We start from the raw sequence: 72089 nt of genomic DNA, 5'->3' as shown, positions 1-72089 counted from the left end.
TCATTTTGAACTACTTGATGCTTTAATTGAACATATATGTGGGAAGAGTATAGTAACTCTACCAATTAGTTCTATTGTACTAATTATATTTAATCCAATAATATTTTTTTAAAAATCTATATTTATATTTTTAATAATATTAATATTTTTATGCTTTAATTTAAATATACATTAAAATATTAATAAATATAATTTATCGGTATACTATTTAAAATATTAATTAAAAATATTATTATAACTTAAATGTATAAAAATAATAAAATATTAAATTTTCTTTATAATTTTAAAAATTATGTAAAATAAAATATAAAGAGAATGTTTTTTAACCCTCCAAAAATGGAGGGTATGGTTGGAGAAGAGACCTGCAAAAATAAAAATAGAGGATATGGTTGGAGATGGGTTACTGTAGCAGATCTAAACAAACCCAATAATATTGTTTGATTGTTTTTTAAAAAAAAACAAAACAAAACAAAAACAAACGAAGCCAAATAATTATATGTATAAATTTATGCATCCTTATGTCTGAACTTTGTCACGAGGTTTTGATTTTGAGTTGGAATTTAAATAGTAAAAATTTTGAATTTGAATAGTTGTATGATGTGATATAAATAGGTGTTGATGTAATATTTTGAATGTAAAATTGATTTTTAGTATATTATAAAAAATAAAAAATAAGTGTTTGATTTGATATTTTTGGAAAAAAAATGGGATGGATAGTTGGACTGGAAATCCAATCCCCAAACAAACACAATGTACTTCTATCATTTTCATCAATTGAACTTAAAAATATCTCTTTATAATTACAATAAAAATAAATATATTTAAGAAAGAGTTTTTTAAAGAGTTTTCGGCGATCATACAGTTAATTTATATTTGGTAAATTAACTTTTTCAGAAATTAGTTTTTTAGAATAGTTTTTTTTTTTACCAAATCGCTTTCTGAAAAGCTAACTTACCCATTGAAATAGTTTTTTCAGTTAATTTTTTTTATTCCTTATTTGTCCTTAAAAATTTATCGTACATTTTACACAAATAAATATATTTTGATAATTTATTAATTATATTAAAATATTTTATTATATTATAATTTTACTTTTATAAATTTAAAATAATTAAGTTATATATATAAATTATTTAAATTGTAAAATATATAAATTTATTAAAATCAATTTAAAATAGAAAATATAAATATTATTAATTTATTTTTATATTAAAATTACATTATATAAATTTTATATTAAAAATAAATTAAATTTATTAAAAATTATAAATATAATGAACTAATCGATCGTTAATATAATAAATATATACACGAAAAAATTATTATTTTATATTTTACATCATTCTCAATAGAAAAAATTATTTATATTTTTCAATAAAAAATATTATTTTTTTAATCTAACTATAATAAAAATAAATATTATTTTATAACACTTTTATAATTTTAAATAACTAATAACAAAAAATTTCAAACATTTTAAACTAAAACAGTTATTTTACCCAACATTTTAATACAGAACAACTAATTGAATCAGCTAATCAAACCAGCTAATTGAATCAATTAACAACTATCAACTAATTAACATCTAACATCTATCGGTTAATTGCCAAACACACCCTTAAATACTAAAATATCTTTAATTTATTCCGTAGAGAATGACTTGGGGGTGTTTGGGAAACAGCGTTTTGAAGAGCTTTTAGCTTATTGAACAGCTTTTAGCTGTTTGATTAGTCAAAAAGCTAACTTAGGTGTTTGGTAAATTAGTTTTTTTAAAGAGCTTTTTGGACCCAAAAAGCTAATTTCTGAAAAGCTCATCTACCCAGCGTTTTAAAAGAGCTTTTTCATTTTAATTTTGCTTATTCCTTATTTACCCTTAAAATTTAATTATTTATTTTTTAAATATAAATATATTTTTATAGCAGTATTTATTAATTATTTTTAATATATTTAATTTATTAAATTATATATATTTTGTAAATTTAAAATAATTACTATTATTAATTATTAGATATAAATTATTTTATTTGTAAAATATATAATTTAAAACTAAACCAAATAGAAAAAGAAAGTAATTAATTTATTTATATATATTAAAATAATAATTAACATAATAAAAATATATATACGAAAGATTTATTATTTTATATTTTACATAATTTCAATAAAAAATTATTATTTTTTAGTAAAAATAATTTTTTCGGATCTAAATAATAAAAATAAAAATAAATATTTTATAATATTTTTATAATTTTTAATAATTAATAACAAAAATTCTCATAAATTTTCAAACCAAAATGAACAAAATTAAATATTTAAAGAATAACATATCAATGTCTTTAATAGTCATTTTATATATAAACAGTTAATGTCAAACAGTTGTTTTACCAAATACTTTAATACAAACTGCTAATTGAATCAACTAATCAAATCAGTTAATTGAATCAGCTAACAGCTAACAACTAATTAAATCAGCTAACAGCTAAAAGCTTTCAGCTAATTGCCAAACGCAGGCAAACGGACGTTGATGACCGAGAAGTAATAAATTCAAACTCGCGTCAAGAACTTGCTTTCCATTTGCAGGCTACAAAACATAAAGAATGAAATTTTATTTATTTTTTTCAAAATGTCTACTTCTTTTATTTCGTTAAAATTATATAATTGTCTCTTAAATTTATATATATTTTATTTATAATAAAATATTACTTTATTCATTATTTTACTAATTTTATTTTAATAAATACTAATAAATTTGTCATTATTTTAGTTACTCTATTATTTTTATAATTTATTAATAATTTTTTTGTAAAATTTAGACTTTTTTATATATATATATATACCTAACATTAAAGTTTTAATACAATGCTATATAAAAGTAAACAACACTTAATATAAAATTACAACACATGATATAAAATTTCATACTATATCATTTAATTTAGGGATGTCAAATGGGCGGGTTAGCCCCGGATCCGCTCTTAATGGGGCGGGTTCGGGTCTAAATAATATGTTTCGAGGCGGGTTGTGGATTTAAAATTTTAAACCCGGCTGGGTTCGGGGCGGGTTACGAGTTTTACTAAAAACCCGTCTCAACCTGGACCCGGACCCGAACCCGGATATTTTTTAAAATTATTATAACTAATATATATGTATATTTATATAATAAAAATATATGATTTATTTATTTAAATAATTTTAAATATAAAATTCAATTAGTCGCCTGCTCCAAATAATTTTTAAAATTATTATACCTAATATATGTATATTTTAATATTTACATAATAAAAATATATTATTTATTTATTTAAATAATTTTAAACATAAAACTCGATTGTTAAAAAATATTTATTATTATATATTTTTTTAAAAAGCAGGTTTGCCAAGTTGGCCCCGAGAGTCCGGAGCGGGGCGGATCCTGGAGCCTGGTGGAAGCAGGGCGTGGCAGGTCTCGAGGCTTGCAGAATCCGTCACGAACCCGCCCAGTTAAGATCCCTAATTTAATTAAATGCATTTGGCTTCTCAATTAATTGGGGACTTGTTACTATATAAAACTTTACTAATTACATATACAGTAATCAAATGGTGTGTTTGTTTTTATTTTGAAGAATTTGATTTCCCTTATTTTAGTGGAATAGTTGTTGAAAGGAATATTTTGTATAAAATTAAATTATTTTTCTGCTAATTAAAATTAATCCATTTGGGTTCGCCACAAAAATAAAAAAAATAATAATTAAATTTATATTTATAATATCAACTCAACACCTCTTTATATCACGTTATACAATTATTTAAATTCAAAATTTTTATAATTTCAATCAAACAAAAAATTCCAATCTCCAAACAAACATACATTGAAGTATATATATTGTATAATAACATCAAAACTTAATTTTAATGTATATTATATGGTTAAATTAAAAAAATTGGCAAAATTGTTCATAACTTTATTGTGATTTCAAAATTTAACGTAAATTCTCTTTTATTTTAAAAATTACTTGACTTTTCTTTATACTTTAAAAAATATTGTATAAAATCTCTCGTGATTTTAAAATTCAATATAAATTTTTATTTTATTTTAAAAATTGTATAGCGTCCATTATATTTTTTTTTAAAAAAAATTATTGTATGAAACTTATGACCATGCAAAAAAAAATAAAGATATAAAATATCTTTTCATCACAAAATTAAATGGCGGTAGTTTTTATGCTGCCCGTTCTTTGACCTTTATTATGCCCAGGGCAAAATTAGAATATTGGGCTCTTAGATATATTTCTTATATAATAATAATAATAATAATAATATAATATATATATTTTTAATATAAATGTATTAATAAAATATTTTTATATATATTAACATATCAAAATATAAATATAAAATTAATGTGACATATTTAGTACTCCCTCGGTCCACTTACAAAATTTACATTTACTTCTAGCACGGTGTTTAAGAATTAATAGTATTTTAATTATAGTGAGTAGTTAAAAGTAGTGTAATGATATTTTTGCCCTTACTTTTTTTTGTGTAAAAGTAATAATGTGATGTAAAAAAAGAGTATTTGTGAAAAAAAAAGTAGGGTATTTAATTAAATGTTAACTTTGTAACTGGACGTCACAAAATATAAATATGTAAACATTGTAAGTGGACAGATGAAGTATAACATAAAAAAAAATAAAAAATATATATATTTGATTTAATATTTTTTAAAGAATATTTTTATAAACAATCAAAAGTCTTTTAAAGAAAATTTTCAAACAAAAATATTTATTAAGGGTTTGTTTCTTTTGATTGGTTTAGGGAAAAATTTGGTTTGAATTTGATATTAAAATAATATTTGATGAAATATTTGTGAGAGAGAAACGCATAGTCTTAACAGTAAAAATTAGAAAGTTTAGATTAAATAAACAAATTCAAGGTGTGTTTGTTTGGGGGATTAGATTGGATTTAAACTATTCATCCAATTTTTTCCCCCAAAAAATATCAAATCAAACACCTATTTTTTATTTTTTATATTATATTAAAAATCAATTTTACATTCAAAAATATCACATCAACACCTACTTATATCACATCATATAACTATTCAAATTCAAAATTTTTACTATTCAAATCCCAGCTCAAAATTTAAACCCCCAAACTAACACACCCTCAATGTTTATATAATACACAAAATTTTAAAACTACTAGTAAAAAATATAATAAAATATACAAATTTAAACATATAAATATAAAAATAAAAATAATAAGAACACAAAAATATTACTCTATCATATCTTTTTAATTTTACATAATTCACAAAAAAATATAAAATTATACCATTAAATAAACAAACTAAAACATACAAATAAACACTTTAAAAATTAATGTAAAAATCATTTATTTAAAAAATAATAATAAAATAAATTTTTTATTAAATTTTATTTTATACATTCTAAAAAAAAAATAATAATAATATATATATTAATAATATGATCATTACATTTCTTAATTGATCCATTAATTATTAATTATGTATTATAATCCTCTATTTATATATAATCAGCATCGATCGAATTGATAAGGCAGAATATATATATTTTTTTTATTATAAAAAAAAATAAAAAAAATAAATACTCGCCGTTACAAGCGCACACACACACATATATATATATATATTATGGTATGCAGACAGAATCTCTCGTACAGTAGCAACTCACAAGCAGATAAACAACGCTAATTACTCTCTGTCTACTTTGCGTTGCGGCTAGGGTTTTCTTCTCTCTATCCTTCTCTGCACCCTGCTCACAGCTGCTCTCACAGATCTGGTGGTTCTGCCGGAGTTAATAATGGATAATCCGTCAAATTAAGGGTTACGGTGTTGGATAATTCCGAAATTTGGGGTTTTGCTTTGCTTGCTGTGGGTGGAAATGGCGACTCTCAATCCGTTCGATTTGCTCGGTGACGATGACGTGGAGGATCCCTCGCTGTTGATTGCTGCTCATCAGCAGAAGATTGAGTCTAATAAGTCATCCCAGCCGGCGGCGGGGGCTAAGCAGGCGTCGAATCAGAATAAGGCGGCTGCGCAGGCGAAGCTTCCATCTAAACCACTTCCTCCATCTCAGGCCGGTGAGTTGATTTTTAACTGCGTCACTTTTGAAATTTCGAAGTATATGTAGAAAGGGGCTTTTTAGAGAATTATGCGGTGTTTTTGTTATGATTGGCTTTACATGGTTTTACAAGCTCATTTGATGTTTCTGGAAATATTTTTTTGGATGTGAGAAACTTGTTTTTATCCATGAAATTAGTGAACCGTTGGTGCGAGCCTTGGAATAGAAGCTTTAATGTTGCTCTGTCTGTTCTGTACACAGCATACATCATCGGTTGTCTGAAGCAGTTTACTTTCTTCTTTTCTTACTTTGCTGATGCAATGCTCAAACAAGTCATTTTTCTGGTTGGTTTCAGGCTTCTGTTTTGTAAAATTCAAATTGAGTTTTGTAGGCTGGCATTATTGTTGTCATATGTTTGGATTTTGGATGAACTTTTACCTTAAAAATTATGTTTCCAACATTCCTATGTTTGTTTATGTCTCTGTTTGGTACTTACTGAGAGCTGATTTTAAAGTGCCATAAAATGGTGGTTTATGTTCTTACCACGTACTCCAGTGGAGCATATACTATGAAATTCTTCTTCAGATTTCAGTTCTTGAATTAAATGTCTTGATTAGTCTTTTATCTTGATAAGTGAATTGGGATTCGAGTTTTTTTTTTTTTCTTTTAAAATCTATATTTTGGATGTTATCCTGTTGGTTTCAGTCTGTGTGTCGAATAATGTGCTTGTTCTTCAATTAATCTACTTTTTCTTATTTTGCTCTCTACCATTATTGGAAACATGTTGTCGCAGAAAGCTCCTAGCTTGGAGTTCTACTTACTTTGTTGTTTTATGTTAGTCATTCCATGGAGATTTATTCCCATTTACTTGTTTCTAGTGAGTGTTTTGAAATATCTTATGTTACTAATGATTTTATTATTTTCAATACTAATGTCTGCATCAACTGTTTTCTTATTCTCCCAAATAGTAAGAGAGGCAAGATCCGAACCTGCAAGAGGTGGTCGTGGTAGCGGCATTGGTGGCCGCGGATATGGCCGTGGTCGTGGTGGTGGTTCCTTCAGAGACTCGGCCAATAACGAAAATTCATATGGCGACAGGGAAATACCCATTGTTCAAGGTTCAACAGATGAGGCTGATGGAAGAAGACCTTATGAAAGGCGAGGTGGTTATGGAGGACCTCGTGGTTCTTTCCGTGGTGGTCGCCGAGGTGGTTTTAGTAATGGAGAAGGTGGAGAAGGGGAACAAGATAGACCTCGTAGGACATTTGATCGCCGTAGTGGAACTGGACGCGGGTCTGTAGACCTCATTCTCAGTCACTTGTCCATACTGTCGTTTCTATTTCAAATTGTTTAATGTTCTTCTAATTTGATAAATGTGCAGAAATGAGTTCAAAAGGGAAGGATCCGGTCGCGGAAATTGGGGAACTCCAACTGATGAAATTGCTGAGTATTTCCTTGTTGCCTTTCGACTTTTATCTTCATTAATATGATGACTTAATATAAGCTGTTTATCTATTTCCTCATTTGCATCTAAAATCCATCTTTTTTTATCCCTTTCTATTTTAGAGTGGCGGAGGAAGTTGTTAATGAAGGCGAGAAAACTCTCAACACTGACAAGCCGTTGGCAGAAGAAGATGCTGCTGGTGATGGAGACAAGGAAACTGCTAAAAACGAGGCCGAAGAAAAGGAGCCCGAGGATAAGGTGAAGTTTCTTCGTAATGGTTGCAGTTACATTGGAAGTTAATATTCGAAGTGCTACAACTAAAATGACTGCTCAGTAAAATGATTAGAACTCGTTGAATGGCTTTACCAATCATGTTTTGTAGTTTGTAAATTTCTATGAAATATTATCATCGGGAATACTTTGTATATAATGTTGTCATTCAAATGCAGGAGATGACACTCGAAGAGTACGAGAAGCTTTTGGAGGAGAAGAGAAAGGCGCTGTCGGCTCTCAAAACTGAGGAAAGAAAGGTCGATTTAAAGGAGTTCGAATCCATGCAGCCACTTTCAAACAAGAAAACCAATGACGACATATTCATCAAATTGGTGACTCAATTTTTGCTCTGCACATTCTTTTTGGGAAAATTGCAAAAAAATATCTCACACGTATATCATACATGTTCGCAAAAGTCGCTATTTCTATCATTTGACTGCTCGTGATGTTCACACCACGTTCGTTCGCGCGTGGTCAAATGATATAAATATAGGACAAAAGTGATAACGATATATAAATGTGAGATACTTTTTGCAATTTTTTCCATCTTTTTTCAAGCATTATTCAACAAGCTACATATATACTTACAACCATACTATTCCTAACAGGGTTCCGAGAAGGACAAAAAGAAAGAATTAGCCGAGAAAGAAGAGAGAGCCAAGAAGGTACCGTCCCATTTTAGCCACTCATAAAAACTCCTCAAATCAACTGTTCTTTTTATCATTTAACCATCCTTTATGTCTTTTACCGGTTTAGTCTGTGAGCATCAACGAGTTCTTGAAACCTGCTGAGGGCGAGAGGTACTACGGAGGGCGTCGGGGGCGCGGGCGCGGCTCAAGAGGAGGATATAACGGAGGCAGCGAAACGGGATATGCTCCGGCACCTGCCATTGAGGATCGAGGACAGTTCCCGACATTAGGGGGCAAATGAATCGTTGCCTAAACCCCGTCTCGCCATCCTGGTTTGTGTTTTTATCCCTTTTGTGGTTCTTCTGCCATTTATTATTATCGAGTTGAGTCGAGTCGAGTCGTTGAGCTTATCGTAATAATGAATGATGAAGTTGGGAATGTTCTTCTGAGTCAGTTAAGTTAAAAATTGTTGTGGTTAAAAAAAATGTACATCTGTGATTGTGGTCATGGCTAATTTGTGTGTTGTTATTTTGGTTAAGTTATTTAAGGAGTCGGATGTCCGTCCGTACATTTGATGCTCAGTTTTGTTTTTCTGAATGTGAACGGAACACTCTTCGTTTTTAGTTTTGTTTGTTTTGTTTTAAATCTTTGGTAGATTTTGCTCTTTCATGTGATTTACTAAAGTGACCTTAGGGTATATTTCTTTAAATTTCTCGTAGCTTACAAATTAGGTTAGTTGCTATTTTTTATTTTTCTTAATATCAAATTTTATTTTTTTTTACAAAATAATATTTTTATATTATATATTATTGAGATGCAACAAATTTGTACGTGTCATAATATGTCTTGTACGTAACCACACGTGAAACTTTCTTTTTCAGTCATAGTGACTTTTATTTCATGAGTACCTTAGCTATATACTCCTTCCGTCCCAAAAGAATTGTCTTATTTTTTTATTTTCGTCTGTTCCAAAACAATTGTCCTATTTCTTTATTTAGTAATCGTGGTCCTTACTTTATAATAAAATTATTCATACTTTTTCAAACTATTCCTAATTATTATTCTAATTTACTTTTTAAAATTTTTAAAAAATTAAGGATATTTTAGTCTTTTATATTTTTTTTTATACTCACTTTCAATTAAATACTATTATTTTTTAATTTTCGTGTCAATTTTCAACCAGACGCTTCTTTTGGGATGGAGGGAGTATATTTTATACATATCATAATTTTGCTAAATATATTTTGTATATGTTATAGTTTTGCTTTAACTACCATATTTTATACTTTCTTCGTCCAGTTAAAAAAATTATATATTTCTATTTTGGGACGTTCAATTACAAAATAAATATTTCATTAAATACTTTATATTTTTCACAAATATTCTTATTTTACATCACATAGTTGCTTTTACATCAAAATACAAGGGCAAAAATATTATTTTACTACTTTTAATTATCCACTATAATTAAAATACTATTATTTTTTAAACATCGCGCCAAAAGTAAATGTTTACTTTGTGTGTAGACAGGAAGTATTATTCAATATTGTGTCACAAATCTTTCAAAGGCAGCAGATCTGTGAAAAAATTATGACAATATATTTTTCCAGGATGTTTTTAGGTTAAATTGTACAAAATTTATATGCGGTTTTATGAAATTGCGTTAAATCTTAAGTACTTTTAAAATAGCGTCAAATTTCCTAATTGTTTCATAAATTTTTCGTTTAACACTTCGATGGTTCTTATTTAATGGCATTGGACTTAATTGCATTCAAACTGCGAATAAATTTTAGAATTTTAATTTCTAATATTTAAAATTACAAATATATTTATATTTCTTATATTTAGTCTAAAAAAATAAAACAGTAAAAATAAACTCTTAAAACCTGGAATAATAACTATTTTTAGTATGTTTATTATTTTTTTTAGGTAAATATAAAAAAAAATATATACTCCTCTGTCCATTAATAATTTATCTATTTTTTTCATTTTGGTTCGTCATCTAACAAAGTATCTATATTTTTTTTTTTAGTAATTGCACTGTCTATCTAACATTACAAATACCATTCTAATTTACAATATACAAATGTCATTATCTTTATATCATACAATACTAATAGGGTTAATTTAGATTTTTTACCTTTATTTCTACTTTATTTCAATATAATACTAATATTTCTGAAAATTTGTGCATATGGATATATAGATATGAGACGGATGGAGTATATATTTGTAAATTTCAGAGGTTTAAAAATTGAGATTTTAAAATTTATTCACAGTTTGGGCGCATTAGGTCAAATATGGTTAAATAAAGACCGCAGAGAGGTTAGACGTAGAGTTTATGAAACCACGATAGAGTTTGATGCAATTTTAGAAGTATAGAGAATTTTGCGCAATTTTACGAAATCACATGTAGATTTTGTACAATTTAACCTATTTTTTATAATTCGATATAGGTACAGAAAAATACTCCAATAACGGAATATATATATATATATATATAAATAAATGCGTCAAGCCGATAAGAAAGAGATCGAGCCGAACCAACAACCCTAGCTCAAGCCCAAGGGTGAAATCGATTTGGAACGCATTTTCACAATATATAATTACACACACAAAGGAAACATATCCAAAATTTTCTTAAATTCTTTTTTATTTATCTAAAATTTAAATATTTCTCACATGAATTATTGGATAGTATTTTACTTTCAAATACTATAAAAGTTATACGCAATTTTTAAAAAAATATATTCTCTTAATTGAAAAATGTTTCTGTTCGTTTGTTTTAGTAAGAATCATATTTACTTCTTTTTATTATAAAAGATAAAAATAGCAATTATTATTTATTTGAATTAAAATGCTAAAAAAATAAAACATTTTTATATACTATAAAAAAATTAAAAGAATTTTATTTATATATATTTTTAAATTGTCTAAGCTATAAATATAAAATTGGTTAAGTTATTTTCCATGTGACTTGCCTACATGTCACCGGATGATATCGTTTCAAATTGAGATACCTACAAAATACTTCCTCCGTCTCATATACTGTAGATATGGTATTTTAGGAGTGGTGTAATTAGTAAATAATTAAGAATGTATTAATGAAAATAATTATCCTATAATATAATTAATTATAAATTAAGATTAAGATAATTAATTATTTTAATTAAAATTTAAAAAATAAATTAAAAAGTTTAAAATGAGATTAAAGTGTGTAATCATTTTCCAAAAAAAAAAAGTGATATGAAATGTGGGACGGACAGAAACGGCAACGTTGACATAGTATGTGGAACGGATGGAGTATTTTCATCACTTTTTTTCTCGGCCATATCAACATATATATATATTCTTTTCTATTTATATTTAAAAAAATTGCATTCCAAATCATTTTATTAATTTGTATTTCCATATTATTATATATATATATATTACTTTTTCAAAGATTATACTCCCTCCATCTCATATTTATATATCAATTTATTTTTTGCACAGAGTTTTAAAAATATTAATATTATATTAGAATATAGTAGAAGTAAAAGTAAAAAGACTAATTTGCTCTTGTATGATATAAAAGTAATGACATTGTGTAATATATTGTTAATTGGAAGGGTATTTGTAATGTTAGGTAGATAGTACAGTTACTAAAAAAGGAAATTAATACTTTGTTATGAGACAGACGAAAATGAAAAAATGGATAAATTGTTAAGGGACGGAAGAAATATTATTTTAAAAAAAAAAAATTATAAAGAAAATTGTAGATTTTATCATGTAGGTGGGGCTTATTATTATTATCTAATACTTTTTTTTTTTGTCCTTTTCCAAATGAGTCGTTTTGAATTTTGTAGATAGATTAAAAAAATAATAGTATTTTATTGGATTGAGAAAAATGTATTAGAGATTTTGAAATTTTTTGTCATCTGACTTTATTTATAAAATAATTGTACGTGCAATAGTATATTTATAATTTAAATAAAAAGTTAAAAAATATTTTGATATTAGTGTATGATTACTTCTATTAAATAAGAAAAATGATATTTTTTTAATGTGATAAACGAAAATGGTAAATATAATACTTTGAATTGGAACAGAATAAGTATTAAATTTTCAATTTTTGAAATAAGACTCCAACAATATTTTGTTGTTTCTATATCTCGGCTGCAAAAACGCTCGATCTAAACACACTCAATCCTCGTCAAGGTTTCATTCCTCTGGATCGAAAGCTCGGGAACCCGATTGTTTTTACCTCATGGACAAACAAAAATCCGGAAAAAAAGGCCTCCATTGAAAAATATATAATAAATACTCCCTCCGTCCCATATACCATATCTGTTACACTGTAGACACGGTATTTTAGGAGGGGTGTAATTAGTAGATAATTAAGAATATATTAGTGGAAATAATTATCCTATAATATAAATAATTATAAATTAAGATTAAGATAATTAATTAGTTCAATTAAAATTTAAAAAAAAATAATTAAAAAGTTTAAAATAAGATTAAAGTGTGTAATCATTTTTCAAAAAAGGAAAGTGACATGGATGTGGGACAGACAGAAACGGCGGCAACGTGGACATAGTATATGGGACGAAGAGAGTAGTATTTTAAAATAATATTTTATAAAATAAAATAATACTCCCTTTGTCCCAATACAATAGTCTTGTTTACTATTTTTGTCCGTCCCAAAACAATAGTCTCATTTCTATAAATATTCATATCACCATAAAATTATCTCTACTTTTTTTATTATTATTACACAAATGTCACTACTTTTTATACTAATACATTCACAAGGGCAAAAAAGTATTTTACTCATACTTTTACCAACTATCAATATAATATAAATATTCCTTAAATTCCGTGTATGATTTAAGACGGAGGGAGTATATTTTTATTGATAATCGTACTACCTTAATAGTACTGATTTTAGGTTGAGATCAAAATCAAATAAACCCAAATTCAGAACATCTTCATCAATGATTCTTAATAACTTTATTTTTTTGAAGATTTTTTTTTAAAAAAAATAAATAAATAAATGAAATTTAAATAAAATAAAATGGTTAAACCTATTTGAAATGATGATCCAATATTACATTATCCTCTAACTACCTCATCAATTATGTAATGATTAATAAAAACTCATATAATTCTAACCCTAACCTACTCCTAGCACGAGTTTTATTTTCTTGTTCTTCTACACACAATTAATAATTATATTTAATTAATTAATTAATTAATTAATTGTTTAATTATATATTAATCAGAATATTAGGTAGCTATGTTTGTTTGTTTGGAGGTCTGGATTTTGAGTTGGGATTTGAATAGTAAAAATTTTGAATTTGAATAGTTGTATATATAAATAGATGTTGATGTGATATTTTGAATGTAAAATTGGTTTTTAGTATAATATAAAAAATGAAAAATAGGTGCTTGATTTGATATTTTTGGGAAAAAAAATAGTGTAAATCAAATCCAATCCCCCAATCAAAGACACCCAAGTGCTTGTTAAGTTCAAATTTTTTTGTTCTTCTACATAAATGTTCTTCTATATTGTTGGCCCCCCTAATTATTTTTAATTTTTTATTATTATATATTAATATTTTGTATTATAAGTAAAATTATTTTTGATGATTGTGCAAAATGAACAAAACGACTATATCGATGATTGTGTAAATTGAATCTTTATAGCTCTATTAAAAGGTCATGAAATTATATCCTTTTTTATTTTATTTTATTTTATTATTATTATTTTTTTTTTCATTTGTCAAACAAAAAAGGAATATAACTTTTTTTTTTTTTTCTAACAACTACGAATTATGTATATGATTATTTTTAAAATTTATTTAAATGCCCAAATTAAATAATAATTGGTGTCACAAAGTGGACTAAGTATACATGTATTAATATTATATATAAAGAACATTTGGTCCAAGAACTATACTCAGATTGTGTTTGACACGAGATTTAAAAAATATTAATATTATATTAATTGTGGGTAAAAAGTACGGATAAAAGACTTTTTTGCTCTTGTAAGTGTATTAGTGTAAAAAGTAGTGACAATTCTGTAATAATAGTTTTACAATGATATGGTTATTTATGGAAATGAGACTATTGTTTTGGGACGGACAAAAATTATAAACAAGACTATTGTATTAGGACGGATGCAGTATATAATATTATTTGGTTATGGAATAATTTGTAGGTCATTACTGATTTTCAACATAAAAATAATGATTGAGTTGTTGAATGTGTTATTGTATAATGATATGTTGAATGAGTGCTTTAGACATGTGTAGTTCCAAGTTTGATTTTATTGATTAGTAATAAAATGTCGTTTAATTGTAAATTGAGTTATAACGTGTAGTAATAATATATATATATATATATGATTAAAAAATAAATTTAAAATAAATTTTGAATGTTTTAATAATTCTATTTTAATAAAATATATTCCCTCCGTCCCATAAGTAAATATCAATTTGCTTTTAGCACGTAGTTTTAGAAATATTAGTATTATATTGAGATATAGTATGAATAAAGTAGAAATGACTAAAATAACCTTATTAGTATGTGTGATATAAAGATAATGAAATTTGTATAATATATTGTAAGTTGTAAGGGTATTTGTAACGTTAGGTAGATAGTACGGTTACTAAAAAAAGGAAATGAATACTTTGTAATGGGACGAACTAAAATGGAAAAATTGATACTTTGTTATGGGACGGAGGGAGTACTACATTCGTCCGGCTCTAAGGTTTCATCTACTTTTTGTGTGTTGATCTTTGAATATTAATTATTATATCAAAACGTAGTACAAATTAAGAAAAATTTGCACAAATATTTCCATTAGTGTCCTATAATACTAATAGATTGACATTTGTACAAAAAATTATACAAATATAAAAGTATTTTTAATATTTTGTACAATGACGTAAAAGGTAAATATAACCTTTAGATACGGCGGACAGAACGAGTATAATCTATACAAAAATAATAAAATTTAAATGTAATATTATATTATAATTTTTTAATAGTTTAACAAATTCATATAATATTTCTATTGTTTAATTAATTTATAACATGTTTATACTATTAATGTTGAACATTGAGTGTTTGGATTTAATTAAACCAAATTCTTTACTTATTCAATCTGTGTGGTTTTAATAAAAATAAATTATTATTATTTTTTTTATAAAATTATGTCAAAATATTATATAAACTAAAATTTAAATTCAAATACAAAGCAAACAAATGTATATTTTTTATTATAGTAAAAAAAAAAAAAAATTATTCTAATATAAAAAATATTTTAAATTTTTACATAGATTACAAATGTATTATTACAAAAACTATTGTTTTATACATAATATACAAAATACTATTATATTTTCATATGATATTTAATGAGATAAAATAATACTATCTTCGTTCGGCTCTAAGGGTCTCATTTACTTTTTTTGTGTGTTGATATTTGAATATTAATTATTATATGAAAACGTAATACAAATAAAAAGAAAATGACAAAAATATTTCTGTTAGTGTCTTCTAGTACTATTACGATGAAATGAGTATAAAAAAAAAATATACAAATACAAAGATATTTTTAATATTGAGTAAAATGACGCAAAATGTAAATGAGACCCTTAGAGCATGGACGAGTATATTTTTATTGAAAATTGAGATGAATGAGTATTGATTTCGATTTTTTTTAATAAAAATAAAATAAAATAAAATAAAATAATAATAATAATAATAATAATAATAATAATAATAAAACCGACGCAAACACGCACAAGAAAATGTTTATTCGGAAGGTTTGCTGTCATTGACCGATTCTCTCATTGGTTCATCCTAAGTTTTACACTTAACTTATTTTAGCCAAACACGTTGGTTTGTCTTAATCTTGCATTATTTATTTATTTAAAATATTAGATATATATTTAGTTACACCGTCGACATTTATATTTATTTCAATTCAAAATGTATTGGGCGTATTTGATTAATAATTTTTCTTTTAGTTCTTAATTAAAATATTAATATTTTATTAAAAAATATTCTTTTATAGGAATATTAAAAAATTAAAAAAATATATATTATTTATTCTTACAAAATATTACATTTAAATTACTATTTAAAATAAAAATTAAAATTAAACTTTAGAAAAAAAATGATTTTTGATAACTATGTGTAGCAGAGGGGTTTGAACCCATTGTCTCATAGTCATACTTTCAATCCTCACACCAAACCATCTTGGAACAATTTTAATTCAAAATAAAATATTAGCTTAATTTAAAATTTTAATATTACCGATAAATTCAATCCATTATATTGATTTCTCAACATTTTTGTTCATGGGTTTTACTTGCAAATTACCTATCTTAAATATAATTATTTATATATACATAATTTGATGTGATATAAATAAGTATTGATATAATGTTTTAAACGTGGAAAGTGAACTTGTGACTATGAAGTTATGGATTCAAATTCCAACGTTAGTTTACTCAGTGTGCATTTTTGTATAGGGGTAAAGTTTGACTTTTTAATATATTATAAAAAAAAATAAAAAATATATGTTTGATTTGATATTTTGTAGAGAAATTTTTTTTTATTAATAATTAATTTTCCCCAAAATCTTTCAATCAAAGGCACCAATATATTTTTTTAATTTACAATATATTTTTAAAATATATTTAAAATTAAATATAATTAAATAATTAAATGAATGTTCTACTTTATTTATTTATTTTTGTCCGGAATCCTTCAAAACTTAGAAATAACCCTACGTCTATATAACAACCCTAACCCCTCTCATTTCCCACACCCTTTTCCATCTCCAATGGCTCCAACCTCCATCGTCTTCTTCCTTCTCCTCCTCTCTCCGGCCGCCTACGCCGCCACACGATACGACGTCGGCGGAACCGGCGGCTGGAACACCGGCGTCAACTACGACGATTGGGCCGGAAACCAAAAATTCGTCGTCGGGGACAGCCTCGGTAAGTTCGACCAATTCCCTAAACCCAAAAACGCTTTATGCGAACGCGTTTTTCGCGCCCGTATTTTCTGACAAACTAATATTAATTTATTTCACAGTGTTCAATTACGACGCGACCCACTCCGTCGAAGAGGTCACGGAAAACGACTACAAAAATTGCAACAAGGGATCGCCGATATCGACACAATCCAATAGCCCGACGACCATCGCCCTTACGGCCGTCGGCACCCGTTATTTCATTTGCGCGCGATCGAACCATTGCGAACAAGGCATGAAACTCGAGGTCGATGTCGAGGCGGCGGCGGCCGGCGGGGGAGGCCCCCCGTCGTCTACTCCAGCGACGCCAGGCGGTGCTCCGCCGTCGACTAATACTCCGGCGGCGGCGGTGACTCCGCCGCCGGCCGGTTATAATGGAGCTGCCAGCTCTAGTAGGGGTGGGGTGGTGGTTGGATTGGCAATTGGTTTGGTTGTTGTTTTGGGATTGAGGGGGTAGGGAAGAGGCAATGCTGTTTTATATTTTAATTTCTTGTTAATTATGTTTTTTTTTTTCTTTTTCTTTTTAATTAGTTGGGGTAAATTGCGTGAATAATATTTGTATTTTATTATAAATTTATGTGTTTTATAATTCATTTTTGCATTAATAAAATATTACGGATTTGTTTATTTAGTATTTTGAGTTAGAATTTTTTTTTTTATGTGAGATATTGAAAATTGGGTCGATAATATAAAAAATGATATTTTATATTGAATATTAACTTCTGTGATAGGGTAAAATATATATTGAAAATCCGGTGGGAGAAAAAAAATTTGGACAAACAAACCCAATCAGTCTCATATTTTACTTTATCTTACTTTTTTTTTTCAATTTTTGGGAATAATTATATATATTAATGGCATTTTAAATTTATTATTCTATAATTTTTTTTATCTTAATTAAATTACTGAGTTATTTTAATCCTAATTTATATTTATTTATATTAACATATTTTAAAATTATTTATGTTACTCCTAAAATTTAGTATCTGCAATATATAAAACATCTTATGTAGGACTGAAAGAATTAAAAACACACATACAAAAAATAAAATAAAATAATGTCTAACTGGACTTATATCGAAGTTTGAATACTTTGGATCGATTTTTATTATCAATTACTTTCGATCAGCACACACAAAATAGATAAATAATACTAATCTATGTTAACATAAGTGAATACACAATTTATAAAATGTATTGTATGACAATTGTTATTTTCTATAATTTTATACATTATTATTTGTATTATATTAATATATATTTTTTATTTTTTTATTTATACTTTATTCACAATATAATTATATAATTGAATAGAAAATAAAATAAAAATAAAAATAAAAATTGAAGTGTCCAATATTCACCAAATGTATTGACTAAGATCGTGCTCACCATTTTTTATAAAATATAAATTAGGTAGTGACTAGTTCTTTGTTTCACCCACTCCTCCATTACCAAATCAATTTAAAAATCCATATATATATTTAAGGTCAATTACACTCAATAATTCTCTTGTTATAATTATTATTATTTTATTATTATTATTATTATTTTTTATAACGTGGGAATCCGCAATCGCTACTTGAGAGTGCGCACCGGGTAAATCTCCGGCCGAATATAATTAATATTATTGTTTTTAAATCAAGAGCTTCAATTAAGTTCATGGTCATTGACATATTTTTTAACGGGGTAAGTTCCGTAAATTAAATATTTTCTGTTTTTTTGAGTAAACATTTAAATAAATTGATATTTTTTTATTTTCTTTTTGTATAATTTACATTTATATGAGTTAAAATAATGTATGATATCTTTCAATGTATATACATGTATGTGATTGAAATTTAGTAAATATCTTTTAAACTCGAAAATAAATTGTATAATAATATTTTATAAAATTACGGTAAATTACATATAAATACCCTCTTCGTCCCCCATCTAATGTATATATTTGTTTTTTACATAAATTGAAAAATAATAATATTTTGATAGTTAATGAAAGTATATAAAAAAATTAATATTTTTATTCTTTTTATTTTATATATAAAATTAATTATATCTACAATAATTTATATTTTTTTATATAAAAATTAAAAGTATTTTATTATTAATATACAATTATTTTATTGTATTAGAAAATGAATCATTTGAATATGACAAAAAATAATAAAAATTTATATTAGACGAGGAGAACGGTGAAAGTATGTACTGTATTCTTTTTATAAATAGCATCAAGTTAATTAATTTAATTATATATATATTTTTAAAAGTTTAAAATAGTGCGATATCAAATTTTGTATAAAAAATAAATATTAAATATAATATTTATTGAGAGAAAAATAAGATAATAAAAAATAAAATTAAATTACAAATACAAAATACCAAAAGATGCACTTGCAAACTTGAATATTACATGCATAATAATACTAATTTAAAAATCGATAAAAACTTATAATATGTATTTAATAATAAATATTCTCTATGTCATAAAAAATAAAAAATAAAAAATATTTATAATTCAATTGTGATTTGAAAATTTTGCACTATACACCCTTATGATTTAAAAATTATATAAGACCTTTTAATATTTTAAACAAAAAATAATACATAAAACTTTCTCATATTTTCTAAAATATTACACATAATTTCTTAAAAATATTTTTGTGCAATATTTTGAAAACAAAAACAAATCTCGTACAATTTTTAAATTATAAGAAAAAATAGTGCATACTTTGCAAACCATAGGTGAGTTGTAATAATTTTTGCCAAAACATTATTTTTATTTTCTTTTTTTTGTCTATTATTAAAAGAAAAAAAAAACTATTTTATTTTTAATATATATATAAAAAAATATTTTTTTATTTTTTATTATTTTTTTAGTATAAAAGATAAAAGTATATATCATATTAAAACTTATCTTAAAAATAATTGGATCTATATTTAGTAAGGGAAGTAGGGAGAGTAATACTATTTCTTTTTTAATATAATAATGTGATTACTTATTTTGTAATATTGTTGGATGATAAAAATTTATATATATATATATATAATTTGTGATTTTTTTTTAGAAAAAATTATACATTTTAATTTTATTTTAAATTTTAATTAAATTTATCTTAATTTTAATTTATAATAATTTTTTATACGATAATTATTTTTACTAATATATTTTTAATTATTTATTAATTATATTTCTCGTAAATTTCTGTGTCTATAGTAAAATGGAACTTTCTGAAGTTTTGAAAATTATTAATCAATAAAATATTTTCTTAAAAAAATATGGTATCAAATATTTATTTTAATTTTATCAAATATTTTTTTACTATTATTTTTTTTAAAAAAATCTAAAAATATATTTCAAAAACTCCCGCTTAAATGGAGTCCAAATTTGGATTTGGACTGGGTCAAAAATAAAAGTTACAATTTGAATTAACTTGTGCCCACTAGTATAGCAGGCTTGATCCAATTCTATTCAAATGAATGTTTTCTATTTTGAATTTTAATTTTTAATTTTTAATTTGATATTTTGTAAAGGGAAAAAATTATTTTTGGTCACAATATAATTAAAATTCTATCACTTTTGGTCATAATATAAAAATTTTATCAATTTTGGTCCAAATATAACTAAAACTCATCATTTTTTGTTTCAATATAACTAAAATTTATCATTTTTTGTCCAAATATAATCAAACCTTATCTTTTTTTGTCCCACCGTCAACAAACCGACAGTGGACTTGCAAGATTGTGCAATTTCTTCAAATATAAATATAAGGTTTGATTTCTTTTTACGTCAGCATTTTCCGTAGGTTTGTTAATGGTGAGATAAAAAAAATAAGGTTTGATTATATTGGGACAAAAAACGATGAGTTTTTGTTACATTGGGACTAAAATTGATAAAAATTTTATATTAAGACAAAAAAATGATGAATTTTGGTTATATTGAAACCAAAATTGATAAAATTTTTATATTGTAACCAAAATTGTTGAATTTTGATTATATTGAGACTAAAAATAATTTTTTCCCCGTTGTAATATATATATATATATATAAATAATCGCGCTGATTTAATTATTAAATAATAATAAAAATATCTCAAATAGTACAAATCCATTTGGTATAAAAGATTAACTAATTTTATCTGGTGAACATGCTCAAATTAAAAGTTTGTTTATTTGTATAAAATATTATGTCAGTGTTTTTATAAAAATATTTAAAATAAAATAAACAAACATATATTTCAATAATATTATTATAGTTTTAAATAATTGACAATAAAAATTCTAAAAATATATAAATCCGAAAAGAAGACAACCTACGACTGTGTTTATTTGATTATTTCCACCTATGAAAAAATAAACACACTTGTTTGCATAACTTGTACTATACTCAGTCCCAGATACCATGTCCACGTTGTCGTTTCTGTTCGTCTCACATACCATGTCACTTTTATTTTTTGAAAAATGATTACACACTTTAATCTCATTTTAAATTTTTAAATTTTTTTTAAAATTTTAATTAACCTAATTAGTTATCTAATTTATAATTATTTATATTATAGGATAATTATTTTCACAAATATATTCTTAATTATCTACTAATTATACAATTCCTAAAATACCGTATTTACAGTGTAGTATGCACGGTATCTGGGACGGAGGGAGTATTATTTTAGAATAAAACATTATTCTTAGTAAACTATTCTTTAAAAAATAGTTATTATATTATAAAATAGTGGAGAGTTACTGAATTTTACCAAAATTCTACTATTCATCCAAAATTTTTCCCCCAAAAACATCAAATCAAACACTTATTTTTCTTTTTTTATATTATACTAAAAATCAATTTTACATTCAAAATATTACATCAACACCTATTTATATCACATCATACAACTATTCAAATTCAAAATTTTTACTATTCAAATCCCAACTCAAAATCCAAACCCCCAAACAAACACACCCTTAGTTTAAAAAAAAAATTGAAAAAAAAAAAAGTCAAATAAACATAGCCTGTGTTTTAATTTAATTGTAAATAGTGTTTATTTGGAATTTTATTTTTATTCTTACTATTCAATTTTCACGTTCTTCACTAAAAAATTAAAACATAATAATAACAATAAAAAAATATCATATCAAATTTTATTGTACTAATATTAAATAATTAATCATATTTTATGTTATCACTTTACTCAAATAAAAAAATTAATACTCTCTTCTTCCCTTAACAATTTATCTATTTTTCCATTTTGATCCGTCTTATAACAAAGTATCTATTTCTTTTTTTTTTTTAGTAATTGTACTATCTACCTAACATTGCAAATATCATTTCCAATTTACAATATATTTCACAAATGACATTACATTTATATCACACAATATTAATAGGGTTAATTTAGTCATTTTACCTTTATTTCTACTTTATCTCAATATAATACTAATATTTTTAAAACTCCGTAAAAAAATAAATTGTTATATAGATATGAAACAGACGGAGTATATAAATTTTTTTTCTTTTATCATATTACTTAATTTTAAAGCTCACGTAACGCATTGGGCCACAAGCCCAAATTCAAGTAAAAAGTACTTCTTCAAATGTCTGTTGTTTTGGGTTTATATGTAATATTTAAATGAAAATAAAAAAAACTATTTAATTATATATATATATATATTGTATTTTGAAATATTAGTATTTTATTTATATAGCATAACAGAGGAATTGATGTACAAATTTAGGATGTGTATTCATTAAAGACTATATAGGACTTTTGTGTACTTCTAAAGTTCGAGTAAATTCAAGTATATGATTTTAAAATTTTAAAATTTAAAGATATTCAATTTAAATTTTTTATTTTTTATTTTTTAAGATTTTACTGTATTTAACTATTCATATACTTTTAAATTATATTTTGTAATTTTGTTAAATTATATTGATGATACTGTTGTAATAATAAGTAAGATATAAGATTTTATTTATTTTTTAATAAAGATACAATTACTAAAAATAAGTAAAACTGATAAATTAATTTCGAATTGGGGAGTATTATATTTCAAAGCAAATATATTGAATAATTGAGAAATATGATAATAACACAACATGGATTTCAAAATTAAAATATTATATATATATATATATCATTATCAAATTATGTTCCTACTATATATTTTCTTGAAAAATCCCCAAGATTCTCAAATTTCATTGTACATTGGATCTACACATGATATATATATATATATAATTATTATTCTGGTAAGATAAAATTTAAACTTGTTCTTTGTGCTTTGCTAATCCCTTTGATAATCATCCTAATCCCTATAAATATATATATATATATATATTAAATATATTATTAAAGTTTAATGTCCCTATATTGATTAGCTTGTCTGATTCTTGATCTCTACTATGACCTTAAACTCAATCCCTACAAATTTTTTCTATTCCAATTTGAGGAGTATAATGCATATTATATATGTATATATATATAATATTCTCTCTGTCCCAATACAATAGTCTTGTTTACCATTTTTGTCCGTCCCAAAACAATAGTCTCATTTTCATAAATAACCATATCACTGTAAAATTATCCTTACTTTTTCATTATTATTATACAATTGCAACTACTTTTTACACTAATACACTCATAAGGGCAAAAAAGTTTTTTACCCGTACTTTTTACCCACTACCAATATAATATCAATATTCCTTAAATCCCGTGTCAAACACAACCCAAATTATAGTTCTTGGACGGAGGAAGTATATATATATTATATATATATATATGTGTGTGTGAAAATATTTTAAATTTTGAAATATATAATAGGTATCTTTATTTGGATTTATAATTGAAAGAATAATGTTAGAACAACTGAGATTTACGAAGGTTATTTTGTTGTTATTGGATTTATTTGAATAAAAAGAATGTAGTATTGAGCTACTCTTGAGAAAGGTCGCGTGGAGTGCGTGCTCGAGAATGCCTACATCATTTGTCATTTTTTAATCACATTTTAAATTTTAGTATAATTTATAATTTTTTAATCTTAATTAAGTTATCTTATTATTTTAATTTTAATTTATAATTATTTTTACTAGTATATTTCTCAATTATTTACATATTATATTTTACTTAAATTCTCATATTTAAGTACCGTTTGAATTGGCTTATACTTTTAAAAAAAACACTCTGCGTATTTGCATTGAGAATAGTAGAAACATTTTTCAACAAAAATTAGGGTCTATTTGGATTTGTTTAAAACATAAGTAGAAGTCGAAGTCGAAGCCAAAGTATAAACAGTTCGATTTTATGTTTTGGATAAATAATTATAAAAACAGTTCTAAAACTGTTCGGATATAATAAAGTTGAAAGTATTTTTAAATTGTTAAAATTACCACATAGTAATGTAATAGTATATTGTTTATTAAAAAAATTTAATTTATTTAGAATTTTATAAATTATATTTAAAAATTTTAACTATCTAAACTAATTTAAAATATATTTATTAAATTTTATGTATAAATTATATTTGTACTTTTTTATATTTTATAATATGAAAATTAAAAATATAATTAAATTTAAATAATATTATTTTACAAATTATTTTAACGTTATAAATTATATTTAAAAATATTAAATTATCTACAATTAAAATAAAATACTCCCTCCGTCCCACATCATTTGTCCCTATTTTCTATTTTTGTCCGTCCCACATAACTTGTCCTTTCTATTTTTTGAAATATAATTATACACTTTAATCGCATTTTAAATTTTAAATTTTATAATTTTCTTAATTTTAATTAAACTATTTACTTATCTTAATCTTAATCTATAATTATTTTTACTAATACACTTTTTAATTATTTACTAATTATACTTTACCTAAATTACACAGTAATACGCCCATGTTATATGGGACGGAGGGAGTATATAAATTAATAATTAAAATACTATTGTATTTAAATTTTATATAAATGAATTATTTTTATTTTTATTTTTATTTTTTATTTATTTATTTATTATTATTATTATTATTATTATTATTATTAAAATTGTAATTTAGATAATAAAATTGTTTCTGCTTTTTCCAAAAGCTCAAAAAAATACTTTTGGAGCCTAAAAGTTGTTTATGCTTTTGAAGAGAAACTAATACAAATATAAATAAATGTTTCTTTATAAGCAGAAGCCAAAAACACTTTATAAAAACCAATCTAAACGAGATTTTACTATTTTATCTTTTTTAATAATAATAATAATATATTATGAAAATAATTTATTTTAATATTATATTTTAAAAAATTAAAAAATATAATTATATTATTATTATTATTAATTTGTATATTTTACTCCAATTTAAATTTAAACTTGTACTTGAGATACCAAATTTAGATAGAAGTATATAATTTTTTAAATTGTATTAACATTATTAAATATAAGTTATAAAATTTTAAAATAAATTGAAAAATTGGAAAATATGAATAATTTAAGAATCCTATTATATTGTAATTTTATTTTTAATTTATATATTTTCTTTAAAATTTAATTTTTTTTAAAAAATAATAATTAAATCTTAAAAATATATTTTCTATACTTTTATTTAAAATATTAAAATATAATTAAAAAATTATATATGTAATTTTTATAGACAAATACAATTATATTAACATGTTATTTTGAGTAATTTTAACAATTTAAAAGTACATTAACTCTATTATATCAAAACAGTTTTTTTTATGAAGAACTATTTTTATAATGATTTATTTAAATACAAAATCGAACTACTTGTGATTTTGACTTTGCTTCTACTTTTGACTTCTGCGCTCTTACAGTAATGTTACACTTTAACTAGAACGGAGAGAATACTTCAATTATTTATATATTATATTTTCTTCGTCCCTTAATAATCTATCTATTTTTTCATTTTGGTCCGTCTCATAACAAAGCATCTATTTTTTTTTTAGTAATTGTATTATCTACCTAACATTACAAATACTCTTTCAATTTACAATATATTACACAAATATCATTACCTATATATTATACAATACTAATAAGATTAATTTAGTCTTTTTACCTTTATTTCTACTTTATCTCAATATAATACTAATATTTCTAAAACTCCGTACAAATAACAGATTGATATATAGATATGAGACGGGGAGAGTATTAATATTTCGATTATTTATATATTATACTCCCTCCGTCTGCTTACAAAGTTTACATGTTTCTATTTTGGGACGTCCAATTACAAAGTTTACATTTCATTAAATACCCTACTTTTTTCTACAAATACCTTTTTACATCACATCATTACTTTTACACAAAAAAAGTAAGAGCAAAAATATCATTACACTATTTTTAACTACTCACTATAATTAAAATACTATTATTTCTTAAACACCGCGTCAAAAGTAAATATAACCTCCGTAAATGGACTGAGGGAGTATTACCATAATACTAAAGTAGTATTTGGGATTTGGGACCACGATGACAAATAAAGACCACATGAAACTCATAACACCCCCAAATTTAAAGCTAACTCTACTTTACCTAATTCTTTTTCTTTTTCATGTATTATTATTATTATTATTATTATTATTATTTCTTCTTATTTTTGTGTATGATTGCATATATAGACGTATTTCATTAAAATAATCATACTCTTTACATTATTAAAACAAAAATTAACTTGAAATACTCCCTCCATTTATTGTGATTGTTTCCGGGAGTGGATTTTAAATATATTATTCATCTTATTTGTTTTCTCAAAAAATATCAAGTCAAAAATTTATTTTTCATTTTTTATATTATATTAAAAATTAATTTTATATTCAAAATATCACATCAATACCTATTTATATCACATCATACAACTATTCAAATTCAAAATTTTTACTATTCAAATCACAACTCAAAATTCAAACCTCCAAACAAACACACCCAATTTATTTTTTGCGTCACTGTACTTAACATTAAAAATATCATTATATTTGTATAATTTTTTGTATAAATATTCTTCTATTAGTATTATAAGACACTAACAGAAGTATTTTTGTAAATTTTTCTTAATTTGTATTACTTTTTGATATAATAATTATATTCAAATATCAATACACAAAGAGTAAATCGGACCCTTAGAACCCGACGAAAATAATAATATTTTACTGATCAGTGTAAATATATAAGATGATTTGATATTTTTATTTTTTTGTATATTATATATAAATTTAATGTATATGTAATTGTATATATGTAATTTATGTAAAAATTAAAAATATTTTAGTATTAATATATAATTACTTTTATTACAATATAAAATAAATATTTTTGAGTGAAACATACCATATAAAAAAATATATTTTCAAGTGAGATGAATAAAGTATTTTTTATTTTTTATTTTTTTTTATTTTGAAACCTCGAATCAAAACCAAAGCATTAAAAAAATGCACGAATTCTTTTATTTTATTTTTATTTGAAAAGGCATGCATGGATGTAATTATGCAAAGGCAAAAAGTTAATAAAGAAATAATCCACAAACTTTAGAGCACAAGCAAACCCATGCTTGTGTAGGCCATCCCCCATCTGTCCTTTTCAAGTTTTAATAATAATAATAAAAATAATAAATCTATAATTTTATTTATTTATTTATTTATAATTTTAAATTTATATTAATACATCACAATTCAAATTATTGTTTTTATTATTTTTTTAGTCTCATTCAAAAATATTTATTTCTTATTTTAATAAAAATAATTGTACAGTAATAGTATAAAAAATGCTTTTAACTTTTACTTAAATTATAAACATACCATTACGTATATAATTATTTTATACATAAAGTCAAATGATAAAAATGTCAAAATTTCTTACACACTTTTACTGACTAATAAACTACTATTATTTTTAATATACTATAAAATTTTCATAGGAATACTTTCATCCCGAGCGGAGTGGGTTCTATTTATTATGCACAATTTCAATAAAAATATATTATTTTTCACTCATAAAATATTACGTTTAATACTATTTAAACAAAAATTTAAATCAGCATCCTATTTCTGATCAATTTTAAATTACAACCAAAGAAAACATTCCAAATATATATATATATACAACTAATTCCAAAGTAGTGTGTTCTTTTAAATTTTTATTTATATTATGCGATCACTGTTTTTTTTTTTAAATATTTTGGTTTTGATTTGAAAATTGTATAGTGATTTGAATTTTAATTTAAATAATATTTTATAAAAAAATTAATAAACTGTATTAACAACCATGCAACATAAATAATAAAAATTTTAATTTAAAATAAACAACAAACACACAAAGCATACACTCATCCAACTAATAATAATAATAATAATAATAATAATATAGTTCTGTAAAGGATGGTCAGCTGGTGTAAGGGTTGGACTTGTGACCGTGAGGTCATGGGTTCAAACTCTCAACGTCTCATATCACGGTTTTCTTTATAACAAGATTTTTAATATATATTTTATTTTTCACAAAAAGTTAATATTAAATATAAAATTTTATTTTTATATTATTTATATTTTATATTAAAAAAAAAATCAAATCAAAACATTAAACAAACAAAAGGACACGTACTACCAACAAAATATTCCAGGTTTGTTCACTTAATTTTTTTTAGGTGGATCCATTCCCCATGAATACTATTTTAAAATATATAAATATATATTAGCACAACATATATGGACTATATATATATTTATTCACTCATAAAAAAAATAACAATTTAATATAAATTACTCCTTTCATCTCATATTTATATATTCATTTACTTTTTGCACAGAGTTTTAGAAATGTTAGTATTATATTAAGATAAAGTAGAAATAAAGGTAAAATAACTAAATTAATCTTATTAGTATTGTATGATATAAAGGTAAAATGACTAAATTAATCTTATTAGTATTGTATGATATAAATGTAATGACATTTGTGTAATATATTATAAATTGGAGGTGTACTTATAATGTTAGGTAGATAGTACAATTACTAAAAAAAAATGAATACTTTGTTATAGAACGGATCAAAATAAAAAAATGGATAGATTGTTAAGGGACGGGGGGAAGTATTATTTTTTAAATTATTAATACTTTCGCAAACCTAACATAAAAAAACACATACATACAAAAAACCTAAAAGTAAAAAAATGAACATGAATGACAAATCTAAAAGTTAAATTAGAGATCAAATTTATAAAGTACAAAATAAAAATAAAAATCAAGTTTTTTTTTTTTTTTTTCATAAATTTTCATTGTTCATTTGTTTTTTCTCCTCTAAAAATATCATCTCAATATTTATTTTTTTTATATAAATAATTATAATTTTGTTTGATTGTATTTTAAATAGATATTTAATATATTTTGATTAAAATAAAGATAACACAACCAAACAAATCTTGCATTCAATGCCTTTTTTTTTGTTTTAAAAATGGTAACTAGTTTGTTCTCCTTGCAAGTATTGTGGGTGTGTTTGTTTTGGTTTTTGGGTTTTGAATTTTTGAATAGTAAAAAATTGAATTTGAATAGTTGTTTGATGTGATATAAATAAATGTTGATGTGATGTTTTGAATGTAAAATAAATTTGTAATATAATATAAAAAAAATATTTGATTGATTTGATTTTTTTTTTTATAAAAAAAAGAGAATTTAAATAGTAGAATTCTTTTGCAAAAACCACACAAAATATATTACTATTTAGCTCCAATAAGAATAATAATTTTTTTTTTACTATTTAGCTCAAATGAAAAAAAGAATTTGAATAATAATTTTTTTTTTACTATTTAACTCCAATAAAAATATATTAATATTTTATATAAAATATTACATTAAATTACTATTTAAACTAAACATACTAATACAAAACACACACAAAATAATAATAATAAAAAAAATCACAAACCCAACACATCTTTTGACATCACAGCAAACCCTATTTTAAAGTATGCATAATACTCCATTCGTCCACTTTAAAAGTTTACATTTATCTTTTGTGTCATTATACTTAACATTAAAAATATTATTGTATTTGTATAAGTTTATATACAAATATTATTATATTTGTATTATAAGACATTAATAGAAGTATTTTTGTCTTGTTTACTTAATTTATATTATATTTTGATATAATAATTAATATTTAAAGAGCAACATGCAAAAAGTAAATGTAAACCTTTAAGGTAGACGGAGGGAGTATAATATTTTAAATAAAAATAAAAAGTAAATATAATATAAATTTTGGTTAAATTAAATATTTCTTCCGCCCCAAAATTACAGTTTGGATTGTGTTTAGCATGAGATTTAAGAAATATTAATATTATATTGGTAGTTGGTAAAAAATATGGGTAAAAGACTTTTTTGCCTTTGTGAGTGTATTAATGTAAAAAATAGTAGCAATTGTGTAATAATAATGAAAAAGTAAGGGTAATTTTATAGTGATATGATTATTTATAGAAACGAGACTATTATTTTGAGACGAACAAAAATGATAAATAGGACTATTTTATTGGAACGGAGTGAGTAATACTCCCTCCGTCCAGCTAGAAAGTATACATATTTCTATTTTGGGACATCCAATTACAAAGTAAATATTTCATTAAATAATTTATTTTTTTCCACAAATACCCTTACTTTTACACAAAAAAAAAAAACAAGGGCAAAAATGTCATTACACTACTTTTAACTACCCACTATAATTAAAATACTGCTATTTTTTAAACACCGCACCAAAAATAATTGTATACTTTATGAGTTGACGGAGGGAATATATAAATAAAATCGAATTTCTAATTAGAAAAGCAGAAAAAAATTGAATGGAATGGTCCATGGATGCCTACCCAACATTCCATGTGGGAATTCTCGTGTGAGGAGAAAGTCCCAATCCTTTACAAATACAACAATCATTGTAATTATTTTATGTAACACTTATATATATATATATATATATACTTCAAACATTACAAATTAAATTAAATTAAATTAAATCAGTTCATAAAGGCTTTGTTTACCGAATATTATTTTTCAATTGTAATTTTTCAAAAATAATAATAAACAATACAAAGTACTCCCTCCGTCCCAGCTATCGTGTCTGCTACACTGCAGACACGGTATTTTAGAAGGGGTGTAATTAGTAGATAATTAAGAATATATTAGTGAAAATAATTATCTTAAAATATAAATAATTATAAATTAAGATTAAGATAAATAATTAGTTTAATTAAAATTAAAAATAAAAAATTTAAAATGAGATTAAAGTGTGTAATCATTTTCCCAAAAAAGAAAGTGATATGGTATGTGGGACGGAAAGAAAAGAAAACGTGGACATGGTATCTGGTACGGAGGAGTATGTTTTATAAAAGTCCAAAAGTAAAAAATAAATAAAAATACAATACTCATTATAAAAAATAAAAAGTAAAAATATTCAATTTAAAATAATTATATTTTATATTTTTGACACAATTTTTCATACCACACTTAAAAAATCAATTCATATAAAAACTTTAGGTGAAAAGGCCTTTTTAAACAAATTTTTTGTATTGGGACAAATTTGAAATAACAAATAGTTAGATATTCAATATGATAGAATAATAAAAAAATAAAATAAGTATTTAGTGTAAAATTTTTTAAAAAATAATATTATTAATGTGATTTATATATATTAGTGTAATAATTAATTTATAATAGCGATAAAATAATTGATGTGATATTTTTAGGGTGTGTTTGTTTTGAAGATATAGAAGGAGTTTAAATATTCATATATATATATATATATATTTTTAACAAACATCAAATCAAATATTTATTTTTTATTTTTATATTATATTTTTTTCGTTCGAAAAACTATGATCTTATTTGAGTTGGACACTAGATTTTAAGAAATATTAATATTATATTGACGATAGATAAGAAGTATGAATAAATTATTTTTTTGCCCTTATAAGTATATTAGTGTAAAAAGTAGTAATATTTGTGTAATAATAATAAAAAATATGAATAATTTTATGGTAAGGAATATTTATGGAAATGAGACGATTGTTTTTTTACTGACAAAAATTGTTAACAAGAGTATTGTATTGGGACGGAATGAGTATTAAAAAATTAATTTCACATTCAAATATCGCATCAACACTTATTTATGTCACATAATACAACTATTTTAATTTAAAAATTTTATTATTCAAATATTAACTCAAAATCCAAAACCTCAAACAAACACACCCTTATTAAAACAATATTTATAGAATAAAAACAAAATTGAAAAAAGAAATGAATATATTATATAAATTTAATTATAAATACATAAATAAACCCACCCTACCCACGCCTTCCCCATCCCCCACTTCATTTTACGCCGCCACCTTTCTCCCGAAGGCAAAGTCCGCCGCCGCCGCCAACGGCTAGAAATTTCCGGTGAGTTTTTATTTTCCCTTTACTCATCTCATTTTTATTTTTTCCTTTTACCCATTCTTTCTGGACAACAATTGTGTGTTTGTTTGCGCAATTTTGATTTTGGTTATACTATTCCAAATATTTTTATCTCCAAAAATATCGAATCAAAACACATATTTTTCATTTATTATATAAACTCAATTTTACATTCAAAATACCACGTCAATGCATATTTTATATCACATCAAACAACTATTTTAATTTAAAATTTTACTATTTAAAACCAAAACCCAAAATCAAAATTCCACAAATAAACGCACCCAATATTTGGTGGGGAGGATTATCTTCCCACCTTGGATCGATGAAAGTGTTAGTAAATATGTAATATTGAAAATCGAGATACTTCAATTTCAAAATCAGATAACAGATCTGATTAAGAAGATTCGAATTTCGCGTCAAGCGATCTCCTATAATCCCATAATGAACTAAGAAACGGTAGAAGTTTTTGGAGGAAAAATTAAAAGGAAATGAAAAAGAGAGAGTCAAGAGCAGAATTTTTTATTTATAATTTTTTTCGATTAAAAATTGAAATAGTCAAAATTAATTAATTACATAAAATAAAATTTAAAATAATTGAAACTTTTTTTATTGGGCTCGGCCATGAAGCTCGACGCTCAAGGCTCAATCTTGACTATATATATATATACCAAATTCCAAGCCCAAATCAAAACCCAAGCCAAACTCAAGTCATTATCTCATCTAATTCATTCTCAATTGAACAATAAATGATAATAAATGCTTATAAGAAAGTGATGATTTGTTCGGTGATTGGAGTAATATTAAAAGATGGCCGGATGAATAATGTTAATTTCAATTTAAAACCCTAAAATAGTAACGTCAACGATAATTTCATGTAAACTTAATTTTTGAAGTAATATTAATATAATTAAGGTGTGTTTGTTTGGGGGATTGGATTTTGAATTCACTGTTCATCCCGTTTTTTTCTTCCAAAGATATCAAATTAAACACTTATTTTTCATTTTTTATATTATACTAATAATCAATTTTACATTTAAAACATCACATCAACACCTATTTATGTCACATGATACAACTATTTAAATTCAAAATTTTTACTATTCAAATCTCAACTCAAAATCCAGAACCCAAACAAACACACCCTTAAATAACTACTTTAATTTTCTTCTCAAACATCAGTACTAATTAACAATTTTCTTGTAGCGAAGAAGAAAAAAGAAAAAGTAAATAGAGGAGAATTGGAGGAGGGGCGGCTCAAGGGTTTCTTTAACAATGTTTGAAATTTTAATTTTAATTATTAATTATATATAATATTTTTAATTTTACAGGGCAGATTTTGCAACAAATTTTTTTTGGTAGTGGTTAAGTCAGAAAAGTAGTTTTGTTTTTTATGATTTTATTTTAATATTAATTATTAAATTAAAATATAGTAAAAATAAATATACAAATAAAAAAATATTTTGTTAGTATCTTATAATACAAATATAAGGACAAATTTATAATAAATTAGATAAATATAAAAATATTTTTAATGTCAAATACAATAATAAAAAATAGGGTAAACTGTTTTTCTTAGTCTCATAACTGAACCCCTTATCATTTTAATCCCGTAAATAGAACCTATCGCAAATTAATCTCATAAGTGAAAAATTTTCGTTGTTTTAGTCATCCGGCACCGGGAACGCCCACGTGCTTCGCCGGAAGCCATGTGTCCGCCGGGTCAGCGACACCTGGCGGACACGTAGATTTTATTTTTTTCTTTTTTTTTTTCAATTGGACAAAATAATTAAAAAAAAAAACAAATAAAACTAAAAATAAATTTTAAAAAAAATGAAAATAAATAAAATAAAATCGCGCTTGGCCTCCGGCGAACCACGCGGACGTCTTCGGCGTCGAAGGACTAAAATAGTTAAAATTTTTCACTTACGAAACTAGTTTGCGACAGACTTTACTTACGGGACTAAAATGATAAAAAAATACATCTATGGGACTAAAAAAATAATTTATCCTTAAAAAATAATTGTATAACTATATATTTTCTAGTGGGACTACGGATTATATTGAATTCACAAAACAATATTAAAAATATATTAAATCACAATTAGTTTAGTATAACTAAGGGTTTTTTTTACATGAAAATTATTATTATTTTTTTACTATTAAATTATCATAAATCTCTATAAAATTAAACAATTTGTTCTTATAAAATATTTATTTTTTTCGTAATTCAATATACCATTGATTTTTAATTAGATTAAAAAATAATACTTCGTCCGTCCCATAAGTAAATATATATTTGTTTTTTCTATGTTGTTTTAGAAATATTAGTCTTATATTGAGATATAGTAAGAATAAAATAGAAATGATTAAAATAACATTATTAGTATGTATGATATAAAGGTAACGACATTTGTGTAGTATATTGTAAGTTGCAAGGGTATTTGTAATGTTAGATAGATAGTACAGTTACTTAAAAAAAGGAAATGGATACTTTATTATGGGACAAACTAAAATGAAAAAATAAATATTTTGTTATGGGATAGAGGGAGTAATATTTTATTGACTAGCGAAAATGTATAAGATAATTTTAATATTTTTACCTTTAAAAAAAATAATAATTTTGTAAAAATGAGAAGTATTTAAATATTTGAATATAATTATCTTTATTATAATTGAAATAAAATATTTTTGATTGAGAGACAAAAATAATAATAATAATAAAAAAATTGTTTGATATTAAAAAATATTTTTTTGTACTATTTTACAAAACAAACATACTAATTTCAATATTTTTAATAGTTTTTTTTTTCATATTAGATATATAAAATTGTATTAATAATATAAAAATTAATATTTTATATTAAAATTATTAATTATATACCGATTTCTAGATTATGATGGGCCAGGAGAAAAATAAAAATGGACCTTATTTAATTTATTTATATATTAATAATATAAAAATAATAGTTTTAAATTATTTAAAATAATTCTTTCAGTTTGTTTGATTCTATTTTAAAATAAAAATAAATATTACTAGTTCTAATAAAATATTATATCAAAATATTTAAATTAAAATACAATCAAATAAAATTTTAAAATAAATATTTTACTATTATACATATATTTATAATATTATTGCATATATACATTATTATTATTATTATTTATATAAAAAGGGCCCTTAAGGGCCTAAAGAATTTTGGGCCATGCTCAAAGCAGACTGTAATTATATTTATTGTATTAATATATATTATATTTATTTAATACTTTTTTTATTTTATATAAATTTTTTTTTTCATTTTTGTCTTACATAATTATACATTTTAATTAAATTTTATAATTTTTATAATTTTAATTTAATTATTTAATTATTTTAATTTTAATTCATAATTATTTTTATTATGTAATAATTTTTTATTAATATATTTTAATTTTTTTTAATGAAAAAATACTATTTTTTTTTTATGACTTAAAAATTCGCAAGTCGCTATCACATTAGTAAACTCGGAGCGAACATAATATCCTGTAAATGAGATTCGATAGACTACAAAATACGATTTTAATCATATGAGAGAGAGAAAGTAGAAGACGAATTGACGAATCATTAGTCGTTGAAAAGATAAAACATTTTTACACAGATGAACAGAAGATTTTCAATTCGTAGGAGGAGTTTTCTTCCAATCAATTGATTCAGAAACCTCTCTCTGATGCTCTCATTCCATGTAGAATGTTCCAACAATCAATATCAGTCCATATTCAATCTTAATGTTGCCGTCGCTATAGATGTAATGTGCATGTATAGACGGAGGTAGATGAAGTTAGTTAGAAGCAAGGGTGATTTCCGAGATTTTGTTCTTGTTTCTTGTTTATTATTTTGATTTCTATTTTTTTGTGATTGGATGAGATGTATGGAGGATCTTGAAGCTCCGGTGAAGAAATCTCTCGGTTAATTTTAAAATAATAGTTTTGATTTATGTTTTTTTTTATGTAATTTTTCTTCCACATTTCAGTTCCGGTTACTTGAGATTTGGATTCGTGCTCAATTTTCGGCTAGTGAATTTAAATCGGAAAGCAGGTGAGGAATATACCGTTGTTTTCACCTCGGATAGGAGGGATTCAAAACTGGAGACGTAGCAGCAGCAAAGGAATGGATGATAGAGAAGGAACCTTCGTTGCAGTGAGGCGAATTTCGCAGGGGCTTGATCGAGGAACCGCATGCCATTCTACCTCTGGTATATTCCTTTTTCTTTTTTACTTTTTTCTGGCCTATCCGTTGTCTTTGTATTTTCCACATTCTCTCTATCTATCTTTTCTATTGTTGACCTTTTTACGTAACTATATCTCGTAATTTTAACTATTTTTGGTGTTTATTCAATTCGGTATAAACGAGTACAGTGAATGTTCAAGTGGTTCCTTATGAGTGTCTATTTACGTTAATTGGTTGATGGCTTGCGTTGCAATTTGTGGTTAGTTTTTGTTTTATTGTTCCTAAATTCTTGTGCAATATTTTTGCTCCGTGTTCTTCGTATTGATTTGATATACAATTCTCTTTTTTCCCTTAATTCGTATTCTGTTTCTGTCAATTGCAAAATACCTGTTTCTTTCATATTTCCCCCATTCTCAAATTTTGCATCGTTTTCGATTTCTCTCTATTTTAGTGATTTATTGGGGCGTTAAATTTTCTTGTTCTTTTTCCAAATTTAGGTTACTCATATGTAGACTACACAAGAAGTCAATTATCTTTATTATTATTATTATTATTATTATTATTATTTTACAAGCTTTTTAATCTTTGTTTATTATAGAAATCACAATGTTGATGCTGCGGCCCTTTCCTGTATAATTTTGTCAATTTTTGTTCTTTTCTTTGATTACAGTGGAGGTTGTGGCAGGATCTGCTGCTTGGCTAGGCAGAGGACTTTCATGTGTTTGTGCTCAAAGGACAGACAATGATGCTCGCCCATCATTTGATTTGACAGCTGCACAGGTGAAAGTGAAACGCTACTTGGTTGAATTCATGTGATTCTTTTGTTTCCTATGCTTGTTTGCTTTCATTGTTCAAATGCCAGATTATCAGCAAGTAATCCCACAGGCATTACACATATTTAATTTGATACTTTTTAATTAACTTGGGATTTAGTGTGTGTTTGTTTGATGGTTTTAATTTTGAATTGAAATTTGAAGAGTAAAAATTTTGAATTGGAATAATTATATGATGTGATATACATAGAAGTTTGATGGTGTTTTTGAACGTAATATTAATTTTTAGTATAATATAAAAATAAATATTTTTGGGAAAAAATGTTTGATGTATAGTACATTTTTGGAAAAATTCCATAAACAATCATCTGTCTGATAAATGATGCGCACATTATTTAGGATTCAGATGGGCTAACCCGATGATTATAGAATTTAGATTTCATGTATATATATATATATATTGTTGCATGTTCCAGCAACATGGACATATTTACTTAAGCAACAGGGATAAATCATATAATTCCATATTGATAGCTTGCATTTACAGTAATGACCACACACACACACCGGTTTCCCCCCATTTTGCACATGGTTTTAGATCTTAATGTGTTTATGTTTAAATTTGTTATCTATCAGGAAGAATGCCTTCAGAAGCTACAGAGTCGGATAGATATTTCCTACGATAGTTCTATTCCCGATCATCAGGTATAGCTAATGAAGCTGCTTGACATTGATTTTGTGCCAATAGCATATGGAATCCCATTTTTAGTATCAACTTCTATTTCTCATAACTCACGACCTTTTGTTTTTTCTTTACAGGAAGCTCTAAGGTTGTTGTGGCGGGCTTCCTTTCCTGATCAAGAATTCTGTGGTTTAATATCTGAGCAATGGAAGGAAATGGGTTGGCAAGGAAAAGATCCTTCCACAGATTTTAGGTGCACTATCATGCTCCATATTTTTATGCTGACTCATTTCATTAAATTAGCTTAACTTTTAGCCCCCCATAATTTCTTTTGGTCTTTAAATTATGGACTTGTAATGTTTCAGGGGCGGTGGTTTCATATCGTTGGAAAATTTGTTATACTTCGCTAAGAACTTCCCGGTATATGTACTTTTTGCTTTTTATTCATGTCAATAGAAAGGAAGAAGTTGCTTGTGACATATCCAACAATGCATTGAAACTATTCTACTTATAAGTGCAGCAGTTGCTCAATATCGTACGTTAAATTGCCAAAATGACATACTTGAATGCAGTAATGCACTTGCTCGTTTTCTTCTGTTCCTTTGTAAATGTGTTTTATATGTTTTTATTCTTTTGTTTGTTCTGTATTTGTATGTACTTTTCTCTTGTTAAATGATACTACCAATTGTTATTTCACAGAAATCTTTTCACGATCTTCTTCGGAAGAAGGAAGGTGACCGAGCATTGTGGGAATACCCATTTGCTGTAGCTGGTGTCAACATCACATTCATGCTTATTCAGATGCTTGATCTTGAAGCAGGTGATTTTTTCGTATGTTTTGTAGATGTTGTTATTATGTCTATATTACTCTATTTTGATGTTTGGCCTTGTAATTGTCCCAAATGAATATTGCTAAAATGCATTGAATGTATTTTTTGTAATTATTTTTTTGGATCATTTTACTTAGTAGGGACGTGTGAAAAATTATTCCCATTCTCATATCCTGTCAATATTTGCAGTGAAGCCGAGAACGCTTGTTGGAGCAACCTTTTTGAAGTTTCTTACAGGTATAACTGCACTTTCTATGTTCAAAAAGGTGTGTTTGGTTGAATATTTGAATTTTGAGTTTGAGTTTTGAATAGTAAAACAATGAATTTGAATAGTTATATAATGTGATATAAATATATTTGACGCGATATTTTGAAAGTAAATTGGATAATTAGTACTCCCTCCGTCCACCATTTCTTACATTATATTTTCCATCTTAGCTTTTTTTCACATACTGCAATATTATCAAAATATGAAATAATCACATCACTCAAATTAAAAGAAAAAATATAGATTTTTTTCTCGTCATGTTACCTAATTTCTAATTTATTTTATTTAAATATTACCCACCTAAATTCTCGTGACGGAAATCAAATGTTTCACCATATGTGAGATGAAAGTAGTATAATATAAAAAAGTAAAAAATATGGGTTTGCTCTTTCTATTTTTTTTCTTCACATGTTTTCCCAAAAAATTAATACACTACACACATTTATCATTTTTATACTCTCTATACAATTTCCTCTATCTCACATAAAAAAAATTTCATATCAACTATTTCACAAAACAAATGCACCCTAGGTATTTAATTTGATATTTCTGGAGAAAAAAAATAATAGATAGTAAAATATGGGTAAAAATCTCCCAACCAAATACACCTACTAGGTGTCTATATTTTCATTGTAATTATTTAATGGATTCCCTTTTTTCTCTACAGAAAATGAGTCGGCATTTGACCTTCTGTATTGCATCGCATTTAAGCTAATGGATCATCAATGGCTTGCCATGCATGCTTCTTACATGGATTTCAACGTACGTTTTTCAAATCACTCGTAGCTTATACTACAATATACATTTCAATCGAGAGCCCTTTTGTGTTTTCCTATTGCAGAGTGTAATGAAAGCTACCAGTCGTCAGCTGGAGAATGAGCTTCTCCAAGACGACCTCACGGGTCTTGAAGCCCTCCCCTCTCACATCCTCTTAAGTCGGTAGTATTAGGAAGGATAGCCGTAGTAGTTCTCGCACGGCTGTTTTTTTTTTTTTTTAAGGTATGAATTAATGTTTTCTACAAGCAGACTCTCATAATCTATTATGTTAAGTGCATTGTTCTCTCGTGTTATGTTTGGTTTTGTGTCTTCCACTTGCTTTCCGATGCTCAATTGATTGATTGATTGATTATTGATGAAAGGAAGTAAGGAAACTTGCTAAGATACTAGTTTAGACATATATTTTGCTGGAAGATTTGAGTAGACGTACGATAATGATGATCGATCGATCGATAGGAATGAATTTACTTGCTTAGGAGAATATTATGTATTTTGTGTGGCTGCTATTAGTTGATTGTGAGTTAACTAATATTCCCTCTATTCCATAACAAAGTATCCATTTTTCCATTTTAGTATGTCCATGACAAAGTATCCATTTCCTTTTTTAGTAAATGTATCCTTTTTTTTGTATCTACCTAATATTACAAATACACTTACAACTTCCAATATATTACACAAATACTATTAGCTTTATATCACGCAATACTAATAATGTCATTTTAGTCATTTCTACTTTATTCCTACTATATCTCAATATAATACTAATATTTCTAAAACTCCATACAAAAAGTAAATGGATACATAGTTATGGAACGGAGATAATATTTCTTTTTTAAGGCATAAAAATATATTACAATTCAAATATGGCTCTGTAAGTTTTGTGTACCATTGTTGCAAGCCAAATATGCTTTAATAAGGTGGTTTCTTTTCCATGGTTGAAAATTGCTAAGAGAGACTCTTTGAGTTTTGGAAAAAAAAAATTGAAAACTTTTAAAAATTAGTATTGATGTGTTGTTTTGTTAAAATATGTATATAGTGACGGAACCAACTAGGAGACTCCGGGAGGGCAAAATTGTCCAGTTTTTTTTAACAATCCGATTCATCCTATTTGAAATTATAAAATGAATCATCATGTTTTATTTGAACCAAAAGTGTTTTTTGAAAAACATGTTCATCAGTTCACTTCATCGATTCATGTCATCTTATCAATTTCAATATCCCTTGACAATATAGTAGGGTGATACAAAAAAGAATGGAGGAAAAGAAAAAAGAAAAAAGATAGTGTAGGGTTAATATTTTAGATAAAAAATTGTAGGTGTGTTTGTTTAGTATTTTAGTTTGAAATATATAATATATATATTATCTTAGATATAGAAGATTGTAATATAAAAAATTATATTTAGTATTTATTTGTTTGGCGGTTTGGATTTTAAGTTGGGATTTGAATAGTAAAATTTTTGAATTGGAATAATTGTATGATGTGATATAAATAGGTTTTGTGTGATATTTTGAATGTAAAATTAATCTTTAGTATAATATAAAAAAGAAAAAGTAGATATTAAATAAAAAATTTTGATGATTAGTATACAATTCCAAGTTGATTTTTGTGAGAAAATATAATTTATATTATATTCCATAGAAATTATATCAGTAAAAGAAATCATTTAGAAGAACAAAACTTGTATTTTTTATATAATATATTTATAATTAAAAATATTATAAATTATTATAAATTTAAAATAATTAAATAAAAAGTAAAATAAAATACTAATAGACATGAATTGGGAGGACAATTCACATGTTTAAATTTAAAAATTTTACTTTTTATATTAAAATTATACTTATGTATACTTTCTCCGTTCCTTAACAATCTATCTATTTTAGTAATTGTACTATTTACCCAACATTACAATAAATTATTTTTGTGAAGAACCAAACCAGCTCTTACAAAATTCTTAGGGTGTGTTTGTTTGTGGGGATTGGATTTTGAATTTAGGTTTGCATAGTAAAAATTTGAATTGAAATAGTTGTCATGTATGATATAAATATGTCGCGATGCAATGTTTTTAATGTAAAATTAAACTTTAATAAATATAATAAGAAAAAAAATAAGTATTTGATTTAATATATTTAAAGATAAAAAATTAGAATAGTAAAATCAAAATCTATCACACATTAAAGCCGGGTGAAGTTGTTTGAGTCCTTATAATGACTTTATAAAATATTTGTTGGTTACATTTAGAGCGATAAAAATAAATATGATCCGAAAATTTGAAACACAACACAAAAAATGAGAATTTGAACCTAAAAATTAGGCATGAAATATTTTTCGTATCGGCAGTCCGATTGAAAATAAGGATTGTGCTTGTGCAAATCATTCCGGGTTAGGCATGACTCGATTTATCAAATAATAATTATAAATTATAATATTAATTAATCTAAAAAGCATACACATGAGTTAGTTTGGTTTTGATTTGAAATTGATATGGTGATTTAATTTTTTTATTTAAATAGTATTTTGATGTAATTTTTATAGAGTGAAATAATATATATATTTTTAAATAATACAAAATAAATAGTCTAATTTTTTATTTAAATAATAAACACAAGTATTATTGCAAATTAAATTTTATTTCTCTTATTTTTATCTACATGTATATAAGACTAATAAAGAAGTAAAGTAAATAACGAAACATTATAAAAAATTTAAAATTTAAAATAAATATATAAATAAAAATATTTATATTTCCTTACTTTTCATTTTCTTGTAAAAAATTCTAAAATTAATTTTAATTACTATTTATTCACTATACTAATTCAAACATACGTACTATTCAAATATTTCAAAGGTTGGGTTCGCTTGGTGGTTTATAATATTTTTATTATTCATATTCCATTTTTAAAAAATATTAAATTAAAAAAATATTTTTAATATTATATTCCAAATATTTCACAAATACTTGTTTGTTTGTGGGGGTTTCTATTATCTTCAACTATTATATATCTTTTTTAAAAAATATTAAATCAAATATTAAATTTTCATTTATTATATTATAATAAATTTAATTTAAAATTAAAATTTTGCTATACAATATCAAATCCAAAGCACCACAAGCAAGGGCATATTTTGCTCTGAAATTGTAATGATTATTTGGATTTTAATTTGAATAGTAGTTTGATATCATATTATGTGAAAAAAAAATATTTTTTTCATCCGTCTCTAAGGATAATATTTACCTTTTACGTTTTGTCGTATTTAATATTAAAAATATTTTTATATTTGTATAATTTGTTGTATAAATGTCATTATATTAATATTATAAGACAATAGTAAAAATATTTTTGTTACTTTCTTTTGATTTCTATTATATTTTGATATAATAATTAATATTAAAAAATAAAAAAAATGTAATCCTTGGAGCCGGATGAAGAATGTATATATTTTTTATTTTATCTAAAATCATACGGAATAAATAATAATAAAAAAATGATTTAAAATTTTAAAAATACCTACTTATTTTATCACACTAAACAACTGTTAAAATTTAAAATTTTGTTAGTAAAAATCCAAAGCCTAATTAAACACACAATATATAAAGTAAGTCTAAATATGCTGATTTTTATATCTAGCAAGTACTATTATATTGATATAAAGTAAGTCTGAATACAATTATTATATTGATATGTGGTACAATTGATATACATAAAGACTATTATATTCCTCAATATTTATGATATTAAGTGGTGTTATTTGATGATATTTGTGTAATATTATATAAAGGGTCGGATAATTTTATATTTTAGCAGAAGATACATTTACTAAAAAAAAAAAGGAAATGAATACATTTGCGATGGACAGACTAAAATAGTAAAATGGATAGAGTAACGGTGGATGGAGGGAGTATATCATTATGTACCAACTTAAATTAAATCATTTTTATTTGTCTCACTCAAAGTATATATTATTTCTTATTTTAGAAAATGACCCTACACTAATACTAAAATACGATCAACTTTTATTCAATTTACAAATATATTATTATATACTCCCTCCGTCCCAAAACTATAGTTTGGGTTATTTGACACGTGATTTAAATAATATTGATATTATATTGATAGTGGGTAAAAAGTATGAGTAAAAGACTTTTTTTTGTCTTTTTGAGTGTATTAGTATAAAAAATAGTGGCAATTGTATAATAATAATGAAAAAGTAAGAGTAATTTTCTAGTGATATGGTTATTTATGAAAATGAGACTATTGTTTTGGGACGGACAAAAATGGTAAACAAGACTATTGTATTGGGATAGAGGGAATATATAATTACTTTATACATAAAATTATACGACAAAAATGTCAATTTTTTTATACACTTCTATTAACCAATAAAATATTACTATATTCATTCGACTCTAGCGGTCACATTTAGTTTTTGTGTATTCAATTGATTCACATAGCATTTCCAAAAGGACATTTGCCCATGAATATTATTAAAACTATACAAATACACATACATATTAATATGATATATATTATCCACTCATAAAAATTTAAATATTTAACACAAAATATTATTTTTTATATTATTAACATAGTTCTCCATACTACACAAAAAAAATAATTTATATTAATAATAAATAAATAATATTAAAATATAATATTTAAAAGATATATTTAATGTTTTTAAATTATATAAAATATTAAAATTTATTATAAAAAAAATAATAATACCATCCACATAAAAAAAAAAATAAAAATTTTCTCTATCTCACTTAATTTATTCATTATTTCTATTTTCATATATCCCATAATTTATCTTTTTCTATTTAAAAATATAATTATATAAATTTAATCACATTTTAAAATTCAAAATTTATAATTTTAAAGTATTATTATAATTAACTTTACTAAATTTTATTATTTTAAATAATGTCTTTCAGGGAGATAATAGTAATTGTACTTTTTATATGTGTCAGAAACAATTAAATTTTTATTATTTTAAATAATGCCTGAACGGTTTCGGACAAGGGAGATAATAGTAATTTTAATTTTTATATGTGTCAGAAACATTTAAATTTTATTATTTTAAATAATGCCTGAACGGTTTCGGGAGGGAGATAATAGTAATTTTCATTTTTATATGTGTCAGAAACAGTTAATTCTGAAGGAATCTTTTATTGGGTAGGTAGCGTTTGGATAGTAACGTGTAACAGTAGCATCGTAGTGAACGAAAGCGATGTACTCATATATAAAGCCAAAACTTCATCCAAACTAGGAATTAACGCCGCCCGCTACTCAAAACCCTCCCCACCCCAACATCGGTAGTATCGGCCGACTGCGCATCTGCGCTTCCCTCTCTCACTCAATCTAGGGTTTCAGGGTTCCTCTTAACTCAATCTAGGGTTTCAGGGTTTCTCTCAATCAATCTAGGTTTTCTCTCCGTCGCGGCGCCTTGGTAAGCGTCCATTTCCATTTCCATTTCCGATTTTCTCTGCCTGATTAGTCTCATTTCCGCTGAATCTGCATTTGACGCATGCCTGCGTTGCGTACCTTCTATTTTTATTGATTGCTTGAAATGGGAGGGAGTCAGAGATGAGAAATGGTAAAGAACCACGGTTTAGATAATAGATTGGCATTGTGTTGATGAATCCAAAATTGTGGTTGTGTTTTCTTTTCTTGTTTGAGTTATATGTAGATGGATGGTTGTTGCTGCGTGCCTGGATTTTGATTCCCTGTATGAAATGGCTTCGCAGATATGGACCCGACGGGTGGGACATGGCAGTACAGGCGACGGCGGACGGGGTTGCCGCAGGATGATAGATTGAGCGCTTTGCCTGACGACGTGCTGCACCGAATTCTGTCCCGACTTGATTTTCTTGATGTGGTGAGGACATGTGTGCTGTCTAGGAGATGGAGGTATCTTTGGGCATCGTCGCCGAACTTGAACTTCGACGTCGATTGGTTTCACCGCCATAATACTGGAAAGTTTCCCGCCTCTCTGGATTTGCATCGAAAGTTTTGGGATTTTATCAAGTGGTGCTTGCTTATGCGCGACGAAGAGTCGCAACTCACAAGATTGTGTGTGAGTATCAACTGTACAATGGCTGCCCAATTAAATATGCTCCTTCAAGTTGCTGGCAAGAGACGGGTAAGAGAACTCCAGATTCTGAATGGAGACTATTCGGTTACTCCTTTGAACTTCCCCCGTCATCTTTGCGAATCACTGACGAAGCTTACCCTGAATTTTCGCGATGATATACCTATCCATGTTTCATCCAAGTTCTGTAACCTCACTAGTCTTCACCTAACAAGAGTTGGCTTGCCATCATGTGCTATTTCAAAGATCTTTTCAAGTGATTGTATTAAACTTGAGGAGATCCACCTGGAAGATTGTCAAATTGGAAATGTACTTCAGATCGACATTATCGCTAGTCATCTAAAGTACATGACTATCGTTAATGTTAGCACTACTGAAGGTGCATTGTGGTATGTAGGTTCATTTGATACTCTGATCAAGATTTCTGCGCCAAATCTGTTGTCCTTTAGCTATGTTGGCCCATTGCTGCGTGGGCTCGTCTTTGAGGACACTACATCTCTGGATAAGGTCACAATCCGCCTTCTACGTGTACCCATACAGAGCCAGTACAAGAACCACTTATATTGTCCTGCAAGATTTATTGGGCTTAATCATGCCAAAACTTTGATATTGTCCTCTTTTGTTGTCAAGGTATCTGAAGCTTGCTTTCTCATTCTTGGTCTTCTTACATGGTACAAAGGATATTTTAGTCGTAATGTGCTGTGTTTTTTTATTGGAAATAGCTAATGGATTGCATTGGTGCATCATTTTCACAGTGTAACATGTTTCCAAAGTATTGTACTTAATAGCCCTTTTTGCATTGGTTGCATATGTTATTCCTAGTACACATTCTATGGAGGCGATCAATTTAGCTTAATGCATATTTTATTGTACAGTAGATATAATATCTTGAAATGTTGTAGGGTATGAAGTCCATATAGAAATATTTATAGCCACAGGATTTTATAGAAATGAAAGCTTTGTATTGGTGGAAACTTGTTTACATGTGCTATGTACAAAGAGATCTATGATTGGCTCAGTGATTTTTTTCTTGAATATGTAAGGCTATATGTGGAAGCTGTTAGAAGAGATACTTCATATTAAATTCAGGAGAAGAATATGCATCCTAGTGCCCCGCATAGTGGGATATAAGCCTAGATGGTAATGATTTAAGACTATGCTTCCATCTTCTCTCAAATTTAATGTAGCAAGTGAAGGGGAATAAATGTTGAAAAGATTGAGTGTTTCTTCATGTATTACCAAGTTGTAAATATTTTGATAGAGTAACTTGTAATGACTGTAAACTTGTTGAACCGGTGCATTGCTGATAGGAAATATATTGTGATTTGGAGAGGGATACATATCCAAACTGACTTAGATATAGTTTCCTTTATATGTATGCCGTGTTCTGATTATTATTCTGCTTATGAAGTTCCTTTTCATGCCTGCAGCACTTCTCTCGAGCATATAATAATGTTTCATGGGACTCTTTTATATTGGACAAAGTGACCAGTCTGGAGGTGGAAATAAAATACAGTGCCTTTCATATTGATGGGCTAGTCAACTTGATGAAGTTCACGCCAAACCTTGAAACACTTTTTATCAGATTTAAAGTGGTAAAACTGTTTAAGCCTATTTCTTCCAGTTGCTCAGATTGATTTTTTTTTTTTTTTTTGAATTTCAGTGACTAACACTATTAGCTTCTTTCTTGAAGGGTAAGCGGGGTGGTTGGTCACGGACTAGGAAAAGGAAAGGTACTTTATTTTTGAAAGGTTCATGATTCAAGCATTTTAGGGGAAAAATGGCCAAGTGGTGTATCTATGTGCACACACACGAAGACAGACACACACATATATATATATATATATGTATCTTATATTGTTACCAGGTGCAAAGAACTATTATTATGGCTATTACTTAATATCTCTGTATTATGGCATGGATTTCCTTCGCACATTAGAAGACCAAAACTAATACATTCCTATTTATTTTGCAATTATATTGTAATTAGCTGGAGAACTATGAATAGGGCTATTAATTCAATATGTCTCTATCATGGCATGCATTTCTATCTCATGTTAAAATAGCAAAACTACGTGATACATTTATTTGAACCAAAAGGTTATCTAATCATTCCATTGTTCTTATTTATAGGATATGTAGAAATTCCTTGGGTATTAAGGGTGGAGGATATACCATGCTTGTCTCATCAGCTTGAAGTCATTCGGATTTCTCACTTAAATGGTGAAGAAAATGCGCTTGAGTTGCTGAAGTTTTTACTTCTGAATGGGAGAGTTCTGAAGAAGATGGAAATTCCGCATGTGACTAACGAAGTTAAGAGGAGATATTTCAGCAAGTCAGCAAAGCTAGATAAAGCATCCTCTGATGTTGTCATTTCTTTCCCCAAGCCTTACATAAGGGCAGTTCCTTGGTTTGATAAATATGACTCTGATGCAGAATAGGTGATTCCGGAGATCAAGGTACTGTTCTCCTTTTTCCCTTCAGTTGTCTGGAATTTAAATCCTTACCCGATTAAAGTGCTAATGTCTGCAGGATGTACATTCTCTTGCCACAAAGTTTGTCAATTTTATCTGCCCCACCCCTTCCCTTTTTTTTTTCCATCCCAATTTACAATAATTTTATCAGATACGTTCAGATACCCCATGACATTCTTGGATTTTCTGGTACAAAATATTATAAATTATAACCAAAATTAGATTTTAGTGTTGCTTCATAAGCAGTTCAATGCTTCAGATAAAATATGATTTCATAGTTAATTTTCTACTGTTGAATGTTAAATTGTGTTTGCTGGATACAATATTGGAACCAGTTTTTTATTTTACTGATATCATGATTTTCTTTTTATCTCGTATATTTGAGTCAACTTGCAATATCTATAGCATGTGAACTCAAATAAACTGCAATTCTAAATTGATTTTTCTACTCTTTACATTTTCTTTGGGTCCATTGCCTACTGAAACTTGTGCTGCTGTACTTAAAAACTGGAGGTTCTTCTGTGGGTTTAATTAATGCTTTTCTACAATGCAAACTCAAACCCCGATCATGTTAATTCATGATCACTTCGAGATATTAGGGGTTGGAGTTCAGGTTGGGTTTAGGCTATCCCAACCTGGCCCAATGTTAAAAACTATTGGTGGTTTAATATAAAAAATATTGGGTCAGGTTGGTGTCAGGTCTTAGGCTGATAACTTGATACCTGATTGGATACTTGAATCAGGAGAAACATTTTTACCTAGCCCATATAATATGATGTAAGCCTTGACCCACTCTCACCATCTTGCGCACTCACCTTCTCACATTTTCAGATTCTCTCTCTCTCTCCCCCTTTGCATATAACTCTCTCTCTTTCCCCAAATCTTGGATATGAACTATTTTGGATACCCTATCTTTCCAACCAGGTTCAGTGAACTGTTTCCCAAATCTTTGGGTATTCAACCTGAAAACCTCCCTTTGTTGCCCACTCCTAAAATTATGCAAGGAATATTATGATTGCCAACAAGACATTTTCAGGTCTCGTCCATTTTGGCACAGTTTCAATACAATAAACCCTTTACCTTTCCTTATCTCACATTTCAGTAGGTGTCAATGTGTGTATTAATATGTTCCTTGCTATGCACTTGTTTCCAATGTTTATTATTGATTATGATAAAATGTTTTCTGGGTCATATGCTTCATTTACATTGATACTAGTGAGTACATTTTGCTGTTTTCAGGAAATGTGTTTCAGAAGACAAATGATCATGGAAGACAACATCTCAGGGAAATGCAAGTTCTAATTCATCTTTGTTCTTTATGTTATTCATGTGTGGATCATTATGACAGTTTTTCATTAAGAAGCTGATGTTGCTATATTTGGTACAACAATTTAAAGGTACTGTGAACTTATTCCTAATTATGCAATCTATGTTTTAGTTTTATTGTGGATTTCTATTTGAAATGTGTTTATATTTGCTTAGAATATCATGTGCTGCATCTAAACCTCTTTTCTCAGCCATTCATATTCGGAATAAGTTATTAAATGTTTGGCCAATTTGATTTACTTAATTAGATATAGGTGACGTCATGTGCAACTGTGTCTTTGTTGTGATATTGTACTTTCATGAGTTTGTATTGTACAATCTTGTTCATAAAATATGGCTTAAAGATATGTTGCTTGCAATTTAAAAATGCCATTTTGGGAAACTAAAATTTTGTGATGCTTAGCTATAACAAAATTTATTATGGAAAAAACCATGTCATTTTATAAAGTATCTACCTAGTCTAGTATCTGAGTAAACTGAATTCCATGGATAGCATTATAAAAATATCAACTATTGTGTGTATATTAGATTTCTCATTAATGAGAATTATGATATTATATTGTACACTTCATTTTATGACTCATACTACCATCTAGTTTTTCCTTTGGAGTTATATTTATGAAAGTATTGCATGATAGCACAAATTATTTTAACGAGGAAATCCCAAGGATAGAGACAATAAAAAGCTGAACTGAATTGAATGTTCGTTGTTTGAGCTCCATGTATGAGTCCAAGTTGGCTTGAGCATGTTTTTGAACTAGCAAACATGCACAAAGTAGTTTGATCTTGGATCATACTTGCAAATGGGGCATGCTACTCACCATAAGTATATATAAATAATATGAAATCAACATATTATTATCCAAATATTATCCTATATGATGCTTGAGTCTTTTGATGCCTATTTTAGAAGTCCTTTTACAAAACATACATTGTATGTTGTAATGTTTTTTTATTAGAGTTTGGCAATTCACTCTAGTTGCTTCCCTACTCTTTTTTAATAAAAACATACTTAAGGTGTGTTCTTTTATATTTTTATTTTTTAACCATTACATTAACTATTCAATCTATTACTTTTCCTCAAAAAATATAACAACCCACACTTATTTTCCATACAGAATATCACTCCCACAACTATTTTTACCTAAAACATCAAAACCAGAATCTCATTGGGATAATGCATGCAACTATGTTAGGCATAATGCATCCCCTTTGGTAGACTATATTCAGATTTGCTTTGTTTATAATTGTGTAATGTTTGAGGTGACAAGGATATAAATGACTAGAAATCTATCTATGTTTACATATATATATATGTCTATATATATATATGCATGGGGACCACTGTTGTCATGGCGTCGCCATGGCGGGCGCCATGGCGTCTTGGCGCTTTCTTGGATGCGCCAGGACTCATCGCCTCGCCTCATTAGACAAAGGGGCGTGGAAATGCATTGGCAACGCTATGGTGACCCTTTAATGACGCCATGGCGACGCCATAGCACTGTTCTGGCTAGCCCAGAACATTGCGAGTCTCCAGGTTAGCCCAGGCCCAAGCAACACCTACCTTAGCCCCTAAACCTTTGAACTTGATCGAACCCCTATGCCTCTGCTCTCTCAGATCTGTTCCTCTCTCTTCCCAAATCTCTTTGGGCTTGCGTCTCACTGCATCATTCTGACACTTGACTTCAAATATTTTTAAACTTCTAATCTAAGTTAGTGCTAGAACCCCACTCCCTCCACTTTACTAGTGCTATTTTGTTTTATTTATTCTATTATAGTATTAGTTTATTATATTATTTTATATTGTATAGTTATTTATTACTAGAAATTCTATAATATAATACTTATAAGATATAATATATATATGTAAATTTTATGCACAATACGTTGTGTTCACCATTTTGTCGCCATGGCGGTCCACAGGCGTTGCCCCGCAAAAAGGTGCTGTGACAACCTTGATGGGGACTATCAATGTCAAAAACCAATTAAATACTAATATTTATTTGGTGATTTTGAATAGTTGCTTAAATGTTTGTGAAAAAGTTCTTTAGATAATCTTTGAAAAATTTAATTGTATTAGAGCCACTTGTATAATAAAGCAAGGTTAATGTTGATGCTATTGACACTACATGGGAATTTACATGTTCCTCCCAAGATCTACCCAAATTACATATTTTTCTTGGGTTTGAGGAGAAAAATACGTAAAATTGAAAACCTCAAACCTTAATCTCATATTTTCACCAATGGGCATGGAAGATATACCAAAACCACCAAACTTCGGAAGCCCATCAATGTTGAGTGGTGTTGTTCTTTTATCCTCTTTAGGCCCCATGACCCATACGTTTCTTTCATTTCAAAACCACCTCCATAAAATTCATCAACACTAAATTGAACTCTTTGAATACCTTATATTACCCCATTTCACATTCAACCCATTGTTATTAGCCGTTCTAAATTCAAAGTCATGGGTCGCTATGTCTTTGAGATGTTACCGTATTCTTCTAAATTAATATGAAAATTGCTCTAAACCGGGGAAATCACAAAGAGCATTGTTTGTGTTGATGAAGTTTACTTTTTGAATAATGGCCAAGATATTTGCATTATTTGATACCATTGAATTTGGTGAAAGTTAAGAAGACAAGTTTTTAATGATCTTTAATTACCTTATCAATACATGCTAGCCCGGGCTTGTTGAACCGCATGTATTTATTTCCTACCAATTTATATTTAGAGCCCGCCATAGTTCTCCTAAAAGTAGTTGCTAGATTGTGAAAAATTTCTTGAAGGTTATTGACCAAAAAAGCGAGGGGATTGTATATGGATTGAAACTTTTCTCTGTTCCAACGCCAAACCATAACTCAAGAATAGAAGATAACCCAATCATCCAAGAATGATCCTGTTGCACACTTTCCGTAACTCCCAAAAAATCACTTGCAAGGCCATTGAATCCTTGGTACATGTTGGAAATTGAAAGGTATCTTTATTGAATACAAACTTCGTGGCCAAACAAAAGGAAAACCTACGAGATCCCTTGGAGACATAAAAAATAAAAATAAACCTGCGACGGACCCAGATTGGTTTTAAATGAACGAGTCTAGATAGGGCCATATTAAGACCTAGACCCAATCATAGGCAAAGTGGACTTGGCTAGTGCAAGTTTGGGCTGGCCCGGCCCTTTGGACAACTTGAATCGAGACACCATAACATCTTTAACAGAGACATCATTCATAGTTTTCAAACCAATGCATTGACTATGCAAGGATTTTTCTTCCGTATATACGGCCTAAGGGCCCACGATGTAAGTCTATTTGATTTCCGAACTTGACGATAGATTGTCAGGTAAATGTGCTATTTGACTTTGGTTTCTAAAGTAACTTTTCGGAGTTTGACTCAATTAGTAAAGCATTGGATAATAGCTCTTCAAAATCCATACATGATACCTTTTCCTCAAATCAAAGAGTTCGCGATGAAGCTTAATAACTTTAGTCCAAAGACTTATTACAATGCCTGAATTTTTGGATTATATCCATTTTTAAGTCGTCAACCATATGATAACGGCCAAAAAGCCATGTTTAGAGGGAAAGAGATGTTAATAGGTCGTCCCAAATATTTATTATGCTACCATTTCCAATCTACTGTTTGCTACTTGAGTGCAAGACCATATTTTGTGGATGGAAGCCCAAACACAAGAAAGTCCAATATGCTAAGCCCTAGCGCATCATTTTCACCGAGATGTCAAGCTCTTTTGCAAGCAAAGCTTTGTTAATATACCATAGGGACACTATGCCAAGCCCTCCATTTTTTTTTTCATCGAGCAGAGGATCTCCCAATTTGTAAGATGCATTTTCCGACCAATTTTTGAGTCTTCTCGTATAAGCCTCTGATCTTGATTTCTAAGTGATTCAGGATAAGGCTTGAGGATCTGTCCGGGTTTATGAATAGGTTTGTGTTAGAGACTTCTCCTAGCATTGGTTAAATTCATCCAAGATCACAAGCTTTGATCATATCAAGCACCTCCCATTAGTTTGTGATGGAATGGGCACTTCAAGCCCCCCATTTGCATATGATTACTTGTATACCCACGTCATTTTAAATGTCTCGTGAGGCCCTATAATGTAAAGGCTCATGATAGTACTATGTTTTGTTAAAGTCCAGCCAAGTTACACAAATTGTATATATTTTTAGTAAAAACAATATAATGTAAAGTTCTTTGCAAGTTACTTGTATTCAACCTTTATATCTAATTTATAGAAGAAATAACAAGAACAATTCCACGTTCATTTATTATAAAGTTTGAAAGTAAGTAAATGTAAACATTTTATTAAGCTTTTCATAAAATAATAAAAAGTATGCATTTTGATGGTAAATATAAAAAGAAAGGACGCTGTATAAAAAGGAAAAATGAAAAAGAGAGATTTATAGAGTTGGACTATTGGGTGAGACAGCAAACCTTTGAAAATAAGGGAACTTGTAAACCATAAGTGGAAGGAAGAAGGGGAAGTAAATCAAGTGTTTTAAATGTACCTTTAGTTGGCAAAAATTTATCGAAACACAATGAATATTTTTAAATTTTAAATTACTAAATTTAAAAATGAAATCATTAATGAGGAACTTTTTAGTAGCACGTGTACTTTTATTATCCAAAATTTCCTATTATTGTTCTCAACATTGCCTATTTTGGAAAAACGATTATTGCTAGTTATCATTGTTATGTTTGTCCTGTTGCTTGTGATGCATGTCATTTCTGTTTTTTTGTTGGGTCATGTATCTTTAGTTCGCAAAAATCTATTGGAACACAATGAATATTTTTAAATTCTAAATTACTAAATATTAAAATGAAAATCATTAATGAGGAACTTCTTTTTAGTAACACGTGTTCTTTTATTATCCAAAATTTCGTACTATTGTTCTCAACATTCCCTCTTTTGGAAAAACAAATTATTGCTATTCATCATTGTTACGTTTGTTTGTTGCTTGTGATGCATAATCATTTCTGTTTTCTTTGTTGGGTGATGTCCAGGTAACCCTAGTCCTGTATGAAAGGTCCAAAATTAATTCATTGAGGTGTTGTCAAATGCAACCTAATGGGGACAATCCTAAGGAACGTTTTGGAGAAGCAAGGACTTGAACCAATGACCTTTTGTTTTGGTTAATGGAGCTCTTTCTAATCAAGATCGCTTCCAATGGTAAGTTTTAGTTTGTTTTAAACATAAAGTATTTTTGTATATCTAATGAATTTCTTTATATAGGTTTCTGTTTATGCTTCTGTTTTGTTACTTTATTATTCAAGGTCTCTTATTTTTAAAAAATTCTTTGTAATTTCTTCTTTCAATATTTCTAACTATTTACTTGGTATCTGAATATTAAAAAAACTATCATATGTGCTGTTTTGGAGAGTAAAATGGATTATTGTTGGTGATGATTGCATAGTCCAAGGATCATGGAGAATAGATATAAATGAGAGAGGTCAGTCGGGCAGCGTGAGAAACCATAGCTTATGAGTTTAACCAAATCCAAGTAGAAATCTCCTCACTGTCATGTGTGGTGCTTATTTCAGCCCTATTATATTATAAATCTTTCCCCATTGTCTTATAGGGATATTGAGCGCATCTGATTGATTACTTAGTTACCACGTCATTTTGTCGGATTTAAAACTATAACAAGTTGGTTTAGAGTTTGCTTACAGTGTTTATATATCAATCTGGATGGTTATTAAAGCCATCTGCTGTCTAGCGGCATGTGAAATGGAGTCTTTGCATATACATACTATCACATTGGAAATTGCAGGGTCTAAACATATTATGCAGTGCAAGCAGTCCAGCCAGCATTTTAAGTTCATTCTGTATCCATCCTATCAGCACTCTTGGCTTTGAGAGATATGTATATAAAAAAATGCCGGTTTTACGTATGGATTTTGGCTGCAAGTTAAAATTTAGACCACAAGGTATGTTTGTTATTTGATTGCTTCAGTTATCTGAACATTAATGAAGTTATCTAAATTCTAGGATATCAATGTTTGAGTTGTGTTTCGTTGTAAAATATAGACTCTACTTTGTTTTAGGCACATGATGTGGCTCTATTAGTTCAATTGCCCCTAGAATTGTTTTGGATGCCTCAAGGTTTTATCATTAAAAAGGTGCTTCTTGATAATTTTGTTTTCCGACATAATTGTTGATGAACTCTTGTGTTTAAACCCCACCTTCACTCATTATTATAAAAAGAAATTTGTATGGAAGCGTTCATGGAAAAATCACTTATTATTACTAAACTCGAGTTATTGAAGTTATGTGAGATTTGTACATAGTTATATGGCATCTTTTGCTCTATTATATTTGAAGGATGTTTTATGGCTCTTGGGTCTATAGATTATTCCGTGGGTAATAGAAGGTGTTTCTAGAGTAGAACACGGTAGATGAATCCTGTAACCTGTAGTTAACATGTTTTGAAGAATGGGCAAGGTGACTTGCATTGGTCTCTTGTTGCATATTCGTTTGCCTTATCAGTGAGTTTGGGCAATCTTGCCTTGGGGATCCTAACTATCAATTTTCAGATCCATGCACCCATTTTTTTGTAGAAACTTGCTTATCACTAGCATATATGTATTGCATTTCTTCTCTAAATACATTTGCGTTGACGGTCAATTATACATGTGGTTCAGGGTGTTTCATGCCTTTTTTACACAGAAAACACTAGTATGTTGATTTAGTGTCATATGTATTAACGAGATTTTGATGCATGTGTTTCATGTCTATTTTGACACAACCATACAATGTTAATATTCTAAACAGGCATCCCACAGTCAAGGCTAATATTCTATTAAAAATATTAATAATCATATGTGTGTTTATTATGTGTTCGTGTACCCGACTTTTTTGAGTATCCAATCCATCAGAATTGTGAAGCCGGGTACGTGACATATCCTACATTGCAGCAGGAATATTTAGTAGCAAAAAATGCTACTGAAAGTTTGTTATTGTTTGTTCTCTTGAGTCTGTTTAGTGATTATAGGATTGTGTTTTGTGAGTTGGGGAATTGTAAAAGTATTATAAGAAATTATGTTTTGTGTGTTTTTGTTAGCTTGTGTTTTTTTGTTGACTTTTATTTTCATGTAATATCTATTGTATATTATATTTTATATTTTTGGATAAAATTTTTGGGACTTACGTAGATTAAATACATTAAATTAACATACTCGTTTTTGTTTTTGCACAAATTTTACTGCTCATTTTTTAAAGAACATCATATCCAACACTTATTTTCAATATGAAACATCACGATATCCATTATTCTATCTCAATATTCACAAAACACAGCATACACCCTTAATATCTGATTCAAAGTACCTGATTATATAGGGTGTGTTTGCTTGGTGTTTGATTTTGATTTAAATAATGATTGAATGTGATGTTTTATGAAAGAAAATAATATAATTTTACATGAGGGTTGCATAGTAGTGTAAGAAAAAAATTCCGAAGTGGGCGCAGATAATTACCAATATTTTTTTGAATACAAATATTATTCATTTAATTTTATATTAATTTAAAATAAAAATTATATTAAATATTATAATTAATTTAAATTAAATTAAATAAGAAAATAATAAGAGTTGCAGGAAATAGGGTTGCCACCGTGCTGACATCTTTCAAAAGTTTAAGAAATATATATATATATATATATATACATTTTTCAAAAGTTGCCTTTCCAAAATTATGGTAACTCGGCATTTTAGATGCCATTTTACCATGCTTTTGTATTTTTTTGTTTTCAATTTTTTGTAAAATTTATGTGAACCCATGCAACAATGGGCAAACATAGTTGAAGGACGATGTATTTAATACAAAATCCTTATTGTAGCATCAAATAAATTTTTATACCACATTGCAACTTCATTAGTGTCAACATTGCATGATTGTTGAGTGCTTTAGATGACTAGCGATAACGATGATCTCTTCAACATTTCAAAATTGACAATCATCCAAGTGGACCTTCTCAAACCCCAGACATCGGTATTGTTGACGGATTGGGTATCCCGGTTTATTTCTGAATCAAGCCGTTGCTCCATTGCAATGCGTTTGGTAAGTGTACTTATTTATTTTAATCCTTCAATCATATGTAAATGGTTGTTGTATCGCAAGATTTTGATCAACTTTTTTGAAATGGCTTCCCAGATATGGCTATGATACGGAGGACATGACCGTCTAGGCAATGAGGGACTGGTTTCTACCAAGTAATAGATTGAGTACATTGCTTCGTAACATGTTGCGCAGAATCTATCTTGACTTGATTTTCCTGATGTGGTGATGACTTCTGTGTTGTCGAAGGATGGAAGTATCTTGCGGCGTCTAGTTGTACTTGAACTTTGATGTGGATTCGTTCACAAGAATAATTGTGAAAGGTTGCCCGGGGATCTTGAATGTGCATGACAAGTTTTGGGATTTTATCAAGTGGTGTTTGCTTATACACGACAAAGAGTCCCCACTCATAAGGTTGTGTGTGAGCATCAAATGTACAATGGCTACTCAATTCAGTCACTTCAAGGCAGCGCTAAGGGAAAAAGAAAAAAGAAAAAGAAGGTAGCGCTAACAGAGCTACGGGAACACTACATCGTGATGATATCCCTATTCATGTTGCAACTGCATTCCGTAAACATGAGGAGGTCTACTTGGGGATTATCAAATTGAAAATGTTGAATAGATCAACGTTATCTCTGGTCATCTTAAGCAATTAAGAATTGTGGGTGTTCGTACTACTGAAGGTGCATTGTGATATAGTGATATATTTGATGCTTTAACTATGTTTCCCTGCATGAGTTCATTTTTGTGTACAGAGTATCTTTAAACAGACCACAATCTGCCTTCCGCATTTATCTTTGCAGCGTCATTACTAGCACCACTTACTTTGCCCTGCAAGGTTTGATGGGCTTAATCATGCCGGGACTTTGATTTTTGTCCTTTGTTGTTATCAAGGTATCTGAAAATTTCTTTCTCATTATTGCTTCTTCATACATATATTAACGGTAGTGTCCACTGTTTATTTTTTATTTCTTGGAAATTGATAATGAATTGAAATTGCGCAATTATTTCAGTGTAACATGCTTCTATTTTTGAACCCTTTTACATTACGCAGATGATATTTCTAGTACACATTCTATGAAGGCAATTAATTTAGCATAGTGCATATTTTATTGTTTTATAATTAAAATATCTTGGAGAACTGTAGGTATCATGTTCAGATGGGTATTTTTTAAAGCCACAGCAATAGAAGAAATAAACAAAAGCTTCGTATTGGTGGAAACTTGTTTACATGTGCTATGTACAAAGAGATCTAAGATAGGCTTAGAATTCGAAAGTACATGATGCATTTCTTTGAACCAAAATTGTATTAATTAGTACATTGTTCCTATTTATTGCAAATAAAGAAATCCCTTGGGATATAGGGTGCCTGTTTTATCAGGTTAAAGCCATTTGGTTTTTGCACTTAAATGGTGCAGGAAATATACTTCCGCTGCTGAAGTTTTCACTATGAGTGGGAGAGTTCTGAAGAAGTTGGAAATTCCACATGTGACTGACAGACGTTAAGACGAAATAAATCAACTAGTGAGCAAAGGTACGTAAAGCATCCTATTGACATAATCTCTTTCCCTAATCCTTGCATAAGGCCAGTGTCTTGATTTGATAAACTTGAATCGGATGCAGAATAGGTGACTGCAGAGCTCAAGGGGAATTTCTGCATTAACTACAAAGTATGTCAATACCAATTTTAATTTTATCACTCTATTTTTACAATCATTTTATGAGATATATTCAGACACCCTATCACATCCTTTAGATTTTCTCTAAATACATTTGCTTTGACAGTTAATTATACATGTGGTTCAGTGTGTTTCATGACTTTTTTAATACAGACAACGCTAGTATGTTGATTTAGTGTCATATGTATTAACGAGATTTTGATGCATGTGTTTCATGTCTATTTGGACATAATCATACAAAGTTAATATCCTTAACAGGAATCCCAGCCAAGGTTAATATTCTATTAGAAATATTCAATGTTCATTGGTGTTTATTATGTTTTGGGTAGTCGACTTTTTTTAGTATCTAATCCATCAGAATAGTGAAGTCGGGTACATGACATATCATACATTGCAACAGGAATTTTTAATAGCAAAAAGTACTGCTGAAAGTTTTGTGTTTTGTGAGAATGAGGGATTTGAATTATAAGAAATTATGTTTTGTGTGTTCTTGTTAGCTTTTGTGTTTTTTTCTTTTTCTTTTATTTTTATGTATATATATTGTATATTATATCTTATTGGTTTGGATAAAAATTTTGGGAATTATGTAGATTGAAAACACTGAATGAACATACTCTTTTTTGTGTTTACACAAATTTTACTTTTTATTTATTAAAAAGATCATACCCAACATTTATTTTCAATATAAAACATCACATCTCTCTATTGTTCTATCTCAATATTCACAAAACACAAAATACACCCTTAATATCTGATTCAAGCTACCTGATTATACAGGGTGTGTTTGCTTGGTGTTTGATTTTGCATTTTGATTTAAATAATGATTGGATGTGATGTTTTCTGACATAAAATAATATATTTTACATATGAGGTTTGCCTAGTAATGTAAGACAAACAAATCCAAAGTGGGCTGAACTTTATACAATTACCAATATTTTGTTTGAATATAAATATTATTTATTTAAATCTATATATTTATTTAAATAAATTTATATTAAATATTATAATTATTTTAAATTGAATTAGATCAAAAAATAATAAGAGTTGCCGGAAATAGGTTTCTCACCGTGCTGACTTCTTGTGAAAGTTAAAGAAATATATGTATATATATATCTGTAATAGTAAAAACATGAAGTTTCTCAGCATTTTAAATGCCATTTTATCATACTTTTGCATTTAAGCCAACTTAGTAACTTACCATACTTTTATATATATTTTGTTTTCAATCTTTTCTAAAATTTATGTTAACCCATGCAATAATGGGGCAGCATAGTTGAAGGACGATGTATTTAATACAAAATCCTTATTGTAGCATCAAATAAATTCTTATACCACATTGCATCTTCATTAGTGTCAACATTGCATGATTGTTAAGTGCTTTAGATGACTAGCGATAACGGTGATCTGTTTGACATTTCGAAATTGGCAATCCTCCAAGTTGACCTCAAACCCCAGACATCTGTATGGTTGACGGATTGGGAAATCCCAGTTTATTCCTGAATCAAGCCGTTGCTCAAAATTTTTGGTAAGTTTGTTTATTTATTTTATTTCATTCAGTAATATGTAGATGGTTATTGCATGGAAAGATATTGATTCAGTTTTTTGAAATGGATTCCCAGATATGGGTATGGTACAGAGGACATGATCGTCTAGGCAGTGAGGGGTGGGGTTTGGACCAAGTAATAGATTGAGAGCATTGCTTCATGACGTGTTGCACCGAATCTATCTTGGCTTGATTTTCCTGATGTGATGATGACCTGTGTGCTTCCGAAAAGATGGAAGTATCTTGGGGCTTTGTAGTTTTACTTGAAGTTTGATGGGGGTAAGTTCACAAGAATAAGTGGGAAAGGTTGGCCGGGGGTCTTGGATGTGCATTGCAAGTTTTGGGATTTTATCAAGTTGTGTTTGCTTATACACGACGACGAGTCCCCACTCATAAGGTTGTGTGCGAACATAAAATTTAGAATGGTTACTCCATCAAGTCACTTCAAGGTAGCGCTAAGAAAAAAAAAAAAAGAAAAAGGTAGCGCTAAGAGAGCTAACAGACTGTACATTGTCAATGGGGGCTATTCAGTTACTTCTCTATGTTTTCCCAGTCATCTTTGAGAATCATGGGCAGCTTACCTTGAATTTTTGTGATGATATCCCTATCCATGTTGCAACTGCATTCCGCAACCTTAGTAGTCTTCTCCTATGGAGAGTTGGTTTGCTTCCATGATACATTTAGAAGATATTCTTGGGTGATTATAATAAACATGAGGAGGTCTACTTGTGGATGATCAAATTGAAAATGTTGGACAGATCAACGTTATCTCTGGTCATCTTAAGCAATTAAGAATTGTGGATGTTCGTACTTCTGAAGGTGCATTGTGATGTATTGATATATTTGCTGCTTTAACTATGTTTCCCTGCATGAGTTCATTTTTGTACAGAGTATCTATAAACAGGCCACAATCTGCCTTCTGCATTTACCCATGCAGAGCCATTACAAGGACCACTTACGTTGCCCTGCAAGGTTTGATGGACTTAATCATACCGGGACTTTGATTTTGTCCTTTGTTGTTATCAAGGTATCTGAAAATATCTTTCTGATTATTGCATCTTCATACATGTATTAGTGGTAGTGTCCACTGTTTATTTCTCATTTCTGGAAATTGATAATGAATTGAAATTGTGCAATATTTTCAGCGTAACATGCTTCTGTATTCGTACCCTTTTACATTGGTAGGCAGATGATATTTCTAGTACGCGTATTCTATGAAGGCGATTATTTTGCTTAGTGCATATTTTATTGTATTGTAATTAAAATATCTTGGAAAACTGCAGGTATCATGTCCACATGGAAAGTTTTTTATAGCCACAGCATTAGTAGAAACAAACAAAAGCTTTGTATTGGTGAAAACTTGTTTACATGTGCTATGTACAAAGAGATCTGAGATAGGCTTAGAATTCAAAACTACATGATGCATTTCTTTGAACCAAAATGGTATTTAATTATTTCATTGTTCCTATTTATTGCAAATAAAGAAATCCCTTGGCATATAGAGTTCCTGTTATATCAGGTCAAAGTAATTCAGGTTTCCCACTTAAATGGTGCAGGAAATATACTTCAGCTACTGAAGTCTTTACTTATGAGTGGGAGAGTTCTGAAGAAGTTGGAAATTCAACATGTTACTGCAGACGTTAAGTGGAAATATTTCAACTTGTCAGCAAAGCTACATAAAGCATTCTATTGACGTAATTTCTTTCCCTAATCCTTACATAAGGCCACTGGCTTTGTTTGATAACTTTGAATCAGATGCAGAATAGGTGACTGCAGAGCTCATGGGTAATTTCTGCATTAACTACAAAGTATGTTAATACCAATTTTAATTTTATCCCTCTATTTTTACAATCATTTCATGTGATACATTCAGGAACTCTATCACATTCTTTAGATTTTCTCAAAATACATTTGCTTTGACAGTTGATTCTATATGTGGTTCAGTGTGTTTCATGCCTTCTTTATACAGACAACACTAGTATGTTTATTTAGTTTCAAATGTATTAACGAGATTTTGATGCATGTGTTTCATGTTTAATTTTGACACAATTATACAAAGTAAATATCCTAAACAGGCATCCCACAGTCAAGGTTAATATTCTATTAAAAATATTTAATGTTCATGCGTGTTTATTATGTGTTTGGGTATTCGACTTTTTTAAGTATCCAATCCATCAGAATAGTGAAGTCGGGTACATGACATATCATGCATTGCAACAGGAATTTTTAATAGTAAAAAGTACTGCTGAAAGTTTGTTATTGTTTGTTCTCTTGAGTCTGTTTAGTGTTTATACGTTTGTGTTATATGAGAATGTGGAATTTTGAATTATAAGAAATTATGTTTTGTGTGTCTTTGTTAGCTTTTGTGTTTTTTTTTTTACTTTTATTTTCATGTATATATATGTATGTTATATCTTATGGGTTTGGATAAAATTTTTGGGAATTATGTAGATTAAAAACACTAAATGAACATACTCTTTTTTGTGTTTGCACACAAATTTTACTGTTCATTTATTAAAAAGATCATACCCAACACTTATTTTCAATATAAAACATCACATCTATCCATTATTCTGTCTCAATATTCACAAAACACAGAATACACCCTTAATATCTGATTCAAACCACCTGATTATACAAGGTGTGTTTGCTTGGTGTTTGATATTGGATTTTGCTTTAAAAAAATGATTGGATGTGATGTTTTGTGGGAAAAAATAATATATTTTTAGATATGAGGTTTGCTTAGTAATATAAGAAAAAAATTCGAAAGTGGGCTGAACTGTATACAATTACCAATATTTTGTTTATAGATATTATTCATTTAATTTTATATTTTTAAAAATAAAATATATATTACATTTAATTAAACCAGAAAATAATAAAAGTTTCCGGAAATATGGTGTCCACGGTGCTGACGTCTAGCAAAAGTTAATGAAATATATATATATATAATTGTAAAAACATGAAGTTGCCTTTCCAAAATTATGGTAACTTAGCAGTTTAAATGCCATTTTACCGTACTTTTGCATTTAAGCCAACTTCCCATTGTATATTTTTTGTTTTCAATTTTTTGTAAAATTTATGTTAACCCATGCAATAATGGGGCAGCATAGTTGAAGGACGATGTATATAATACAAAATCCTTATGGTAGCATCAAATAAATTCTTATACCACATTGCATCTTCATTAGTGTCAACATTGCATGATTGTTAAGTGCTTTAGATGACTAGCGATAACGATGATCTGTTCAACATTTCGAAATTGACACTCTTCCAAGTTGAACTTCTCAAACCCCGGACATCTGTATTGTTGACGGATTGGGTATCCCGGTTTATCTCTGAATCATGCTGCTGCTCAACCTTTTTGGTGAGTTTATTTATTTATTTTATTTCATTCAAAAATATGTAGATGGTTGTTGCATGGCAAGATTTTGATTCACTTTTTTGAAATGGCTTCCCAGATATGGCTATGATACAGAGGACATGATCGTCTAGGTAGTGAGGGGTGGGGTTTCTACCAAGTAATAGATTGAGAGTATTGCTTCATGATGTGTTGTGCCGAATCTATCTTGGCTTGATTTTCCTGATGTGATGATGACCTGTGTGCTGCCAAAAAGATGGAAGTATCTTGGGGCTTTGTAGTTTTACTTGAACTTTGATGGGGTTCGTTCACAAGAATAAGTGAGAAAGGCTGTCCGGGGTTCTTGGATGTGCATTGCAAGTTTTGGGATTTTATCAAGTGGTGTTTGCTCATACACGACGAAGAGTCCCCATGCATAAGATTGTGTGTGAGCATGAAATGAACAGTGGCTACCCCATTGTCACTTCAAGGTAGCGCTAAAGAAAAAATTTAAAAATTAAAAAAGAAACAAAATAGGTAGCGCTAAGGAAAAAATTAAAAAATAAAAAAAGAAACAAAATAGGTAGAGCTAAGAGAGCTAAGGGACAGTACATTGTCAACGGGGGCTATTCAGTTAATTCTCAATGTTTTCACCGGCATCTTTGAGAATCATGGGCAGCTTACCCGGAATTTTCGTGATGATATCCCTATCCATTGCAACTGCATTCCGTGACCTTCGTAGTCTTCACCTATGGAGAGTTGGTTGGCTTCCATGGTCTATTTAGAATATATTCTCAAGTGATTATAATGAACATGAGGTCAACTTGTGGATTATTAAATTGAAAATGTTGAACAGATCAACGTTATCTCTAGTCATCTTAAGCAATTAAGAATTGTGGGTGTTCGTACTACTGAAGGTGCATTGTGATATATTGATATATTTGATGCTTTAACTATGTTTCCCTGCATGAGTTCATTTTTTTGTATAGAGTATCTGTAAACAGGCCACAATCTGCCTTCCGCATTTACCTGTGCAGAGTAATTACAAGCACCACTTACTTTGCCCTCCAAGGTTTGATGGGCTTAATCATGCTCGGACTTTGTTTTTTGTCCTTTTTTGTTATCAAGGTAACTGGAAATAATCTTTCTGATTATTGCATCTTCATACATATATTAACTGTAGTGTCCACTGTTTATTTTTTATTTCTTGGAAATTGATAATGAATTGAATTGTGCTATATTTTCAGTGTAACATGCTTCTATTTTTGTACTCTTTTACATTGTTAGGCAGACGATATTTCTAGTACTCATTCTATGAAGGCCATTATTTAGCTTAGTGCATATTTGATTGTTTTGTAATTAAAATATCTTGGAACACTGCAGGTATCATGTCCACATGGGAATTTTTTTATAGCCACTGCATTTGTAGAAGCAAACAAATGCTTTGTATCGGTGGAAACTTTTTATTAGGATATAGGGTGCCTGTTTCTATTAGGTCCAAGTCATTCGGTTTTCCCATGTAATTGGTGCAGGAAATATACTTCAGCTGCTGAAGTATTTACTTATGAGTGGGAGAGTTCTGAGGAAGTTGGAAATTCCACATGTGACTGAAGAAGTTACAAGAGGAAATAGTTCAACTAGTCAGCAAAGCCATGTAAAGCATCCACTTGACATCGAAATCTCTGTCCCTAATCCTTACATAAGGCCAGTTCTTGGTTTGATAAATTTGAATCATATGCAGAACAGGTGACTGCAGAGCTCAAGGGTAATTTCTGCATTAACCACAAAGTATGTCAAATTTTCAATACCAATTTTAATTTTATCCCTCTATTTTTATGATCATTTCATGAAATTCATTCAGACACCCTATCACATTCTTTTGATTTTCTCTAAATACATTTGCTTTGTCAGTTAATTATACATGTGGTTCAGTGTGTTTCATGCCCTTTTAATGGAGACAACTATAGTATGTTGATTTTGTGTCATATGTATTAAATGCATGTGTTTCATGTCTATTTTGACAGAGTCATACAAAGAGTCAAGGCTAATATTCTATTAAAAATATTTAATGTTCATATGTGTGTTTATTATGTGTTTGGGTACCTGACGTTTTTTAGTATCCAATCCATCAGAATTGTGAAGTTACGCGACTTTTCATACATTGCAGTAGAATTGTGAGTTGGGAATTGTAAAAGTATTATAAGAAATTATGTTTTGTGTGTTTTTGTTAGCTTTTTTGTTTTTTTGTTGACTTCTATTTTTATGTTATATATATTGTATATTATATTTTATATTTTTGGATAAAAGTTTTGGGAATTATATAGATTAAAAACACTAAATGAACATACTCGTTTTTGTGTTTACAAGCAAATTTTACTGTTCATTTTTTCATAAAATCATGCCCAACACTTTTTTTAAATATAAAACATCACATCTATCCATTATTCTATCTTATATTCACAAAACACAGAATACACCTTTAATATCTTATTCAAACTACCTGATTATATAGGGTGTGTTTGCTTGGTGTTCTATTTTGGATTTTGATTTAAATAATCATTGGATGTGATTTTTTGTAAGAAAAAATAATATATTTTTACATATGAGGTTTGCTTTGTAATGTAAGAAAAAAATTCCAAAGTGGGCGGAACTGTAGGTAATTTACCAATATTTTTTTTAATATAAATATTATTCATTTAATTTATATTAATTTTAAAATCAAAATTATATTAAATATTATAATTTTTAAAAAAAATTAAATTAAATAAAAAAATAATAAAAGTTGCACGAAACAGGTTTCCCATCGTGGTGACATCTTGCAGAAGTTAAAGAAATATATATACATATAATAGTAAAACATGAAGTTGTCTTTCAAAAATTATGGTAACTTGCATTTTAAATGCCATTTTACCATAATTTTGCATTTAAGCCAACTTCCTATACTTTTGTATATTTTTTGTTTTCAATCCTTTGTAAAATTAATGTGAACCCATGCAATAATGGGCCAGCATAGGTGAAGGACGACGTATTTAATACAAAATCCTTATGGTAAGCATCAAATAAATTCTTATACCACATTGCATCATTAGTGTCAACATTGCTTGATTGTTAAGTGCTTTAGATGACTAGGGATAACAATGATCTGTTCAATATTTCGAATTGACAATCATCCAAGTGGACCTTCTCAAACCCCATATATCTGCATTGTTGACGGATTGGGTATCCCGGTTTATCTCTGAATCAAGCTGTTGCTCCGTTGCAACACTTTTGGTAAGTGTACTTATTTATTTTATTTCTTTCAATTATATGTAGATGGTTGTTGGATGGCAAGATTTTGATTCACTTTTTTGAAATGGTTTCCCAGACATGACTATGACACGGAGGACATGACCGTCTAGGCAGTGGGGGATGGGGGTTCTACCAAGTAATAGATTGAGTACGTTGCTTCATGACATGTTGCGCCGGCTCTATCTTGGGCTCTTTGTAGTTGTACTTGAACTTTGATGTGGATTCATTCACAAGAATAATTGTGAAAGGTTGTCCGGGGGTCTTGGATGTGCATGGCAAGTTTTGGGATTTTATCAAGTGGTGTTTGCTTATACACAACGAAGAGTCCCCACGCATAAGGTTGTGTGTGAGCATCAAATGCACAATGGCTACTCAATTCAGTCACTTCAAGGTAGCACTAAGAAAAAAAAAAAATAGAGAAAAAAAAGGTAGCCCTAAGAGAGCTAAGAGAACTTCTGTATGTTTTCCCCGGCATATTTGAGAATCATGGGCAGGTTACCCTGAATTTTCATGATGATATCCCTATCCATTGCAACTGCATTCTGTAACCTTAGTAGTCTTCACCTATGGAGAGTTGGTTGGCTTCCATGTTCTATTGAGGTCAACTTGTGGATTATCAAATTGAAAATGTTGAGCAGATCAATGTTATCTCTAGTTATTTTAAGCAATTAAGAATTTTGGGTGTTCGTACTGCTGAAGGTGCATTGTGATATATATTGATATATTTGATGCTTTAACTATGTTTTACTATATGAGTTCATTTTTGTGTACAGGGTATCTTTGAACAGGCCACAATCTGCCTTCTGCATTTACCCGTGCAGAGTCATTACAAGGACCAGTTACTTTGCCCTGCAAGGTTTGATTTTTGTCCTTTGTTGTTATCAAGGTATCTGAAAATTTCTTTCTCATTATTGCATCTTCATACATTTATTAACTGTACTGCACACTGTTTATTTTTTATTTCTTGGAAATTAATAATGAATTGAAATTGTGCAATATTTTCAGTGTAACATGCTTCTATTTTTGTACCCTTTTACATTGTTAGGCAGACGATATTTCTAGTATACATATTCTATGAAGGCGATTATTTAGCTTAGTGCATATTTTATTGTATTGTAATTAAAATATCTTGGAAAACTGCAGGTATCATGTACACATGGAAATTTTTTATTGCCACATCATTAGTAGAAACAAACAAAAGCTTTGTATTGGTGGAAACTTGTTTACATGTACTTAGAGTGGGGGAGTTCTGAAGAAGTTGGAAATTCTACATGTTACTGCAGACATTAAGAGGAAATATTTCCATTAGCTAAAAAAGCTACGGAAAGCATCCTATTGACGTAATATCTTTCCCTAATCCTTACCTAAGGCCAGTGTCTTGGTTTGATAAATTTGAATCAGATGCAGAGTAGGTGATTGCAGAGCACAAGGTATTGTCTGCGTTAACCACAAAGTATGTCAATACCAATTTTAATTTTATCCCTCTATTTTTACAATCGTTTCATGAGATACATTCAGACACCTCATCGCATAAAATACGGTTTCATAATTAATTACTGTTGAATGTTGAATTTGTTTGTTCTTATGATTAATGTGCTCACAGGATAAATATTGGAGCCACTTTCATTTTTCTTATACTAGTTATATCATGATTTTCTGTTCATCATTTATATATTTACTCACTTTTTTTGCAGCTGTTTGATTCAGAATTCAATACTTCTAGGATGTGTAACTCAGAGAAATTGCAATGCTAAATTAACTTTCTTCCATTTAAATTTCAATTCTTTGGGTTTTATTTCCTGCTGAAACTTGCTTCCATAATACTTAATGTTTGGTGGCCCTGTGGTTTTATTTGATACTTTTTTGCAATGTTTTTTCACTTTTTTTGCAATGCAAATTCAAAGCTAGATCATGTTAATTCACGATCACTTCAAGATATTTGGGTTTGAGTCAGGACGTCGGGTTGGATTTCCCGACCTGACTCAATGTTAGGAACTGATTGGTAGTTTTTTTGTTAACGAATTTGAGTCAAGCTGGTGTCGGATCTTAGGTTGAGAACATGATACCCGATTGGATACTTGATCGGAAGAAATATCTTCACCTAGCTCTCACACACACACACACACACACATATATATATATATGCCGAGGAATTGTAGCTCAAGCGGTTTAGTACTCTCATTTGCATATGGAGGTGATGGGGGTTCAATCCCTGTAAATTGCGCGAGTGTGTGGGTAAAAGTACTATATATATATATATGATATAAGCCTTTCCCCCACTCTCACCATCTTGCAAACTCACTCACCCTCTCTAATCTTCAGTTTCTTCCTTCTCTCTCCCTCCAACTTCGCAGCTCTCTCTTGATTTAGGTGAAAAACAAATGCTGGATTGAGGTATGGAAAAAGGGCTGCAAGGTGAAAATTAAATTGAAAGAGAACTTGGGGTTGGTGGTTGTATTTTGGCGTGTTTTATAAAATTAAAATTTTCAAATGTAATGATATAAGTAAACATTTAATGTGATGTTTTTAAATAGAAAAAGAATTTTGTATTTAATATATGAAATGAAGAATTGATATTTTGGTAGGAAAATAAAATAAGTCATTGTAGATAGATAGTGAAGACGAGAAAATAATAACAAAACCGAGTGTTGTTCGAATATAAGTTTCCTCTGAACCTTCTAGTTGGATTTCATTAACTATGTGGTTTGCATTCTTTAAATGCACAAACAAAGTGCGACAAACCTTCCTATCTATGCAGTATTTGAACAATGTAATATCTAATTCGGTTTGGGAGCTGTCCATTGTGAAGTATTTTCTCTTCCACTTCATGTAATAGTTTACATTGTGCGGCTTCATTGTTTAAATAGAACCCGTATGTTGTTTTGAATGCCATAAGCTAACTGATAAGTCTGTCCTCGAGGGGACATGGCTTTCTTTGTCACAGGCTCACTTCTTGTAATCTCCACCTGGTTTTACAAGAGCTCTGTTGACGGTAAGTGAAATGTGAGCAGCCTCTAATGAAAAAATTTGCATCTTTGGTGATACATTCTTGAGTCAATTCGACTAATATACCTCGTCTAATTGCAGATAGGTTAGCTGGTGATTTCTTTCGAAGATATGGTTGTGTGATGGATGGGAATAAGCGTTTGGAGGCGTAGATCATAAGCGAATGCATTACAGGATTTCTGCCATCAAGATAAGCTTGACGGTGATGTGATTTTTCCAATTTGTGTGCAACAATTTTTTTTTTAGAAAAAATTATGGAGATTGAGGACCATTTGTTGAGTGTCCATGGACGAGTCGAAGTCTTTTCCAATGGCTACATACACTTTCTTATCAAATTCATTGCAGCTGCTTCGGTTCGGTTTCTGCTCGGATTCTCCATTGGATTGTTGTTGCAGAAGTAGCACCATAGACATATACAATGAGCAGGATTGAATGGATGAATGAATCTTGATTTGATTTGGCAGACATGAACTGCAATTACAAAACAAAACACGGCCGTTTGGCAATTAAATACGGCCGTGTTTGTTTCGGATTACATATATAATATATATGTATGCCTTTATTTTTGTTGAATATGGCTGTGCTGGTCTAGATCCCAATTTAGATGTCACATCAGTCTAGGTCAATAGTTTTGTTATGATGAGACAAAAATAGATTGAAATTATTTGTATTAAAACTATAACAGTTTTTTTTTTTTTTTTTTAATAATGGGATCGATTTTTGTGGATTTGAGTTTTTAGTTCAAATAATAGTTTTGATGTTATTATTTTTTATTTTTTTTTATTTTTTTGAGAAAATTCATTTGGTTGTAGTTTCAAATTAATTTGAAATGAAAAT

General features: G+C 27.8%; 4 protein-coding genes across 60 annotated transcripts; all 4 read left to right on the top strand.

The window, feature by feature from the left end:
• Window positions 1-5669: 5669 nt before the first annotated feature.
• LOC127261846 (RGG repeats nuclear RNA binding protein A-like) lies at window positions 5670-9052 on the top strand. Its single transcript, XM_051290272.1, has 7 exons — window positions 5670-6102; window positions 7052-7376; window positions 7465-7530; window positions 7650-7785; window positions 7977-8132; window positions 8409-8465; window positions 8557-9052. The coding sequence occupies exons 1-7, from the start codon at window positions 5904-5906 to the stop codon at window positions 8728-8730; spliced, it is 1113 nt and encodes a 370-aa protein (XP_051146229.1). The 5' UTR covers window positions 5670-5903; the 3' UTR covers window positions 8731-9052.
• An 8166-nt stretch (window positions 9053-17218) lies between these two features.
• LOC127262660 (mavicyanin-like) lies at window positions 17219-18091 on the top strand. The gene is made up of 2 exons (XM_051291460.1): window positions 17219-17425; window positions 17523-18091. The coding sequence occupies exons 1-2, from the start codon at window positions 17269-17271 to the stop codon at window positions 17915-17917; spliced, it is 552 nt and encodes a 183-aa protein (XP_051147417.1). The 5' UTR covers window positions 17219-17268; the 3' UTR covers window positions 17918-18091.
• Window positions 18092-32793: 14702 nt separating this feature from the next.
• On the top strand, window positions 32794-40958 carry LOC127262165 (uncharacterized). Of its 8 annotated transcripts, none has more exons than XM_051290732.1 (11): window positions 32796-32875; window positions 34097-34167; window positions 36904-37125; window positions 37771-37880; window positions 38510-38578; window positions 38693-38808; window positions 38921-38975; window positions 39255-39375; window positions 39575-39622; window positions 40321-40415; window positions 40495-40954. In XM_051290732.1, exons 3-11 carry the CDS (start codon window positions 37041-37043, stop codon window positions 40594-40596), a joined length of 801 nt encoding a protein of 266 aa, XP_051146689.1. In that variant the 5' UTR covers window positions 32796-32875; window positions 34097-34167; window positions 36904-37040; the 3' UTR covers window positions 40597-40954. The 8 variants fall into 8 exon arrangements, with proteins under 8 accessions (XP_051146679.1, XP_051146689.1, XP_051146698.1 ...); XM_051290751.1 differs by having other exon boundaries at window positions 32797-32875; window positions 36969-37125; XM_051290722.1 differs by lacking the exon at window positions 34097-34167 and having other exon boundaries at window positions 32794-32875.
• Window positions 40959-45713: 4755 nt separating this feature from the next.
• Window positions 45714-71825, top strand: LOC127260904 (putative F-box/FBD/LRR-repeat protein At5g22670). 50 transcript variants are annotated; one of them, XM_051289205.1, is made up of 19 exons: window positions 45893-46029; window positions 46181-47154; window positions 47955-48119; window positions 48218-48257; window positions 48658-48983; window positions 50238-50395; window positions 55345-55510; window positions 56112-58399; window positions 58493-59290; window positions 59815-59930; window positions 60025-60066; window positions 61514-61600; window positions 61695-62437; window positions 62556-62645; window positions 63175-63426; window positions 66342-68228; window positions 68323-69102; window positions 69390-71238; window positions 71334-71825. In XM_051289205.1, the coding sequence occupies exons 1-5, from the start codon at window positions 46020-46022 to the stop codon at window positions 48963-48965; spliced, it is 1497 nt and encodes a 498-aa protein (XP_051145162.1). In that variant the 5' UTR covers window positions 45893-46019; the 3' UTR covers window positions 48966-48983; window positions 50238-50395; window positions 55345-55510; window positions 56112-58399; window positions 58493-59290; window positions 59815-59930; window positions 60025-60066; window positions 61514-61600; window positions 61695-62437; window positions 62556-62645; window positions 63175-63426; window positions 66342-68228; window positions 68323-69102; window positions 69390-71238; window positions 71334-71825. The 50 variants fall into 50 exon arrangements, with proteins under 50 accessions (XP_051145302.1, XP_051145162.1, XP_051145255.1 ...); XM_051289298.1 differs by lacking the exons at window positions 61514-61600; window positions 61695-62437 and having other exon boundaries at window positions 60020-60066; window positions 66342-66612; window positions 66705-66746; window positions 67967-68006; window positions 69020-69102; XM_051289138.1 differs by lacking the exons at window positions 61514-61600; window positions 61695-62437 and having other exon boundaries at window positions 60020-60066; window positions 66342-66612; window positions 66705-66746; window positions 67967-68228.
• Window positions 71826-72089: the final 264 nt, after the last annotated feature.

This window comes from Andrographis paniculata, unplaced genomic scaffold, assembly GCF_009805555.1.
Source record: "Andrographis paniculata isolate CXL003 unplaced genomic scaffold, ASM980555v1 Contig15END, whole genome shotgun sequence".
Lineage (NCBI taxonomy): Eukaryota > Viridiplantae > Streptophyta > Magnoliopsida > Lamiales > Acanthaceae > Andrographis > Andrographis paniculata.
The sequence above is the reverse complement of the archived record's forward strand: the minus strand, read 5'-3'. Positions and strand labels throughout refer to the sequence as shown.

Excerpts from the sequence above, each read along its gene's own strand:
- LOC127261846 (XM_051290272.1), top strand. The coding sequence starts at position 5,904 with ATGGCGACTCTCAATCCGTTCGATTTGCTCGGTGACGATGACGTGGAG. Across the intron at positions 7,377-7,464 it reads CGTAGTGGAACTGGACGCGG|AAATGAGTTCAAAAGGGAAG; the intron begins GTCTGTAGACCT and ends ATAAATGTGCAG. Across the intron at positions 7,531-7,649 it reads CCAACTGATGAAATTGCTGA|AGTGGCGGAGGAAGTTGTTA; the intron begins GTATTTCCTTGT and ends TTTCTATTTTAG.
- LOC127262660 (XM_051291460.1), top strand. The coding sequence starts at position 17,269 with ATGGCTCCAACCTCCATCGTCTTCTTCCTTCTCCTCCTCTCTCCGGCC. Across the intron at positions 17,426-17,522 it reads CGTCGTCGGGGACAGCCTCG|TGTTCAATTACGACGCGACC; the intron begins GTAAGTTCGACC and ends TTTATTTCACAG.
- LOC127262165 (XM_051290722.1), top strand. The coding sequence starts at position 37,041 with ATGGATGATAGAGAAGGAACCTTCGTTGCAGTGAGGCGAATTTCGCAG. Across the intron at positions 39,376-39,574 it reads GATGCTTGATCTTGAAGCAG|TGAAGCCGAGAACGCTTGTT; the intron begins GTGATTTTTTCG and ends CAATATTTGCAG. Across the intron at positions 40,416-40,494 it reads CTTCTTACATGGATTTCAAC|AGTGTAATGAAAGCTACCAG; the intron begins GTACGTTTTTCA and ends TTCCTATTGCAG.
- LOC127260904 (XM_051289124.1), top strand. Across the intron at positions 47,155-47,954 it reads TGTCCTCTTTTGTTGTCAAG|CACTTCTCTCGAGCATATAA; the intron begins GTATCTGAAGCT and ends TCATGCCTGCAG. Across the intron at positions 48,258-48,657 it reads ACGGACTAGGAAAAGGAAAG|GATATGTAGAAATTCCTTGG; the intron begins GTACTTTATTTT and ends TCTTATTTATAG.